This window comes from Melozone crissalis, unplaced genomic scaffold (genome assembly GCF_028551555.1).
Source record: "Melozone crissalis strain CALT ecotype California unplaced genomic scaffold, PUWL_Pcris_2 ptg000002l_1, whole genome shotgun sequence".
Taxonomy (NCBI): Eukaryota; Metazoa; Chordata; class Aves; order Passeriformes; family Passerellidae; genus Melozone; species Melozone crissalis.
Window position 1 is genome coordinate 17,259,008 of NW_026535780.1, and position 60,948 is coordinate 17,319,955.

General features: G+C 36.6%; 1 protein-coding gene across 1 annotated transcript; it reads left to right on the plus strand.

Moving 5' to 3' along the window:
- Nucleotides 1–33,470: 33,470 nt before the first annotated feature.
- ATP6V0D2 (ATPase H+ transporting V0 subunit d2) lies at nucleotides 33,471–52,910 on the plus strand. Its single transcript, XM_054295850.1, has 8 exons — nucleotides 33,471–33,600; nucleotides 40,451–40,622; nucleotides 42,479–42,657; nucleotides 45,358–45,437; nucleotides 47,283–47,360; nucleotides 50,570–50,746; nucleotides 52,140–52,217; nucleotides 52,749–52,910. The coding sequence occupies exons 1-8, from the start codon at nucleotides 33,471–33,473 to the stop codon at nucleotides 52,908–52,910; spliced, it is 1,056 nt and encodes a 351-aa protein (XP_054151825.1).
- The last annotated feature ends 8,038 nt before the right edge of the window (nucleotides 52,911–60,948 follow it).

Consider the following 60,948-nt stretch of genomic DNA (forward strand, 5'->3'; position numbering starts at 1 on the left):
AGTGTTCAAAAGCTTTGTTAATGAATTATAAGCAACACGAGACGACATGGCTGTGTTCTGCCATTTTTTCCTACTCTTCAAAGCTCAGTCTTAATTCCTTCTTCCAAAACCCATCTGCAACTCCAAAGCCTTTGGTTAGGGGAAGAAACTCTAAAAGGCTACCACAGTCTTACAATCTCTCAGGTTCACCAATAATCCTGAAAGACTCAGCCTCGGGCACAAAGTGATATCACTTTGTACTTGTATTTGCAAAACTGACAGTGTAGTTTTTTTTGTAAGCTAAGAAGTTCCTAATTGCAACTGGACTTTCAGTGTGCTAAATTTGCTAGAAGGTAGCAGGATGAGATGGATTCTAGACATGCCTTGCTGAATGACTAGGCTTCAGTGGCCTTTGATTCATTTATCTGTAAAGGGTTATAAAAGTTGGAAAATAGCACTATGAATTACCAGAATGGGTGTGTATGTGTGTGTGAAGGGGAGGGGGAAGGATATAAAATGCTTTAGAACATATTTAAACTGCAGGGTTAAGCAAAAAATCAAAACCGGCGTGTCTGAGAATAAGGAAAAGACCGTTAAAAAAATCCAGAACAACAACAATCCCAGAAAAATATGTTCTTTTTGGTCTTATGTAGGTCTCTAGGGCACAGAAGGAAACTTGGAAAGATCATGACAATAACCTCACAGAGTTCACTGACAAGCATCTATGACTTTGTGAAACAGGCTGCTTTCCACTGATGAAAATCTGCTATTTTGATTTATCATCATGCAAAGGACTCTATCCTTTTCAAATAAAGTAATTATCAAAAGTACAGTTCTAATATGAAGTTCCATAGTGTCTAGCAGGATAGCACAGGATCCAGGCATGGCTTTTCTCTCTTTACAACTGCCAAAGAAAGGAACAAACCAAATGCTGGGACAATTACTCTCTAGTGTTCAACAAAAGGGAAATTAGCCACATCCAGCCACAACCAACACATTTTATTTGTCATTTCAGTAGACAGCTTTGCATTTTGTCTGTTTGGACTTTGCACTGTTTGTTGATCTTAATTTTCAGAGGCCTTCCAACAGATTCTCTCCAAGAAGTCTTTTCTCAAAAAACTTCAAAGAAGTGCTGAAAAAGCAGTATAAAAATACTGAGCCCAGAAAGTCCTTTATAGAATAATCTAGTTTAGAATCTTTCTAGCAGTCTCTTCCTTGTCGAGTTCTGTTGCAAATTTCACTATAGAGTTGCAATAGATTGAGTTATCAGTTAATGTACCCATTCCTTGCTCTAACACTCTCTTCAACAAGTTGAAGTTATTTTTGATGTATTTGTTAAAGAAAATTGTGTCCATTGCAAAAACTCCAGCCTCAGTGAGAAAAAAATACATGAGTTACCCAGAAACACACAGTGTTAATGAAGATTTGAGAGTGTGTGATGAAGAGTGAAAATTTAGTGAGAATAAAGGTTTAGGTTAAAACACAAACCCAAAGGCAGATGTCAAACTCACTAGAACAAAAATAACTTGTTTGACTACATTATTGCAAGGCCAGGTCACCTTCTAATCTCTCAATCACTTGGCTAAACTGTGTGGCTTTCTCTCTAATGGAATATTAATCTGGTTAAGTTGTAATTGGCAAAAGCAGTTGTCACTTAAATGACAGAAACCAGAGATAATTCTCAAAAAGGTTTGCATGTGGTCTTCTATAATTACAGTTCTAAATGAACTTGCACAGCTCTCCTCTGTGGTGGCTGTAACTATTACTCAACAAGGTTTTAAAAAAACACTTAGTAGACAACACATGCACACCATCAATCATATTCACACTCATAGGTGCAGCCTGAAGGTCACTTGGATCATCAGGCTTGTTTTTTTAATCCATATCTAAAGGGCTTGTAACTTTTTGGCTGCCCTAGCAGCTGACCTAGCTGGGGCTGTGCTTTATTCCCATGTTCTCCAGTCTGCCTCATGGTGAAATCAGCAGCATTGCCCAGCCAAACCTGAGGAGTGCTGGATACCAAATGTGTGCTCAGATAATTTTCTAAACTGCAAGAGTCCAGCACAGGTGCCCTGCCTCTTTTTTAAAAAAATTAGTTTTTCTAGTGAAAGCATATTAAATGCTCTCTTAGCAAGGATGAGGGTTTTGGCTTAAATTAATTATGTGTTAGTCTCTGAACTTAATAGACACTATTTAATATGCATTTATATTATTTATTCCTTGCTTTCTCACTACAATGTGTCAGCAGTGACCCAGCAGAGTTCTGGAGGCATTCACTTTAGCAGCACAGCTCTTACACCTACATAATACATATAAAAGTATCTATTTATATATCGATATAAATACATAAATATACATATATATGTAACGTACATTATTTGCATGGTGCCCCATAAAATTTGCTGCCTGAAAAATTGAAATATTTGATTTAGTCACTAAAGTTCAGTTTAAATCGGTTCAATCAATACACAATTTCTCTGGAAGAAGTGAAATACCAGTACAAAATCTGAAGCCTTTGAAAAAATTTGTCAGCTTCTCCCAGGCCTTGTGTCCAGTAAAAATTGATTTCTTTGAATGTTACTTTGAATGTTAATATTCACTGCTAGCCTTAGAAAATTAAGGTTCAGATTGCTTACCATGCTTCAGGTATATTCCTACAGACACACTCTTCAATACTGCAGTCCAGAAGGTACTGAACAGCATTTTTTCCTGCTTTATGTATATTCATCTATCTAGATAGAAGAGAGATAAAAACAGTGGTGAAAACCTACTGTATGTCCACAGCTCTAATCTTACTGATAATTTTTTGTTAGTTGTATTTCAAAAGTTGTTATTCAAAAGTAGCTACAGCACATTGCCAGGTTTCTTCTACTTAAAAAAGGCAAGAAGCATAGGAAGGAAGATAGGAAAGGAGGAAGTAAGGACTGTAGAGGGGATCAGAATAGAATAACTTCTTTGTTCGGTCTTCCTATTGGCAAGTAATTGCAGATGATTGGGAATATTTCCACAAAAGCAAATTTAAAATTTTCCCATATCAGGTATCAGACACTTTGCTCAAATATATTCATTAACTGGTGATGGATTTTAATAATGAAGAAACAGATTATAAACTCTTTTGGCACATACCAAAGAAGATGTTTGAATGTACCTCCTCAAAGAATCCCTCATGGCACACAACAAGTGTGTGCAGTGAGGGGTGCTCAGTTCTTGTTCCAAAGTCCATGGCTTAGGCTCGCATGTGCTGGAGAGTGTGGTAAGAGCAGAACAAACAAAATTCCCATAAAAGTTTATTACATACCCTGTTTTGCCTAGAGTGGACTTTGGTAAAGGGTGACAGTAATAACTTGTTCCTTGGGTCACGCTTTGCTTTCACTTCACCTCATTTGTTCACCTCACTTTTTCCCCCTCCTTCTCTGGAAATGCTCCAATAAGTGTAATCAAAGATGTTCAGCACTTTTAAAAATGATCTAGTGTGAGGATGGGAAGAATTAACTCAAGATATTCCCTCGGCTATGGAGAGAGAAAAGCTGAAACATAGGAGAAGGTTCTGGCAAATACAAAGCATTCATACAACGCTACGAATTATCAGGATGGATTTTGCAGGGCTGACACAGTGCAGCTTTGCGGTGGGAGCAGGAAGGGCCGGCTGGCTGAGCAGCACTGGGGCTAGCCCTGACAGAGAAACTTCTGGAAAACATTTTTACCTCTCATATCAAAGTGCAAAAGGCATCCCAATACAGAGATCTCCACTCTGCTGCCCTGTAGTCCTTTCCAAAGTCTCTTCTTTCAGCAGGAAGAACTACAGCTAAATCTGCAGAAAACACAGACATATCCTATTTTATACTTATTGTTCCTAAGAACAAGTCAAAAGCCCACAAACCTGAGATCCACACCAACATTCTGCATTGAGAAAACGGAATTTAACCTACATTTTCGCTAGGTTTAAGGGGGGTTGATGGTGTTCAAATCTAGTAGTTACAACTTGCAGAGAGATGCAAACTAAGACACAGCTTAAAGGGGCAGATAATTACTATTTCTTTGATATATTAAATTTGACCATTTCTACAGAACCAAATTATCTGCTATTTCACACAGTTTTACAGCTTTAACTGAAATTAAACTGCGTGTAAAAAACATTTCTCAAGAAAGTTTTTTCTCAACACCCCTTAATAAACTTGTGGCAACACAGTAAACCCTCAAGAATAAAAGGTATAGTGTTAATAAAGACTGGCATGCTAAGAATAATGATAACATTTTCATTAGTAGCTCTGTTATGCTACTAAAAACCAACAGATTGTTGTGACTACAATAGTGAAGCATGACTTGAAGGGAAATATCTCTCTTTTAGGCAACCAATGTAATTGGTAGAATAAAAACCCAATCAAACAAACAAGTATACTTCAGAACAAAACTGCAAAATTCAGTTTAGCCCAGGCTGAAAAAAATCCCTGCACTGAATTTTACTGGGTTATGTTAATGACCTAGACAATCTGAAAGAGAAAATATTGAAATCTGTAGAGAACAATGGAGTTCAAGAGAAGATCTAAGTGGAGAAAGAGGAAAAAATAATGATCTCCAGTGGAACCTTGAAGTGTGGTGGACAGGCTGGAAATGGCGTTGCTAACATGTACCATTGGAGCAATAACCTTCCTCTGGGATTTTAAATTTGATCAGAATCATGATTTTTTTTTCCTAGATTCATCTATGAAAGTTGCCTGTCTCCTACCAGGACAAGAAGCACTTCAGATATGCTGTGTTTTCTCTGTGAAAAATGCAAGATTTATGTCACAGTGCTTTTACTGCACTAGTTGTCTCAACTTTTCCTACTGGAGTAAAGGCTCATCAAATAAAATCAAATTCACTGATAAATGCTCTGTTTGTTAAAAAAATACTGAAATGAGTCAAATATCCGATGAACATGAAGCTGTGTGATCCTGGGAATTGATATATCAAAGCAAATGGTTTACTGTGTTGCATCTGGATGATTATTTCATGTTATCTCAGTGCTATGATGTCCCTGTCTACATAATACTCGCTGTGGGGTAAATAATGGCACAGAATTCACAATGGGTACCCAACTGAGCTGGTTAGAACTGAGTCTAGGCTTGGCAGCACCAGGCTGAAGTGACCACAGTTACCTTACCCTGACATTGCAATAAAACCTGTGAAACATTGCCTTGCTTAGTACACATTTGGGTGGAGAACTTTTTTCCCCCCTCTTTAGGTAATGTTAACAAAGAAAATGATTTCCAAAAGTAGCTTGTGAGAGACAGTCCTCAGTGACCCTGTGGCAAAATAATGGGAGCCATATTTAGCTGCTGGTTCTTGAGTCACAGGGAAGTCACGGCAGAAGTGTGACAGTGATAACAATCTGGCTGTGCAGGGAGGCATGGAGTGGTACCTCTCTCCATAGTTTTGCAAGTTCCATTCAGGAAATAAGTACTCTCTGAGATGAAACACCACCACTGGTTGAACTAAAAAAGTCAGTTTCCCAACAGAGTGCCGGATATTCTATACAAAGATATCCTGTGGAAGCAGGATGAGCCTGAAAGAAACAGAGTAAACCTTTATGTCTGTTTGACTTCACCTTGGAGTTATCCTTTACAAAATATTGCAGCTCAGAGAATGTTTCTAATGCACTCATGGGAATAACTAGTTCTCTACAGCATGATATTCAGGGAATGATCTAATTAACCTGAATATAATGGAGAATACTTCCAGTAACAGAAAGGATTTAGAAACCAGTGCTACTTCAATGCTACTACCATCACCTTCACAAGGAGTATGTTTTTAACAGGTATTTAAACGTGCATACATAAATAGAACACATTTAGATCCAAGCGACACACTTTCAGCAACTGAATAATCTGAAAACATGGTATTCCTGACATCCTAAAAATAAAAACTGACATTTAACATTCTCTCCTTTTTTTTCTCCCCAAGGAGTTTGTTATAGACTCAACATCTCCACACGCTGGTAATTACACCTAGGAACACAATGTACCTTTCTCTCTCTTTCTTTTTCCTTTGTTTTTCCCCTAAGCTGTTTTCAAATAGCTAATAACATGTCACTATTATTCTTTTCATTACATAAATACTTGCTCTGCTACCCCATATTTTAAAGTGATTTTCTAGATGAGTGCCTTGGTAACAAATCAACAACAGCAGGTTTCCTTTATGGAATTACTGTCATAGATAAAATACGATAAATGTGGTGGGGTTTAAATAATGATACACTTTTTTAAAGGAAAGCAGATTAAGTGGATATTTTTTTTGTGTTTTGGGGGACGTTTTTCAGCTTTCATTTGAGTAGAATTTTTTCCATGAGAAAAAACTATCCTGAAATAAATCTATTGTATTCTTTCCAGGCCTCAGTCTACTGTCAGGGTGTCAATTTGAAAATAAAGTACAGAGGAATTTTCTTCTAAAACTCTGTTTGTCAAGAACTTTCATAATTATGTTAACTCTTGTTTTCTATAAGAAATGTGCGGTTTTTTTCGGAAGCGATGTCTGCTCTGAGAAGCATCCAAACAAAGTGGCTGAAAAGTGCCATCTGCTGCCTCCAGAGGAAATAACTGAACGTGAGCAAATATACCATGACTGGAAGAATGGAATAAGTCCTGGCATCTTCATTTTCAGGCCACTACAGGAAAGACTAGGATCTTGGGGAAGGAAAATAACATTTTCTCCTTTAATTGTTAGAATCATAGAGTCATTTAGGTTGGAAAAGACCTGCAAGATCATTAAGTCCAACTGGGCAGCCTGTTCCTATTCTTGACAACACTTTGCATGAAGAAATTCTTCCTGATGTCCAGCCTGAACCTCAGACAATGGGACAACAGGGCAGCCTGGCCTGTTTTCCCATTGTTATTTATGTGGGAGAAGAGGCTGAACCTTGCCTGGCTACCACTGCCTTTCAGGTACTTGTAGAGAATGATAAGGTCCCCCTGAGACTCTTCTTATTCTGAGCTAAACATCCCCAATTCCCTCAGCAACTCCTCCTATAGCTTGTGCTCCAGGCCTTCATCAGCTCTGTTGCCCTTCTCTGGACGTGCTCCAGCCCCTCAATGTCATTCCTGAAGTGAGGGGCCTAGAATTGCGCACAGGATTCAAGGTAAAGCCTCAATCACTGTCCTGGTCCTGCTGATCACACTCTTTTTGATCCAGACCAGGATGCCATTGGCCTTCTTGGCCACCTGGGCTCGCACTGGCTCATGTTCAGCCACTGTTGACCAGCACCCCCAGGTCCTTTTCTGCTGGGCCACTTTCCAGCCACTCTGCCCCAACCTGTGGCAATGCCTGGAGTTGTTGTGACCAGAGTGCAGGACCCAGCACTTGGCCTTGATGAACCTCACACAGCTGGCCTTGGCCTATGATTCAGCCCGCCCAGACCCCTCTGTAGAGCCTTCCTGCCCTCCAGCAGATCAACACTCCCACCCAGCTTGGTGTCATCTACCAGCTTACTGAGGGTGCACTTCATTGCCTCCTCCATATCATTGATAGGGACATTAAATGTGACCAGTCTCAGTGCCAAGCCCTGCCTTTGTAGAAGCAATATGATATTTTGCCTTTGGAGAAATGCAATTCAGCAGCACTGACCTTTTTTGTCACCTGGTACATCATGCCTATGGCTTGAAAGCAACTAATGGATATATTTTGCTCTATTTTGTATGTGCATACATACCTAGATCATCCACTAGGCTTTGGCATAGTGGAAATTTCATATTAATAATTTCATATGCACTTCTTTAGTATGGTTCAATTTAAATCAGTTGTCAAACCTTAAAATTATGGATATAAAGCTTGTTTCTACACCTGTTTCCTTATTCTTTTTGCTCTCATACCCCTTACCTCTAATGACTTTCTGACCCCATTTCTATACAGCAGACAAAAACCCTTAGCTTGTATCCCCTTGAACTCCAGAGGAGTTATCCTGGTGTGGCTGTCCCAGTTCCTTCAGGGAGTAGCTCTATCTGCAATTGGTTTTGTTCTTCTATTTCTGCAACTGTACTGACATCCTAAATCTGTCTAAAAATGTTTTTCATCTTAATCCAGGATGAACTGGTATCTCCTAAAATAGAAAATGTATCGCCTGCAGATTTTAGGAAGGCTAGCTAGCAGTGCACTAAACCCCTGCATTTACATTGGTCTATCCTAGCTCCTGGAAATCTGGTCTTTCCAATTCCTAAGGATGATAATGAGAAGAGAGGGATGCAAAAGTAGAAACAGAGGAAATGTTTCTGGGTGCAGCATTGCTCAGGACCTAATGAAGGAACTTTAGGACTCCAAATTAGATATGAAAGTGTTGAAACAGATTAAAAAACCCAAACAAACAAAAGTACTTTTGCTTTATCAAAAATTTATTTTTAATGGCTTTAAACATACTAAGTCTCAGATATAATTTACAATTAGCTGCTAAAAGGAATGTATTTATTTATTATGGGACATAAAGGGTTTGGAAAGGACTGACTGGATGGAAAAAAGTAATAAGATTTTTTCTTTTCTCATATGCAGAGAAAAATCAGCTGCTGCCTAGATCTTGCTCCAAAATTTGGTGAAATTCAAAAGTAATGGAATACTTTTCTTATGGGAGCATATGTATACTCAGTTAGAAGGAGCATGGGATGGCCCACATGATAAAACTTTGAATTCTTGAATATGTTGGGCAGGCAGTTCTGAAAAAATACATCTTTTTCTCATTTTACCCCACCATATGATGTTTTACATAATTCACACACTGCATACTTTCTTGAAAATGGGCCCGACCAGAAACTAAAATAATGATGTTCTCCAAATTACATCTGTTGTCTTTGGGCTGAAATTCAATCAAGACTTCACATCCTGTTAAAAATGCTACTTATTCTTGGGGCACCACTGTCAGTCAGTTCAGCTTTTTTTTCCCACAGTGTTTGAAGTGAGCTTCATCTGCCTCATTTTGGAAGCAGACCCTCAGTCATTTACTGTCTTTTAGCTGAGTTCCAGTATTTGCTCACTGAAGGGGCTGGAGATTCCAACTGAGGATACAATATTTAAGGCATTTTGTCTAGTTTAACTTGTAATCATACTTCAGCTAAATGGAACAGCACATACAATAGATAAGCCCTGTGAGAATGGTCTGAAGTTCAGGTGATGGCCACAACAAATTAAAGAATTACAGCATTATCTGTCTGCTACCCACTGCTGGAGGAGATCTTACAGTCCAGAAAATTCAGTCTGTTTCCTCTTTAGAAGCTGAACTGTATTGATTTCACTGCCACTCCCTCCATTATTTTAATGTTTTTATGTACTCAACATTTCACTCAATAGCCTAACATGAAAAGTAAATTTAATGTGATTAAAGTTTACAACAGGGAGTAAAGGAAAAAAAATTATTTTTAAGTGTATAGTTTAATCTGAAAACAAGTTGGACACTTTTTTTCCTTTTCTCAAGGAACTAAACTAATAATGATTTAAACTGACAGATTATTTGCTTTGTGGCAAAAGACATTTTTAATTGATAGAAGTTGCTCAAGTCACAACATGAATTTCAAATCTCAATGAAGTGTAAATCCATTTTTGTCTCTTATCTGCAGGGTATTTATTACAGCTGTAAAACACTTTGTAGCTCTCAACATGCTAGGAACTTTTTCCTAATACCTGATAAATCAAATAACTTATCTCTACAATCTTTTGCATAAAAGTTCCTAGCATGTTGATGGATATAGGAAATAGTTAATTACATTATTTGTGGGCACCAAAAAAGCAATTATTTTGTCAAAATTCATGCCTGGACTACAAATGAAACTAAAAAGCAGATAGCTATATAAAAAGGGCATTTGGAAGTACACTTCAATATTGTTATTATATTTATAACTATTATTATTATACCATTTCAGAGTTTGGATTTGAGAATGAAATCACTCCACATGCTGACTGGGAAATATTTGGAAAGAAGTTAATGAAATATGAAGAAGAATAAGAGGTTGTTTTGTTTCTTTTAATTCTTTTTTTTGCAGATGCCTTTCCTCACTGTTAAAAGAAAGAATACTCGCTGCACTTTCTGCAGTGCCACAGTGGGTTGTTCTGGAGTCACACAACTCTAGGGCTGGGAACAACTGTATCACAGGAGACGGGAACAAAAATATTTTATTACATTTTGGAGAACAGTGTACTTAATCACACTGTCCTTCTGCTAGTTTCCAGCCCTAGCTTGTGCAAGACCAAAATTAATCTTTAAAGGCTACATACTCCCTTTATTCAAAGGGACAAAAATATCTGGCCTATTTTGAGGTGTGTCTTCAAACACCGTAGGCCAACAAAGTTACACATAACATAGCCCATAGTATTGAAAACTCAGGACAAGTACAAATAAGCATTTCTAAAAGCATGTCACTAACAGGCCAGTTAATGACACTGTCATTCCCTTCCCATGGTTAAAAACATACCACCCTTTGTCAGGCTTTTTCTCCCAGTATCTCAAAGGTTTTACAGCTCCTTGGATCCTACAGCCTTTTGGAAGGATTAGGGATGTAACTTTGTTCTTCTGGCTTCAGAAAAAGATACATGTTTCCCATTCATGTGTCTAAATTCTTGAGTAAAATGATGGCATTAAAACAAAAAGACACATGCCTTACAAAAAACCAAAAAGGCCAAGCCAACAGTATTCCCCATATAATACAGAATCCCATTGTTTTTCAACAGCTAAAAAAATATCAAGAAATAAAAACCAGATTTAAGCCTCTAATGTTATTTCTTGGCATTTTTAAAAGCCAAAAAGAAATTATTATACCTGAAAACTAGATTTCAAAGTCAGAGACTTATCTGGCCGAAGACTGCTCATTTTTACCACCCACATGTTTTATTAAAGCAATTCTTTAGAAGAGGTCGAGTGACAGTCTCCATTCAGTCATGCTCAAAGACACAAAGATTTTAGATATTCCTGCTTTCTGCCTCACACACTATTGAGGTACACAACTAAGAATAACCTTTTTGTATAATTCTTCCATCTGCTTCCTCAGGTAAAAAAACATGTCAAAAATTCAGTAAAAAATATGGTAAGTGAAGAAAGAATCATCAATGATAAGGAAAAATTGGTATGAGGTTACTTTAGAAGTGAATGAGATGTTCTTCCAACAACTCTGATGAAAAAAGAATAAAATTATCTTTGTATTTTTGAAAAGCTCCTGAATGGTTTTGCACCACATGTTCTGTGAGTATAAAAAATATCTCTCCCAAACTCTTCTAGCATGTAACACTCTACCCCCAGAGAAATATGCTTCTGCTTTCCAAAAAATGTAAGTCATGAATTGAAAAGTTACTGAGGATTATTTTGAACATCCCAGCATAGAAAGCAATACAGCCTTTATTAAGTCCATGTTCAATATAAAACAAAACCTGTTGGAAATGTATTTCAGTGGTCACACCAAAAACTGCAGCTCTGTCTCCTGAGAAGGCAGGAACACAAATAAAAAAGCTTTCAAGAATTTGGGTCGCATTGGGCGCCGTGGTCCCAAGACTGGAAGAGCAGCAGGACTGCTTAGGGGCCCACCCTGGAACTCTGCTGCTCAAATGGGTTGTGCAGCATCATGGTGAGAGCAAGAAGGAGCTGCTAACCTGAACACAGACTCTGTTTCTGTTTTGAAGGAGGCATAATATCCTGAGAGGTTCAGCAATGGCACACTGACAGCAGCAAAGCCTCAGGTAGCCTTGGGAGTCTCCTAGGAGGAAAGGACCAAGAACAGAAGATGAAGAGAATGGCAGGGGGAAAATAGCAGTAGAAAAAAAGACACTTCTGAAAGAAAAACCAAATCAAATCTAGCAATGTGTTTAGTCCTGTCCTTTCCTATCCATGCCTGAATCTTACACCGCACATTTTCATCCCTAATTTTCTTTTATGGACACACATATCATGTTGATTATATCCCATGGCAGGTGATGCACCAAAATCCAGTTTCTAACCAACTTCAGCCATGAGTTTCTGATTCTCTGTGAGCTTGGGTGTTGTGTCACTGTAACCTTGGCTACAGGGCAGCTATTGATTAAAAATACAAATACAGTGTGAGAGAATTTCACAGCACAACAGGGCTATTGTGGCTGGCCTGAACAGCCCCTGTTTCAGCAGCAAATGGAGAATACAAGTTTCTGAGCACCTTGTTGGATGTTTTGCATCTAACATGCTACATTTAGCATTCTGATTTCTTCTTGTACTTCTTCAGGAACTCACGACTGAGATATAAAAATCAGAATGCACATGCAGCATACTATGACATTAATAGGGCACATGCATAGAACTAGAAAAGTATGCCATCAGAATGAAGTCTTTTTTACAGTGATGAAGAAAATGAATGATATAAAAATCACAAGACCAACAAACAAGAAAACAAAAAAGAAAACAAAAAGAAAACAACAACAAAAAAAAATTGCCACCAGTGCCACCACTGCAGTTGTTGCCCAACATGGAAATAACTCCTTAGCATCATATTCTGCAACTTGGCTCATCCCAGCCACTGCCATCATGAATGATACTCAAGAATTTTTTTCTCCAAGACTTTTATGACTTCATTTTGTCTTCATTTTGATAAAAACTCACCCTGTGACTGAGATGGTGTGCTACTGATTAAAGACAGAGCTCTGAGTGAAAAATGTGGTTCAGATGAATTATTTCCTTTGAACAAAAAAATATCTGGACAAAAGCCATTCTGCAGAATGCCCATGATTATTAAAATGTTATTAAATACCATAATTTGGCTATTTTTCTACCATTTTTCACTACCATTCAAAGCAAAAGCATTCTACCTAAGTTGAGCAAAAATTTAGAGCAGCAGAGAGTCATGCTCGTGGGAGCCTGCGTCCTCCCCTGCCTGCAATCCCATCCAGGCAGGAGCAGCTTTCCCCTGTGAGGCTCCCCCAGGTCCTCCCAGTGTGGCTCCTTACAAGCGGACTCAGGCTGGCTGCCTTTCCTGCAGCCGCCTGGGGCAGTGACAGCAGTGACAACAGAGGCGGTGCAGCATCCAGGGGGATTTGTGCATGAGCACCCCCATGCAGGATCCTGCTCCTTAAGCAATGGAGCCACAGAATGGTTTGGGTTGGAAGGGGCCTTAGGGACCACCTAGTTCCACCCCCCACTCACCATGGCAGGGAATTTTCTCTAAGCACATCCAGCCTGGTCTTGAACACTTGCAGGGGTGGATCAACAAGACTTGGTACTCTAGGGAATTGAATTTTTATTTATTTTCCATTCATGATGTAGCACTCATGATTTGGGCATAATTTTTCAACAAAGTGTACAGAAGAAAGGATAGTAACTCATATAGTATATCAAAACAATCACAATATTATATTTAAAAAAAATCATACTCTTCCTTACATTTGACGCTTCCTTACGTTTGATTCCCCATATTCTTTCCTCCTAAAAAAGTTAAAATCTGATATGATCCCCTTTCAACCTTCTGTGAGTTCCTCCAAAATTCTGAGGGGATCCTGGTCTTAATAAGTGTCCATTTTGAAATATTCCAGCAAAATTTTTCCCTTTCTAAAAATTTAATTTCTTCTGGTGAGTGACTGTATTGTTACCTATAAATGAGAACTGTAGGTGTATGTTATTTTGAAATTTTAAGTACTTAGTATGACATATTGGAACTTCTTGTGATAGTTAAATAAGGTACTTTCTTTCTCTGTTGAATAAATATGAGCACAGACTACATATTCTTATTTGCATTATAAGGAATCCACATTATGTGTGTAAAATAATTCTCATAGGAAGCAATGCATGTTTAATTTGCTACTTTATTAAATATATTGTAATTAGTGGAAATTATACATTAAAATATTAGTACTACATGCTAAAACTTCAATGACTTGCTCACCTTTTCAATTTTTTTAATGCAGTGAAACATAAAACCATAGGATAAACTTACATCCCCACATATTCCCATCTTATTGGATCCCTTCTATGTGATCCTTTGCTTAACAGTGTGAAGTCAGAACTAGAAGATGCATACTTATTGAATAAAATTTGTTTGTAGCAGATGTATTAGCAAGCCTTGGAATGCATTTTATTTAAATGCATAAAATTTCCAACAGCTAAAAAAGAGAAGTGGCACTGCACACTCCACAATTTCATATTAACCACAAGTATCTGGTCAGATTTATGTAGGAGGTGAGGTTCAGGCAAATTCTCAGTCTTTTTCTTCCTTCCTCATATATTTTATACTTCAGATTCCCTAAATAAATTTGAGTTTAAAGTACTCCTCAGGATCTTCATGCTGTCCTTCCTACAGCATCAAATCATGGTGCTGGCTTTGTATCATGAATATGGTCAGAGTTTCTAGTCCAGAAAGAGGAGAGAAACAGATTTACTCAAGAATCCAGAATTACTAATACCAAATAAAACCACTGATCCAAACCCCAAAAATGCTTTGGAAGTCCTTAGTCATTTTGCATCTCAACAGAAGAAATTTAAATGAATTGAGGCTTACAAAATCCTCTTTGCTCATTCATAATCTTGTCAGTTCTGTCAATTAATCCAGTTACTCAAATTTGAACAATAAATGTTCAGACATTGTAAGTGAGGTTTGAAAATACTTTCAGGAGTAGCCTTATTTTATTTCACTTTTAATTCATGTTTAGTTGATTTCTTTCACAATGAAAAATCAAATGCTGAACATGTATGAACATATTGTATTCTAAAAGGAAATAAAATTACTGAATAAATCAATAAAAAATTATGAACACACTGAAAATCCTTATGGTAAAAATATATTTCTATAGCGAAATAATGTTTCCTATCAAGGAAAGGCAATAGAGAAGGTCTTGAACTCTTATGCAAATTTAACCACAAGGTATTTTCTGAAGAAAATCTGGAAGTTGCAGTAATGTTTCCAGAGTGGAAAACTATAGCCTGCTATGTTCACAGAAGTATGGAAAATAATCAGGAGGAAGAAACTGGACCTGGGATTATGCCAAGTTGTTTTGTTGCAGTAATGTCAGTATGCCCTAAAGCCTGTTCTGTAAATGAAGGGCTTTTATCACAGTTAATGTAAACATGATGTAGGAGGTGAAAGAATTTTGATAAAATTGCTTTTATCAAAAGGATTTGGATATGGATTTTGATTTTCATGTACATGTAGGAACTGACAGTGTCCAAGTGCAACCTGCAGTCATTCTGCACATCTGTGCCTTCTGCTTTGAGGCATAAATTGTACCATTGAACCCAATTACTAAACCTACTGCCTACACTGGGGGCCTTGTTCTAATGAAAGTGATTTATTTTTTACTTGGAACTGCATGATCAGGCAAGCAAGAACATACAATCATATTAATTTGAAATATTTCAGGAAATATGACTTAACATGGAGTATTAAATGACAAAAAAAAAACTCCAAAAACTCTGACAGATAACAGTCTATATTAAAAACATCACATATTCAAAAGTCAGTCAAAAATTTTATCATCAGTCATTGCAGTTTCAAAAGTGTTTTCTCTAAACTACATTAGTAGTGAAAACCAATAAATATTAAGTATGTACATATGTAAAGGCATCATTTTTCAAAGCCAAACACTCACAGGACAGCATGAGTGCAACACCATGCTGTAGACAGGGAAATCTGGCAAATCTTGGTGAGGAGCTTGTATTGTGCGATGTGTCTGGGCTTCCATTCTAAAACTTCATTGGACTCTCCAGTTCTGATCCAAGCAACCATTTTTTTTCCAAAATGGCATATGTTCAGTGCAGTGTGATGACTCTCCCTGAGGACTTTGCAATTCACAAACTTAAAAAACTTTAATTTAAAAATGCACTGTAAGCACACTTATGTTTTCAACTTTTTTCCATCCCAAGGTGATACTCTGCCTTGCTTATCTAATGCACCATATCTTGGGTGCAGTTTTTAAACACTTGCAATTTGGATTTTTTTCAAATATTTAAAATATCTGAAGTACTTTGTTTTTTAAAAGAGCTGGGATGACTGGTGTTCTGCATAGCAACATATTTAGTAGTTTTATCTCACTTTTAATACAAGACTCCTTTTATAAAACTTAGTTTGCACATTTAGCAATAATTGGAATCAGTGTGTCATGAATCCTAAACAGTTTACCAATTTTCGAGTTGGTCTAAATATGTTTTAATTATTTTATTGTCATGTCTGCTTTCTCTTCACACTTAACAAGTCAACTGTTAATATTAGCATTAATATTCTTAAATAAGGATGACATATCAAAAATATGTATATCTTCATGTGCCTAAACTCATGTATTGTGCTTGTAAAAAGAATGCCACTGAATTGTGATGAAAAATTTTATGCACTCAAATGCAAGGAAATTACTTTGAAAAGTTACTCAAAAGAACTATTACTGTGTCCTTCATATTAAGCTAATCACAAAGAATACCATCTATTCTATAAAATACATTTGTAGCAGTTAGACAGATGCAAAATGAATTATGATAAAGAAAATTAAGAATTGCTACTATTTAGTAAAGGTGATTACAAATCTTTGTTGATTAAATTTTGCAAACTGCTATGTCCACTAATGAGCACATAAGCTGATTTAGTAGAATTAGTCCTTTGTATTTGGTAGAGTAATACATCCCTCTTTGTGTTGAAGGGACAAAGAGAAGTGTCATCAGGAGCTGTCTGCCTGCACACACAAACACACTCTATAGAAATTGCCATGTTATTGGAAGCATAGAGGAATGCCACTAGGAAAACACAGGAAACCCAAGCCAAGATTTGAGATAGCAAAATTGATTTATCAGATGTTTTCATTCAGATTGGAGAGGGACACTTCAAAAGCCCCTGGTTTGCTGCTGCTGTTAAAAGCGCCTATGGCATTCTTTATGATTATTAGTGAAACAGAAATTAAATAGCAGCTGACCCGTACAGTGCTCACAGGAGTCACATGGCTCGGAGACCCAGATACTGCAGTGCATCACTGTGTGATGAGCAGCACGTACAGACCCACTCAGGATCTGCCTTGGGGTGCCAGTGCTGATGAATGAAGGAAATTTGACGAAGCTTCCTAAACTGATGCCACGCTAAGAATGAATGTTCTTGTTTTCTGCTTTAAACAATATATGACTTGTTTGCAGGCTTCTGTTCAATTAAAAAACCCAAAAAACTGATGTGATGTCTCAGTAATGGTTACTGAAATAGATTAATAGAAGGACAATCCTGAAAGATTCAAAATGCCTTTTGAAAGAAGTCATAGGAAATGTAGCATTGCCATTAAGTAGATGTACATGGACTATCTTAAGTGTGGAAAAAATATAGCCATGCATTCTTTAACGTGCAAAAGGTAACATCAACCTGCTAATGCCAGACAACATAAATTTGCTAACAGCATTATGTAGGAAGAGCATTGTTTCTTGGGCAGAATATTTTGAATTACTTGGATTATTTGTAAAAAAAAAAATTGGCGCCATAGGTTTTAACACAAACTCAAACTGATGACAAATCATCAATGACATTGACCCCTTCCTCTTTTCAGCAGCAAGCTATACAATGTTAGCACTAATTTCCTGCTGTTGTGACTCAGGCAGCAATCTGCCATTTGGTAGAATTCTAGAAGCTTAGAGAAAGAAGTCTGTTGCTTGAAGATGCCTAGACATGGAAGTGTAATTATTGATAATTTCTACTATGTTTAAATGGTTGAGCATTTTAAAAACACACAAAGGTTATTGTTGTTCTATGTGTATCTCTTCTGCCTAAATATATGCTGCAACATAATCTATGTCATAAGTATTAATTTCATCCAGTCTTTCCAAAGTGTATTTTTGTATAACATAGGAAATGTGGGCTATAATTCCCTCATTTCTAATGTTCTCTACTAAATGACATTTGAAAGGGTTCTGTGGCATTTGTTTTCTTTTCTTCCTCTCCTTTAGCAGCAAAATGGTATTTCATCACAAATAGACCAAGCACACATAGCAGATCTAGAAAATTTAGCCTTCAGCTATTAGTTACTAGCTCTAACAGTAACTCAAAACTTTGCATAGTTGCTTTATACAAAAAAATGAATAAAATTCAGGTTTCCTGATAAGCTGACATGTGGCTGCAGAACTAGTGCCTGCACAGCTCCAGTCTCAACTTTATTTTCCCAAAACGATCCCTTTGCAGAGCAATGGTTTTCACCAGCAGATAAAAGTTTGCTGCCACTGCTTCATGTACAACCTAGAAAATTCCCTTTGAAAGCATCCTTTCTGACTCCAGGGATGTCCATTTTTGAAAAGCTGAATTCAGCACTTGCCTTTGCAGAACCATTTGCACCCATCCTAAAGGTTTTCTTGACGCAATAGAAAAGGAACATGTAGGAACCAAAATCAGATATATGTTGGTGAAGGTCTTGAAAAGCAGTTGAACACCGGTCAGCCATGAGGCATTTTCATTAAAATTTTGTGAAGGCCCTATTTAAAGTGTCGCTGCACGGAAGCTCAATATTGCCATTGTTCAGCAGGATTTAGCATTTTTCTCTGATGGGCTACATGAAGGAGATGGACATTGGACCTCCCTACACCAGACAAGCTCCAGTGAAGACTGTCCTTCTCTGTTACCATCAAACTTTTCAAAATGAAATGAACCTAAAATATAACAACATTTTTAGGCAGACAAATGAGAGTCTGGCTATTGAATTTTCATTCACAGAGGCTTGTCCAAATAATAACCCTCTGTCTGCAGTCACCTTCTTATGAACAGCTTAATTTAAGATGATTTCAGGGGCAGAAAATTAAATCATTCACAGTGAATAGATCTTCTAATAACAAGACACTTTTATCTCACAGGCAGCAGTGTTGTCAGTACTTGGGCATAATTGGGACTAGAAATTGGCAATTTTGCTGTAAAGCAGCTAACCCAACAATAGAGACTTGTAAAATAGACTTAATATTGACTCAGGCTGTTTACTTGAAAAATTTTACCAGCTACATGACATTTTGGTTTGCTAAGTATTAATGGGCACAGGGTCTAAGGTGAGTCTTGTTTCCAAACCAGTCTCTTGCCCTAGTTATTCATACTATCTTAACTGAATGGTGGTGGAAGCAAATTTATCTTCTGGGATTTTGGAAAAGTGACTTAAGAATCCTTAATGCAAAACACAATCCTATTGTAACCTAAGCTTAGGAGAGGTTAGTGTGGGGAGCTGGCATTTTTGGTGAATAACTGGATACCATGGGCTTTTGCCCATGGGAATGTGAACAAAACATTAAAAGCAATATTAAGTGATAGAAAGGTCAAAGTTAAGGTAAACATCTGAAAGTAAGACACTTCAAAGTGTCACTTTTGTCAGTTACAGTTCAAAGTACTGACAGTCACCATTTCCCTCTAAAGTGAATGTCTCTTAAGCTCTTTCTCTTCAAGATGAAGTAAGCACTGGAAATTGGAATTTCCTTTGAATCCCCTCACTCATCATGTTTCCATTAAAGGTATTATGTTTATATTGTAAGTGGTTCATAGGCCATTTAGAAATACTACTACATCAGACATATGACTATTTATTTTTTTTTCACCATAATATCACTGCAGGAGGTGCAATGTGGCCAACAGTTACTAAAAATGTCCCAGGTCATTCATAGATGCTTGAGACCTAGGCAACCATGATACTAAAAAAACATAGGGTCATTGTTAGTTTAAACCCTGATCAGCAGAGATGATCTTTCACATCAATTTTTATTGGCATTCAGGCAAGTTTCTGGACAGCGCCTTCTGGAGTTTCCTGATCTCCTCACAAGGAGAGAGGTTGCCTTAAAATGCAATTGTATCATCCATATTACTCCTATTTCCTAGTTTGTGTGTTCATCAACCATAGCAAAGAAAATCAGGAATCCCCTATTTTTCCATTTCTAGTTCTTCTAAGGTATGACAGTCAGAATGTGACAGTACATAGTCATCATTTACTTGTATGTCAGAGGATTTTGACATTTGTAAATTGTATAACAAATAAAGCCCAATAATTTAATAAATAAACCTCTGTGATTGTTTCTCGGAGTTTTAGCTGTAAGTTGTAGTCATGATGTCACAGAATTCTTTAGGTTTGAAGACAGTCCTGGATAATATCTATTCTGAAACTTTGCTCAAAGCAGAAACCAATTCTAACATTAGATCAAGTTACTTCAGCTGAGTTTTTAAGATCTCAAGGATTGTGTTACAGACCAATTTGGTGGGATAAACACAAAAACATATATTTCTGAAGTTACTATTAACAGGAGGGAAGTAGAATTTGTCCAGAGTTTTCTGTTCCAAGATCTCTGTTTTGCCACACATGTTCATCACATACTCACAAATCAGGTCGCAGTTCCTCTGGGCCAGCAGCTCAGACCTGTATCATGAATGAGGGGGAACAGGCAATCATTGCCCACTCAGTGCTGGGGTCCTGGCTGGTAGCTTGGCCATAACTCTTCCCCTACAGGCTCTGCCTTTGCTGTGCTGGCATCCTTTCATGCTGTATCCCTGTACCCACCCAGCAGGAACTACTGTCTTAATTATTTATTGCTTCCTAACTCTGGTTGTAAACATAAGCTGTCAATGGCCTTGCTAATCACGTAGCCCCAGGCAAATCTCTTTGACTTTCTGCTTAGCAAAGACCAATTACTAATTGTCCCCAGAGCCTCTGTCACCCTCTGGTATCCAGCCACCAAATGTTACAGAAAGTGTGAGGCTAAGCAGCAGTTGCATAAGAAGGTTCATCTGTACTTCTTTGTTTGTCAGATCATACTGAACAAACATTGCCAGAGCTGGGCAGCTGCAGTCAAGGTCCCTTTTGCAGTGATTTTTGCTACACTTTTTAATTGTTGGCTTTTTTTTTTTTTCCTTCTATCCAGGCAAAATTTCTCTTGGAATTTGTAGCATTGTTTCTCGTCTTTCATTGTACACCTCTGAGAAGTGTCTGGTTTTGGTTTCTCTACAGCTGTTGTAAAGCAAAAATGTGATAGTTCAATGGAAAGCATTATTAACCCAGACACATCTGCCTAAAACAGCCAATTAGAGCCAGAAACATTAGAATACTGCAACCCTCATGTTTTTCAGGTATTTTCAAAATTTACTGTTTGATGGAAATGACTCAGGTTGCTAATGCATATCTCCAGTGATGGTGGTAAAATAGGTAATTGGTTACAGGTGGGAAGACTTACATATACAGCAATTATGATAATTATTCCCGTGTGACCTCATCAAGGTCTTTTAACTTCCTACAAAGTATTTTATCTCATAGCTTTGGAAAAAAAAAAAGTTGCCATTTAAGGGCTAAGTATAAACATATAGGGGAATTACCCCAATATTTCCCCATACCTGTCATTAAGCCTTATGGCTGACAGCAATAAATAATAAAATTCTCTTTTGCTTGAGTTCATGAAGCCAAGTTTATGTGCCAAGTTTACCTGAAAGACAGTTCTGAAGACAAGTCACAACAAGTCACAGGATTTCCATAAGAATATGGAAAGAGAAGTTTTACATTGAATCAAAAGGGTTATACCTGAGCAGCTCTGTCTCAAATCAACATGTTTAGTAACTGCAATAAATTAAAGCAATAAAATTGCTAATTTTTAATGAACATATACTGTAATGCATGATTGAGTGTGAACATGTTTAGGACCATAATTACATTGAGATAATTAAGAAGCTAATTTGAAATACATTTGAATTAATCTGAAATGCAGTCTATTCAAGTTCTGGGAATGGAAAGATAGCATTTCAGAGAATTATTTTTGTCTCTCCAGGAACACTGTAACTGAATGAGAACTGTTCTCCCTAGTGCTCCAGCAGTGCTAGAAACTGACTATGGAATATATTTCTAATGCTTCTCATCCACAGAAGATAGTATCAGACTGTTTGTAACTTGTAATCTGAAGCAAGATATATAGATTTTGATTTAATTTTGATTTATTTTCAATTCTTCTAACAAATAGTTTCTTCTTTTACTTTGTGATGTAAGCAGCCTAAAACGGGATTCATTTCACTCATACAGCAAACTGACACTTCGGTCATTTACTTGTCTAAATAACAGAAAATAGATATCCCAAAGAACAATCAACATTAAGAAGAGAGAAAAAAGGACTTCAGATGCTAATTGAAATTTACTTTATATAGGTATAATTTAGTGTAAATGGTAACATAATCATTACTGATAATGAGAATCAATAAGGAAGCAAATGGCAAAATCAGAGTTTGAGCTGCATTCACTGAAGACACCTCTTTAAATCTGAGAAGTCAGATATCAACTAAACTTGTTCTTTCCCTGTCTAGATATTTAAATATGTCAGCCATCCTTGAAAAGCTGTAATTCTAAAAGATATGAGGGCTTTATTTTGTGTTACTTAAAAGCAAACAAATAAAAACCATCAAAACAAAACAACTCTTCCCCCTCTCTCCCTCCCAAAAACTAAAACACCACAGCTGTGGAAAGCCAGCATTAATTAGACAAATTGGAATCTAAAAGGACTCCTAGATACCAAAAAGGCATAGAACTCTCCATTTTTCAGATATTCCTGTGGTAATCAGAGCACAGCACAAAACATGCAGTTTTAAGATCTGAATACATTTCATTTTATAAGACAGCCATTTGGCCACAATTTTAGCCATTGGAAAAGCATAAACATAAATCATACTCTGCCCAAAGAAAATGTTAGCCTGATAATCAGGATGCTAAAAGGCAAAAAATTAGATATGCTGATTCGCAGATGACACCAAAGGCTGGGTACACCTGGGGTTTATCTTCAATTCTACACAATTCTGCACAACCAAATTGTACTAAAGTACAGGTAAGTACTAGACTGTACTTATCCCATTTGAAAAAATAGCTTTTCTATAAAGCTAAAAAATCTTAGACAAATAAAAAATCCAAATTCCTTTTAGAAAAATAGCTAAAGATTAATATCTTAAGGATCTTGCGGGTATTTTTGCTAACTGAATGCTACATTTTGTTACCTCTTAAGAAAAAGGGGGAGAATGTGACATTCGGAGATAGAAGAATAAGAATAGAACAAGGACTCTAGAAATTAATCATTCTTACTTCTGAGCTAGTCCTGCAGGACTTGCACAAATTCCCTCCACGGAAGTGTTGCAAGTATGTTATTTGTGTGTATGTTTGCTCACAGATGTTGGCTTATGGGTGTGCTTGACTTCTGTGCAGTGGCTGTGCTGCCGTTGTAACAGGAATTCTCTTTTCAGGAAATGATTCAGCTAATTCTCAAATACACAGTATTCATTTGACAATTAACATTTCTTCTCATCTCATTTTTTGATGTTTATCCTTAGTGGCACTTCTGGCAAGACAACTACCACTAACTTCAGTGATGAAAAATGCTGACAACTGAATACAGTCTTTCTATGCTTTACTCAGCAATTTGTAGCTTTGTTTGACAGGTAAGGAAGATATAACCATAAAACTATATACAAAAATTTCCAGAAAAAAAGCCACTAACTTAGGATCTTTCCATCTGAGTCACCCTGAGGCTCATTTTCCAGAGACAAGTGGAAATCAGGATGTCAGTCTCACCAAAGTCATTTGGGAGTCAGTGGCATTACAGACTCCTTTAGCCTAAGAAGAATCCTCCATGCGTCTGAGTTTCAAATATATTTAACATTTATAGCTCTCAATACTTACAGATAAACTCAGTTTGTGAAATGGAAAAATGAATAATTTGTTTTTTGGAAAATTTGGTTTTTATATAGATTAGAATTGCAAAATATTTATTTGGATTATCCAGTTTACCTACGTCACATTTTTGGTTCTCTGCACTTCATTAGGGCATCTGAAATAGCTGATTAGTCTATGTTTTCTTTTTCTAAAGGACTTATCAAAGAAGAATGTGTTTCTGCACCCAAAATTCATACAAGCCCCTTTCAATTTTCAATTTTAAATCCTCAACTTTGCATTCTGCAGCTCAATTTTAAATTGTTTAATAAATTTTAAAATTATGTTCAAAAAAATCACTATTTTAATGTGTAACTAATCAGGTTCAAATAATTGACAGGTAAGGTACAGTGCACTAACCCAGTGACTTCAGAAGGATTCCTCAAAATACTTTTTTGTATATTTAATGCAAATAAGTTCTTTGTTTTAATTTCAAAGCAAAATCATGAAATTATGAAGTAACTTATTTAAAATATAGTTATGCTAAAACTCACTTTATGAAAAGGTGTTGTTTTATCTATCTAATATCATGCTTCCCTGAACAATTTAGTTGCGCATTTCTTGAGGGCTGCCATTCATAAAAACTATGAAGAGAGGGAGAACTATGAGAAGAAAAGCCTAATTTTTTAAGAGTCTGGCTCCTGAAAGATCTGGTGAATTTGATCTAAAAAATCTAAGTCCTGCAGCATAATCTACCCAGAATTTTTGAGCAATCACAAAGAAATATTTTTATAGTTACAGATATTCTGTCAACTTCCCTTCAGAGATTTCACTAATGTTGGGTATTTCAGACTGAATCTGGGTTAGGAAATCAATGTTGGCAGGGAGGTCAATCTGTATAGTTCTGCTTATGGAAACTTGCTTAAAAAGGAACAGGACCAATGTTTTTGGCAGCTGTGGGCAGAAAATACACAAGCTGGACAAAGTAGGAGTAATTCCCTCTTATTTAAGAATCTTTAAAAATGTTAACAATTACGAACTTGCTCAGAGGTGATATAACCATTGCAGGACCAGAAAGACAGCTTTGCAGGTATTAATGCATAAAATACCATGATTTAGAAGGAAGCTGATCAACAGAAGTCTGCCACAGAAAATGAACTAAGAAGAAAATTACCGAAGCAATATGTACTTCAAAAGATTCATAAGCTTTGCAGGAGAAGCTTATAAATATTTTATAAGATTTATAAGCTTCTCCTGCAAAGGAGAAAATATCAACATTTTTTTACAAAACAAAGCAAAAATGACAATAATTCAAAAATTAATTATCGTAATTTCTGGAATTATATCTTGTTTTATAGTTGAGTATTTTAGAATCACTGAGAAGTATTATGTTCTGAATATTACTTCCAACTTATCTGCAGAATACTCAAATAAATTCCTTAAATCAAAAGTCTAGTAGCAAAAATTATGGACAAAACTAATGTACCACTTAGCAAACTCTGATGAAAATTTTCATATTTTCTATGAATTTAATTTTAATTTAGAAAAACAAGACATAGAAGACAATACCCAGCTGCTGTTCAGCAGCACCTTTGGGTTACACTCGTTTCATATTGATGCACTTCATATGACTCATTTGGAATCCGTAGACTTATCCAAAATTGCATTTGCAGAAGCTGCAGACAAGCAATTTTTGCTGTGTGAGAAGGTCAACCCTATATTTTTTTTTTCCTAGCAAATTATTTTCTCTGTGTTTGGAATTCTTTCCATATCTAATAATTTTTTCGCATATGTACTGATCATAATGAAAGTACTGGATGTACAGTACCAGCTTAAGTCTTCTCTGTATTTTAGTTTTGTTCATAAAATCAAAGGCAAGGAGCTGTAAATGTAATTTGGTGAAGATAATAAATATAGCTTATGGAGATTAGAGAATTTACCAGACATTTCACTGTGCTATTTTCAAACAAGATCCTCATCTGTCTTTTGTGGATGCTTGTATATAATCATCATAATTTTTAATAAAGTCTGAGGTTGAGGAATCAGCTTTTATATGAGGTAGAAGGGTGCTTGTTATTCACAGTGAGAAACAGAGCCTTTACTCTCAAAATATTTGAAGGCTTTCATACCTCTTTATTAGTGACTACTGTTGTGACAATATGAGCTAATTTAATCAATTAAGTAAGAAGATTATGATTTCAAGAAAGACAAGTACTTTTAACTTTCAGAATTTCTCTACTTCAAGTCAGAGAAAGCTCTGATCTGTTTGCTGGCATTCATTCACTCTTTCTACAAAGCTGTGAAAAGTTACCAGGTTTTCTTATGCACTGGGTCTGAAACTGTTTCATGACAATAGGTCTGGGATTAGGAAAGTCAGAGATGCAAAACTTCTGGACATTGAATTTGATGTTTGGCATTTAATATTCTTGGTGTTAGAGACACAGAGATCCATGTTTGTACTTGCTCAAGCTAAATCAGATCCTACTGCCCAAGTGACAGGGTAAAAAACTGTTGTATGGTCTGTCCCACCTCTCCCATGGATCCCCCTACATATGGATCATCAGGCCATGGCATTAAAGAGGATTTAGCATCTATTTTCCAGTAAAGGAGTCAGAGTCTGAATATTTAGTGCACTTACATTACTACTACTACAATTATTTTTTTTCTGTTTTTTGACCAAAATATATGACTCTTTACCAGAAAATATAAAAATGAAAATATTATACTGAAATAACCTTTCCCACAATTCAGGTGCCCATTTGGGTTTGTGAAAAATGTGATAATAAGAATTTTATCTAACTGAATAGTGTTTGAATACCTAAATACCTTAAGTACTTGAATTCCTGAATATTACACTGAATAACATTTCCTCTAGTGTTTAAGTGCTTATGATGGTGTGTTCTGGCAGCTCAGTCACCCATGGTGCTGCAGTGCTGGTGGGTGCATTTGTTTAACCAAAAATTTAAAAAGGGGTTCAAAGAGCTCTATAGCTAAATCTCAAAAAGCTCAATTAATGTTTAGAACCAACTCTGCTGTTTTACTGAAGACTGAGGTTTATTTATGAATGAGGTTCCAGGGTGTTAGAGAGGCAGCAATCTATCAACAAAAGTGCTTAAATGGTTAGTAAGGCACTTAAAAATGTAACATAATATAATTTGTATGTGCTTTCTTTCTGAAATTAGGTTTTATTTTATCAGCCTTGCCAGCAGCAGTCCTAAGCTGTCTTTACTCTATCTGATGGTTATTTATTTTCCAATGCTTTTATATAATTAAACACTATTTTGATTCTATTAAGTGTGGAGGAAATAAGGTAAATAAACACATTATCAGACTTTATTTCTTCCTAAATGTGAACCAATATCTGATTTAATGTTTTAATTTCATAAATTAATTGGGGCCATTACTAACAGCCATTTCATAAATCATCAGAATAACACATGCTCAGGTATTATATTCTTGGCCTGAAGCCAAAGAACTGGCATAACATAATAGGAGCAAATCAAGCCATGAACTAAAATATATGGATTAAAATGGAAAATAGATATAATTGAATAGCAACTTAAAATCTATCACTTTGACATTTTATTGTAAAATAATGTAATTTTTCTTCTGATAACACAAGCCCATAGAAAACATGAATTAATCTTTTGATAAAGAATCATTACTCATGCAGGTATCAAGAGAAGGATCTCTAACAAAAATATCTTGTCTTGAAAAATTCTAAACCTTACCACCAATATTTCTTAAACTAATAATCTTATGAAAATAGAATGTCATTGAAAGTCTTCTTAATTTATTTCTTAATGTAAGTATCTTTATACTTTAAAGCAATAAACCCTGAAAAGAGATTTTAACATTACATGTAAATAAGCCATTGCAAAAATGTGCTTTCATATAAAATGACATTTTTGAGAATTTCAGTTAACCAAATATTTAAGTAACTTATGAGCCAGAATTTGGTTTTCTTTCTTACTGCATGCATTAAACAAACAACAACAACAACCAAAAGTACTAAGTTGTTATCCAGACTGTTTTCCGTGTTACTTTTTCCATCATCTATAAAACGTTTATGAATCTGAGACTAAAAAAAAGAAGTAAAATTAATAATTATATATTTTAATAATTCTTAAGAGGTATCAGAGGTATCTTAACACTTGTCAGAAATTTAAAAAATCAAATTGATGAAAAATATATTGCCAAATTAAACGCCCCATTTACAATATATACAGATTTAGTTCAGAATATTCTTGAACACTCCAAGCTCCTGGCACAGGAGTTCAGAATAGGAATAGCAGATTAACAAAGATACTATTGCTCCACCTAGTGAAAAATCTGTAATACATCAGGCTTGAATCTGAAGCTGAACAACATACTTTCTGAATCTATCCAATTAATGGGCCAAAAAAATATATTAATCCTCAACTTGAATTTTATTCATCTTCCTGTTGAAAAAGAGTTCTGATTTTGAAGTACCTTCCATTTTTAAGACTTTATCGATAACCATTTGAGATAGAAGTCCTAAGTGGAAAAGGGAACTGTAATGAAGATTACAAGGAATGGGATGTAGGAGATACAATCTATAATATGTTAGTGTTATGCTACTGGAATACTGTCTTTTGAAGCCATGTACATCTTCTGGCTGTTTTGTGAAGCAGATTAAATTGGTGGTCAAAAATATTAATTGCCTATTGATCTGAGAAAAAAGCTGTCAGAATTTGCATCTCTGTTCAAAATCAATGAGGTGATGAGGAAACCATTTGAGTAGTGCTCCTCAGAGAGCTGCAAATGTGGGGAATTAATGGACCCCTTGCACTTCATATTGACTTGTCCGTACTTTTTATCTCAAAGTTTTGTCATCCTTATTTTGTTTTCAGGTTGTGTCAAGGATAAAACCTTCAGGACCCCTGAAGAAATGTAAAGATGTTACCTAGTGATTGTGAATTTTGTGACAGTTAATGAATTACTGATCCATGAAGAAGAGAAAAGGGTGCTCATCGCATGAACTTTTCTCACAAAGACACAATTAAGATAACAGAGAAGAAGTACTGACACCATGAAGAGAAAGACTTGAGGTTAACACAGGATCTGAATCTTGTCATCCTCTGATTCGAGGCAGAACATGACTCTGAGCAGGAGGCTGCTGAGTTCATGTGAATATCAGTGTACAAAAGTACAAATTACTCACACCAAAGTTGCCCAATTTTGTAAGAGAGTGTAGAAACTTTGTAAATTTCCATCTTCACTTCTGAAAGCATTCCAGAGCTGTGTTAGCTTGCTCAAATCTGCTTTTCACTAGGTTTATATCTACTGATAATGATTTTGTCCTGGCTTCTCTCCACAGACTTACCACTCTAAGTCTCTGATAAAAACCTTTTTATTACACTGGCATGTAATTCCTTGAACAAAGACCTAAAAATCAAAAGGCTTGCTGACCTAAAAAACTGCTAGATTATCTTTTGAAAGAAAAGAAAGAGGGAAAGGGAACTCCTTGATATTTCATATCAGTGAGTAGCGTTTGTGAATCCAATATCAAAAAACTCCTTCTAACAAGGAACAGTTGTAAAAGATGCATTTTCCAATTGCATTTTTCAATCAAAATTTAATCAGATTATAGGAAAGTTAGGGGTGTGTTTTTGAAGCAAATTCTCTCATCAAAGACAGAGTAAATTGGCCAGGGTGCAGGTTAACACAGGGTGTGTCAGCTGGATAGATGTTTTTGGCACAAGAGGGCTTAGCTATCAAGATGATCTGCATGGGAATGATTTAAAAATAGCGACAAAGCACGGTTACTGGACTGTGTCTGTACACATAGAGTCTATCATTCTCAATCAATACTCATATATTTTATAAAAATACAAGGTATTTCATTTATTTAATCCATTTTAACTTCTAAGCAGTCACAAATTTAAATGTGTTTGTACTGTTTCTTCCATAGGTGAGAGCAGTTGAGCAAAGCTCAGAAACTGGGATAAGTGCAATTGTGTTCTCTGTGGCTGAGCTGCATTTCTGTCACCCGTACCAGCATACTTGTAGCATTCCATGCAGTGCTAGCCTCCATGCAGTATCCAATTGCTTGTGGTATTCATTTTACAAGAGTTTCAGGTACTCAGCACCTCAGAAATGCTGAATCTCAGTTTACATACTGCAGTCAAAATTGTCCCGCTATTATTTTTTCAGAAAATAAGGTATTTCAACAGTTCACATCTTGGAAAGATTTTTAGGAATGGGTCACACCCACCAGAAATTGACACTGGAACATTACAGAATTTACAGAGGTTAGGGAGTTTTGATGTAATTGCTTTTCAATGTCAGGAAAAAGATATGCAACAAAAAATGCTCTAGAAACAGCATTCCAAAAGAATCAAAATCTGTTTAGATATTATTAAGTTGTGTAAGAAAATTAAAATAGTTTTAATATCAGTAGTGCACATCTCATAATTTTTACAGAACCAATCTGAAAAGAATATTCTATTTTTGAGGGGGATGGGGAGTGTGCAACATCTGGGAAAACAGGCTATGTTTTTAAAACCACTTCTGATCTACAAGTAAGGAAGGAGCATTTTCCACTGACAGGATAGGAAATTACATCAAGAAATCTCCCATAGCCAAAGATAAAGAGTCAATATAAAGACAAATAAAGAAATTTGTTTCACCCATATATTGAAGCAACATGGTATACTGGTAGCAGTGAATCTGTCACTCATAATGCTAATTATCTTGTAAACAATTGCATAGGCAAGACTTGAGTGAATTTTGTTTCTGCAAATATTAAAGCAAAGATCTGCCAGCTAAGGCTGATAGAGACTTCTAAACATGATTCCAAGATGAAAAAATAGTACCTTTACATACTTCTAATGAAAAAAAAGAGTAACCTTGAATTCATGTGATTTAGTCAAATTCCAATGATATAACACCACTTACTCACTCTTCTGCTGATTCTTTGTCATTTGTTCTTCACTACTAACCTCGTGGCTAAGAGCTGTTAACTGTGTTAAAAAAAGAAAAAATAGAGGAAGTTCAGAGAATACCTGTGGATATAGCCAAAACATTGGTAACACGGAAGGATTTTGTTTGTCACTTCTGAGTAAATAATCAATATATGGCAGATTGTTAATTTTAGATTAGGTGAAAACATACTCATTTTTTTTTTTTTTTTAATATTTCCTTCCAAGCGGAGGTGAACACTGAAGTGGCTTACAGCAGTGTTATGATGACCTCTTGTGGTTAAGTAAAATATGCATTTTGAATCAAAGTCTCTTGAAAGCTTCCACTACCAAAGGTTAAATTCTATGCTTAGATCTGAAGAGCTTTGTGTTGTTAATGTTGCCTAACCTGAAATAACTCCTCCTCCCAAGCACGCTATCAATATTTGTTTAGCTCACTGCTAAAAGATTCTTTTAAAAATATCTCAACCTTTGCACTCCACGAACATAGCAGGTGAGAGTATCGTGTTTTCTCACATGGTAATTTGTTAAAGCAAATTGACAGGTCTGCCTAAATAAAATCATTAATATAAAACCTAATAATATTTAATAAAACTGTACTGCCCACTACAAGTGTAAAAGAAACTATATAAGCCACTCATTATAAGAAATAAGATTATATTGATAGACTGCAACAGTAGATATTGAATATATATATTTTTTTGCATAAAATTTTATTACATGAACTAACTATATGCATCGTGTTTAAATTGCTGTTAAAGCTGTCTCTTTTCCTCAGCTTTTCTTTCAAGAAAAATCAGAGAACTGAGGACTTTCTGATGTTGCCAAATACAGGCTATCAATCTGGATCAAATTACCTGACACATCCTTTAGTAGATAAAATTGCTCAAGACTTTATCCTGATTTTCCAGTTTCCTGAAATCATTCAAAATTACACTGATTTCATAAGACCACTTGGCTGAATGATTATACTTCAAGTGATGGTCCCATCAATATTTATAGACCCATGGTAGTGCTTTCCCACTGGAGGATCACCAGTGGTGGTATTTACACCTGCCAGGCATTATTAACATGACCTTACTAAATTTAGGAATTATTGCAAAGCCACTCCTGCACTGGCTCTGCTGTCTGAAGCTCTGGGAGCTCATCGGGAGCACAACCTTGGACTGGCCCCAGCTGGGCGTGTGCCACGCTGTGAGACGCTGTGGTGGCAGCCTCAGCTGCTGTGGGACCTGACTTGTTTATGCAACAAAACATACTTTGGAGAGCTGTAGGTTGAACCCACATGCTGCTCCCAGTGTACACAGAAATCATTATCAGCTCTCCCCATTTCTTTTCTTTGAAAAGGGGAAAAACAGAGGCTGTTGGGCAAAACGTGCTGGAACAAAGCAGATGACAGCAACAAAAAAGCAGGTTTAAGTTAAAATGTGGTTATTGACACATGTCAGTAAGGAAGCACTGATGGCAGTCATGTGTCCTGAAAAGTCTCTCTGAGTTTTGAAACATCATTGACGAAATTCTCCTGAAAATTTCTTGCATTAGGAGGTTCTGAGCACTGCTGGTATACAGACTTGGGAGACAAAACCAAATTGTTTGTGTGGGGGAGGGATATGTTTTGTTTCTATTGTTTAATAGGCCTAATTGTCTCCTCCTTTAGCTGGGTTAACTCTGCAGTGCCAAGAACTGACTGACTTCAAACTGTAAACCCAGCGTATGAGGAGCAAGATCCAATACTCTTGACCCCACTGAACTTCCAACTAAATACAGTTTGCATGTCTGAACATGTGATTTCTCAAAATGTCCAAATGCTGACATTCTTTCCCCTGCCATAGGTTACAGGTGGGATAATGTCCAGCCTGAGACAATTTTAATTTGACCCTCAGGGTGCAGTTTATTGCTCCCCTGGCTCAGCATAGCTGCCCAGTGGCTTGTGGCCACTTGTTGCCCATTGGAGGCTCCTGGCCAGCCAGCCAAGAAACCAGCCAGCTAGTGACCTTCCCAGAGGAGGTAGGTTGTGCCTGTTTTGGCAGCATATATGCTGGCATCTTGTGCTTCATCGTGTAGCCTTCCAAGCCATGCTGTGCCAGTAGCAGCGTGGTGTAGACAGGAATCATCCGGTGAGTACCAAGGTCTCATCAGTTTCTCCCATCCTAGGACAGGTGTCATAGTCACAGCCTTGTCCCACCAGCTGCCAACTCACAACTCTTGCTGTAACCACATTTCAGCACAAATGTCAATAGACTAGCCATGGTGCATGCTTTCAGCCAACACAATGCACCAAACATATTCAAAACTCTGAAAAATGAGTGTGTGTTTTTAGGTGTGGGGGGCACCCTGGGACAAACTATCGTTTTGAGGCAACTTCTGGATACTGACTTTCAAGGACAATGAAAGTCAAACCCTACAAAAACCTTCCACCTCTGCACATCATCTAATGTTCACACTAATTATTAGAAGGTTCTTATAATTCGTATACATATTTGGTGATAAAGATAAGCTGCAGAAAATTTCCAGCAAACAAAAATGTTAAAAAAGAAAGCAATACAGGGACACTACCACACTACTAAACTGTGTTCTACCACAGACTACTATTTTACTGCAGAAATATTTCCTCTATAGGCATTCTCAGATAACTTCCTGTTTATAATACAGTTTTATTCAAGCTTTGTAATGTTCTTTCTCATTCTCCAAGCAGTGCAGAGCATCCTTGCAAGCAGGGGTTAAATCCTGCACTTCCTTTTTGGCTTCTCTTCCAACAATAACAGGTTCATATTCTGGCTTTGACAGGAGGGAGTTGGATTTACTGGCTGGTTGTTGTGTAAGCATCAACTGTACTGGAACTATGGTAGGAGCAAGAAACAGGAAGAAACTGGTTGGTAAAACACAATCATAGGCTGGCAGGAACTCCGTGACTATTTGTCACTCCTTCCAAAGGGGGGAAATACAGCTGGTGGCAGATATTCAGTGCCATCAAGTACCCAGAAGAGAGATTAAATATCTTTTTTCTCCATGCCAGGATACTCAGAGTTTTACTTCAATGTGGACCATGGCTACCTGGAGGGTCTGGTCCGAGGGTTCAAAGGTGGGATCTTGACAAGTGCGGACTACGTCAATTTAGCACAGTGTGAGACACTAGAAGGTAAGTGCTGGTTTATTTTATTCAGGAAGAAACACTGTTGCTTAGGTTTTTGAAGAAGGGAAGGTAAAAGACTGAACTACTGAGAGTTTGTCTTAAACCCAGAGATAACCCCGATGTCCTTTGAAGAACTGCTCTCATATTTAAGTTAATAGCTTTCCATAGATTGTGATTTGTGTGCAGGCTGTAATTTGCTAAGCAATGCAGACAATGGGGCTTTCTGGTTTACTGATAAGGATTAGAAATCTCTTCCACAGAGCTCTTATGGAGATTGGCAACCTTCTCACAGATTTTAGCCATGCTATAGAACAGTTCAGGTTTGGAACTTTCATACCATTTCAGCTGTATAAAACAGTTCCCAAAATCTTGTTAAAAGCTTGCTATTTGGCTAGGAGTTTCTCTATGAAATACATTTTTTTAGTAATTTGTTACTTCCTGAGTTTTAGGGCAGTGGTGAAGACTCTGCTTACCAGGAACAGAAAACTAGATTCCACAAATATAAAACTTAGGGAAATAGGAAAAAAAAAAAAAAAAAGGAAAAAAAAAAGCTCTTTTCAAGGTGACTTTGCCACAGTAATAAAGAGAACGCACAGTAGTTTCCAAAACAGCTTTCTGTGGCCAAGACTGGTCACAGCCTGATGAAGACAGACTTGTACCAAAGAATCATATGACATACCTTTAGACACTTGGCAGGAAAAAACGCAACAGAAAGAAATCACTTTTCTAAAGGAACATAAAGTTAATTTTCCTGACTGCAAAATAAAAGCTATGATTGTACAGTCAGTTTCTATAACTTGCAGTTTCTTAGATCAGCTTGGAAAAGGAAGAAGGAGAATGAATAAGCTCTCTCTATTTTAAGCTTTGGCTGATTTGTACATGCAGTAATGGGTTTGGAGTAAGAGAAAGGGAAGAATGATGATTCCCATATCCAACAGAGTTTTGAGGCTGTCTAAACTATTAATATAAGTAATAACATAAGTCTGGGAAGATTGCTTGCCATTCATCTCTTAGATTAAAACAACTGCATTTAAAGAAATGCACGTAGATATTTACCTGTCTGCAGAATAAAGTTCCTCTTATAGGAATATGTTAAAGAAGATTTTATCAGTACAGTCAATGGAATCTAGACGCTATTGAACAGACCAAGTGCATATGTCTGCTACTGCTGATAACCTGGAGAGCTGTTCCAGCTCTCCATTAAACACAGTGGCAGTTCAGGCACACAGAACAGATGTATACAATCACTCTGAGAACTGAAATCTATTCCTTATGTCAGCTGGAAAAAATCAACTGTTTCTTTACCCCATTTTTTCCAGCATTTGTGATGTATGCAACTTACAGACTCTACAGAAACACTTGATATAGTATTTAATTGTTTAAGTGAAAAAGTCCTGCTGCATAAGGATACAGACTTTGGAAAAAGGTAACAGCTTCAAGCATCTATAAAAGAAACAAAGAACAGATTGGTAGAATAACTAAACTCTGTTCTCACTTCACTTCTCTCTGCAAACAAACTCAATAAATTATGTTATCCAAAGTTTCATGAAGGAAAAAAAAATCCTGGTTGCTTCTGAATAAGAAGAAAAGATATAGAGTTAAAAACATATAAGCAAAAGGGATTATTTGTACCCTTCACAAAAGAATACTTAATCGTGTTAAGTTTAGAATAGCTAAAAAGATCCATAAATTTTAAGTCAAGCTATAAGGAAGTTACTTACCCCCATGAGGTAGTTTTCAAATATTTCTGATATATAAACTTTCAATATTTTTAATAGCATGAAGCAGATGGACAGGTAACAATAGAGAGATAAAAGCCATCCTTAATTTATAATAGGAAGAACAATTAGTTTTATTTTTTAAACTTATTTTTTCTAGTGTTCATTCAATTTCAGAATGCAAATTATTTCATCAATAGAAGCAGCAGCCTTCATCATCCCTCCTACAAGCACACCTCTACTACCCACTATCACTTCCCCTTTTTCTCTATTCAGCTGCATCTCTTTCACCACAGATTCCCACCATTTACCTACCAAATGTAATATTTATAATGAAAATATGAGAAATATAAAAATAATGGATTTCTACATGATACTAAACACACTTATTTCTCTGCACATGTAGGATGCTGTAGTACTGAACTTTCACTGTGAGTGTACAGTGCACCAAACCCACAGACTCCTACCTAAAGTAAATTTCTAAAGTAAATTTCATACATTGTCTTTGATTCAAATTTGAAATATTCAGCAAGAGGATCTGTGCTGTAGTAATGTGATGTTTTCTCAGAAGTGCCATCATGTCTTCACATTGAAAGGTAATAAATTTACCCTATTCTGCATTCTGTGGCTTAGCATCACACCACAAAAAATGGCCTAAGCTAAAAACACTATAAATATGCTAAAACAAACAAGCAGAAAACAAAAATCAAAACCACTCAAAGTAACCCATACACAGAAGCAAAAAGATCTTTTAATTTCAGAGTGGTTTTGGTATCTCTAGAGATGAAACAATAACATCACCACTGAAGAACCACAAGAAAAACTTTAGATTAATGCTTTACATCTGCTTGATAATCACAGAGCAAGTGCAAAAGCAGAATGGAAATTAAAAAACAAGACTGCTAACAGACTAATGATACCACTGTGTCCTTTCAATTCAGGGCCATACAGACAGGAGGAGAGGCTTTCAGCTCCATTTAGACATCCTCTTCAGCTTGGTTGAACTATGATTTCCATGAAGCAGCCTCATGCTGGTTTGGTCCTATGGCATCATCTGTTTTAAGGGAATGAGGTTCCCAGAGCAACCTTGCTGACAGTTTTGAAGAATATGGGGTTGTGGGAGTGTGGAGGTGTTTAAATGAAATGTTTTGTTCTTCTCTTGCTTTTTTTCTGTGATAGAAAGACTTCTGCTCTGTAGAAAAGAGGGTAGGTCACAGAAGGGCAAACATCTGAACTCAGGGCCGGCCGGAATCACTGACACAAGTTGACTTAACTTGCCAGAGCCAGGGCCTGCCAGCACATGGTGGCTGAAATAACAGTGTTAACAGAAAGAAAATTGCAGCTGGTTGGTTATTGCTATCAAAGTGAGGGGTCAGACAAATTACCATGAATTTGATGCCAAGAGACTAGGTTAACATTTTGTTAAAGTTCTCACAATAGTCTTTCTTTTTGATCAGGATCATTCCTGTCTTAACTGCAATCATCTTAAACCAGTCTCCCTCTGTGCTCTAATTCCTTTTAGTTATACTTTAGTTAATTGTGTTTGTTTGCTATTCAGTTGTGAGTAAACTCACGTAATTCTTTAAGGTCATATTTTTCCTATAAGTTGTTATCCTGCATGCAATTTAATGAGGAAATAGACAATGCAGATGGATGACAATCAAAATGAATGGATGACAGCTGAAATACAGGAATTTTCTTCCCTAGGGATCTTTAGGACAAAGGCCAGAGTCTTGTGTAGGTCTCCAAGAGACCCTGAGAAAAGGAGCAGCTACCCCCAATAAAAGGTTTTGGTGAACAGGAATGTCTGAGGCCCTGTAATGCTCAGCCATCTACTCCTGCTGAGTCACCAAGTCATGTCACTAGTGCAAGTGTCTGACAGCAATAGTTCCCAGGCCTTATTTATGCCAGCAGCAAAGACAGGACTATAATTTAGGTCCAGCAGTTCAGTCTCTGAGCTGCACTGAACTCTGTCTTGATGTGAACCCTGATTATGACATTTCTGGTTGATATTATATGATATTGGAGCTTGTGGATTATTGTTTTGGCCTAGACCGTGAGATAGAGTGGAATATTTTTTCTTACATGCAGTATGCATGTTGGCATTTATTTATTCAGTTAAATAAATACATCTATAAAGCAGGCTGTGTAACTGACAGGGTTTTAAACCCAACATTCCTGGGTATAACAGTTCCTCCATAGCTTTTGGGAGAGGGGTGAGGCTATTTAATGAATTATAGCTAATATTTTTCGTGCCTTATATTAAGGTATGGTTTATGAAGGCACTCAAATAAATTCAGATAACTGAGAAAGAGTAACAAAGTCTTGTGAAACTACTCTCAAAGAGCAGGTTTTTGTTTCTGTTCATCTTATGATGATGTTAATCACATTTCAGAATGGTCAATACTTGGGGCTGATATTTGGATTTTACAATCTGCTTTATGTAATTAACCCCTGGAAAGTACTGTGTTTGAAAGGCATTTGCACAGTGTGGCTAAAAGTAGATATCTGTCATTCATCTGAAAAGGAATTGAGAAAAGGAATTGAGCTCTGCGTCTCATAAAGTAGTATTATCTAATCTCAGCATATGTCAAGTATTTTTGTACTCTTTGCAACAAAAAAGCAGAAAAGTAGGAAAGTTTTCACAGGAAATGTAGGTGTAAAATAAAAATATTAATGAAATTTTAAAAACTTGGTCTTACATAGACTAATTTCTGGGTATAACTGCATTTTTATTTTTCTCTTAATCTTGCTTACCTTTCCCTCTTTCTCCAATTGTGTTTCTTTTTTCATATTTGGATTCTATTTCTCCTCTTCCTACATGGAAGTCGGTACTGAAAGTATGACTTTTTCTAAGTGTGTTATGTGATTTGATGTGCATTTGATGAATAGGCAATATTTGGGGGATAAAGAACTGTCTGAGTGGTTGTATCCAGAGAGTAGTGGGAAATGCTTCAAAGTCCAGAGAGAGCTCAGTGCTGAGCAGTGCCCCTGAAGGGTCCTTTTTGGGACCAGTCTTGCTTGATATCTTCATCAGTGACACAGACAGTGGGATTGAATGCACTGTCAACACGTTTGCAGGTGGCACCAAACTGAGTGGTGCATGTGACACCAAACTGAGTGAGTGGTGCAGTTGACACAACGGAGGAACAGAATGTCATTTAGAGGGACCCAGCAAAGCTGGAGAAGTGAGAATCCCAAGGGAATCTCACGAGATTCAATAAGGCCAAGGGTGAGGTCCTGCACCTGGGTTGGGCAATCCCTGGTATCAACACAGGCTGGGGCAGGAAGGAATCGAGAGCAGACCTGTGGAAAGGGACTTGGATGTCTGCTACTCTTGGACAAAATGTCAGGCATGAGATGAAAATGTGTGCTCACAGCCCAGAAAAACATCTGTATCCTGGGCTGCATCTAAAGCAAGGGAGGGAAACTGTTCTCCTCCTCTGCTCTACCCTCATGAGACCCCACCTGGAGTACTGTGTCCAGCTCCAGGGTCCCCAGCCCAGGAAGGACGTGGGCCTGCTGGACTGAGTCCAGTGTAGGGCCACAGAGATTATCAGAGGGCTGGAACATCTCTGCTACCAGGAAAAGCTGAGACATTTGGGACTGTTGATCCTGGAGAAGGTTCTAGGAAGACTTTATTGCCAACTTTCAGTACTTGAGGAGAGTTACAAGAAAGATAGAGACAAGTTTTTAAGTAGGGCCTGTAGCAATAGGATAAGGGGCAACGGCTTCAAACTAAAAGAGAATAGATTTAGACTAAATATAAGGAAGAGGTATTTTAAAAGTAGGATGGTTAAACACTGGAAGAGCTTGCCTAGAGAAGTTGGAAACATTCATGGCCAGATTGGACAGGACTCTGAGCAACCTTGAGAGACAGCCAACTTGCATAGAAGACTCTATGAAGTTTATCTCAGTAAGCTACAGTGCTAAACGTAGGAGGCTGCTTCACACTGTACTAGTTCTTTTGCTTTAAGTCTCAGTGTAGGCAGCCTTATTGCATACTGAGGAAGTATACACATAGGGAAATAGGCAAAAGTAGCTACTGTACTGATAAATGCTTACCTTGCTAACTGCAAATTAACTTCCATATTTCCATCAGTGGGAGTGTTGCTGTCCTTTCCCCTAATTATCAGTTCAAATTTCACGTAGAAATCTAATTATTAGACATGCCCAAATCATATAATAGAATCCCAATCTATAATTTAAACTAGTTTTAATATAGCATTTGAACACAATTATGGATTGCAGTGGGGCCTTTTCTAAAAGAAAACATTAAACTGCTTTGAACAGCAAGAAATTATTCAAATGCTTGCTCATGCCTCATGGTAAAAAAGGGCTAGCAGATAAAATTCATCACATTAATTCTAGGATGTCATGAAAGTTTCTTTTAACTTTGTGGTCAAAACAACTCATTTTCCCCAGTCACCAGGGTTGAGAGCTCAAACAGAAAATGTCACAATGACCCAAGTTTCTGGAACAGCTTCTTAGGATTTGCTAGTACCAGCCATAAATCAGAGAAAGCCAAACCAGAAATGCTAAGAGAGTGTAAACTCTCCCCTTTCAAGTGCTCTACTGCAGAATCCATTTGGAGTCTAGAATGTGTGCCAGGCAAGATGTGTTTCCTTCTCTTCTTCAGACAGCCTGATAACAGAAGATTATAATCTTACTTGAGATTTAGTTGTTTCATAGGAATATTTAAGATCTTACCAGAGTTAAAGCATTATTCCTACTCCAGTCCATGAGAGTGCAGCAGACAAAACAATTGATGCATTATAATGGTGCAAATCAGTGAAATCGAAACATTGAACAAAAGTGATGAGTGAGGGACTAGAGACAGTAGTGGGTAACAGCCTATCTGGTATGTCTGAGAATGAAAGCTGATGGTGAAACTTCTGACAAAGACATAAATTATTTGCTCTTTCCTATAGTATGCAGAAAGTCTTACTGGTAGAAGGCAGTACAAATTTGCATCAATTTTGCATTTACCCTGTATTATGGCTATGCAAAAAACCTTTTCAATAGAGTATTATCAATTGCTTAATATAAAAGTGTATTAGAAATTAACTTTTAAAAAAATTTGGTTGCAGACAATATGACAGTTTATGCTCATGATCTTTCCTGAATTTTAATTTCAGATCTGAAGTTGCATCTACAGACTACAGACTATGGCAATTTCTTGGCAAATGAAACTGGTCCTCTCACTGTTTCCACCATCGATGAAAAACTGAAAACAAAACTACTCACAGAATTTCATTACTTCAGAAACCATGCTTTTGAACCACTCGCCACTTTTCTGAATTTTGTCACGTAAGTAATATTACCAAATATCTTACCACACAGAAGAACCAGTTTAAATAGTGTAAATGAAAGATATTGGAATTTGCATTTAAGTTTTAAAGCCAGCAAAATTACTTTGATACTACTACATTTGCATGCTTTACTTGCTAATATAAATTCTGAAACTGTATCTTATATGAAGATTTGTTGTCTTTGCAACTAATTATTTTAAAGAACAGAAGAAAACAGAAGTTTTCTTTGCGTGAACAGTGGCAGAAGAAGTGGTAGAGATTAATTAATTTAAAAATGGTTGAAATTTTCAAACACCGTCTAGGTCAGACAAGTTGAAAAACTATGTTTGGGAGAGGGGGTGTGATTCATGCAAGATTAACAATTTCATGATGCACAGGGAAGTGATTTAATTCCTAGGCATGTAGCAAAGTGTAGACCTTTTTAAAGGGGAAAAGACAACACATCCTACACCTGCCATAATTTTTATACTATTCGAACCAAATAAATAAAAACCAGGAGGACTTTATATGGTATATTGCAAGGTACTTAGATCCAAGTAGCTTTATTTGGAAGTTCAGCTGTTGTTTGATGCTGGATGAAGAGAAAGCTCTGATCTCCATACCATCACAAATAGATTAAACTTGCAAATGAATGACTTAAACAACTTTAAGAACAGGGATCTGCTTTATAACAATATAACAACATGGACTAGCAAAATACCAGCATGATATTTAACCTAACTATTTACTCCCCTTGATCTGATACTTTTAATATATTTTAACAAGAACAATGCACTGTTCAACTAAAGTTCAAGGAGCAGCTTTATTATAGTAAAAAAGAAGCTATCATTTTTTTTTCTGGTCGTGTGTAGCTGACCAATGCTAGGCTGATATATTAACAGGATCTTAAAGGCTGTCCTAGGTTGCCTGTGGGCATGCAATATTTACATTTTGTTTCAGGGAAATTAAAATGAAAGCATGAAAGTTTTGGTAGTTCTTTTATCACACTCATTGACATAAATGTTTTGCATTGACATAAATGTGGATGCACAGCCTTTGCTCACTGTTGTTTTTTTAAAATAATGGATATACTGGTTAAGATATTTCACACAAATCATTGAACTGCATTCCACTAGATCCTCAAGCCCTCTTTACATATTTCGGGTGAGAACATATAAATCCCTGTGTGTTTATAGCTGTGTTCTTAGTCAACAATGCACACTCGAGACTGGCATTCAAGGAAATTATGTTCCCATTTCCGAGTCACTGACAAGACTCATCAGCCCCTTTGACACTAAAACTGGTATGAAGCTGATAGAAAACTTCTACTCAAAAGAAAACTTTAAGTAATAGGGAAGAAATCTGTAAGAGCCTGTTCTTAGCTCCCTCATGGGCGGATGTTTAAAGCTGAATGAGAAGAAAACCTAAGATTGGACCAACTGCATGAACTCAGCAGTTTTAGTGCCGAGATTCCCATGTACTTCTTTGTCCATGGTATTTATGAAATTAACAATCCCAAATTTGAAAATTTGCTAACTCAGGTGATTTGCTTTGGATACCACTCATTGTCACTTATTACAGTGAATCTACATCTCAGCTGTTATGCTTATTATAGTCATGTGTCAGTACCACCTTTTTTAAAAATGTCCATTTTCTAAATCTCTCATATAAATTAGGTTTAAAACTAGTGCTTTGTTATCTACTTGCTATTTAAAAACTTCTGTTGAGTTTTGATGATCTATTGATACAGAATGAACATACATTCTGATAATACTCTGGTATTATGGCTAATTTTCAAAAATTTTTGGTTTTTATTTTTTGAAGTGAAAGTTGTTTATAAAAATAATTTATTTTTACTTTTCCTTTCCAATACAGATACAGCTATATGATTGACAATGTAATTCTTTTAATAACTGGCACATTACATCAGCGACCCATAGCTGAGCTTGTTCCCAAGTGCCATCCATTGGGGAGCTTTGAGCAAATGGAAGCAGTCAGCATTGCCTCAAACCCCACTGAACTCTTCAATGCAATTTTGGTTGACACACCATTAGGTAAAACCACTAAATTATTTCTTATATTTTTCTCAAAACTACTAATCCTGCACTCTTTAGAACAGGATGTTTCCCAGTGGATATGCTGTGTTTTGGTAAAAAAAATCTCGAACTGTAGATCAAGAACATCTGCAGTGGTGTTCAGGACATATTCTAGTAACATTTATTAATAGCCTTTATATCCACCTTGGGTAGCAGACTCAGAAAAAAACATATTACTCAAGAAGTGCAATGTACATATTTTCTATTCAAAATAGTCACTGATTTAAAACATATATATTTTTATTTCAACACCTACATTATACCAAAAAATATATCTTTACTAAGGATCAAGCAGACAGCTACTAATAAATTTTAGATGTTGTGGTAGAACCCAGATTCCCTCTTGAGTTTTGGACATGGTTCAAATGTAAAGAAAAGTCCTTTTTTTTAAGAACTAAATCTAAGTGTGAAGCAATGTAAAGTTTGGAGATGTCACATTATAAATTAAGATGAAACTCTGCTCAATGTGGTGTAGCAGCCAACATGAACAAAACCCAATAGCCTGTGAAGGGCACTGAGAATAAGACAGAACTGGACGTATTTGAATGTGAAACCATTATGTGCTGTCATCTTCAGTACTCTGAGAGGTTTTGTGTTCTGCTTCTCAAAAAGGTGTGATAGTTTGGCCCCAGACAGAAAAAAAATTCCCAGCCAGCCACTTTCTCACCCTCTACTCTCAGCACAATGAGGGGGAGAAAAAAGGTGCAAAAATAGATTGTCAGTTGAGATCACCCACAAAGTACTGCTGCAGGCAAACCAGACTAAATCAGTGGGGAGATTAACCTGATTTATTGCTGATTTATACATGTATGACACAATTAATTACTGATCCAGATATAAGGAGACAAACAGAAAATCATGAAACATTTGGGTGAAAACTTGGGGAAAATACCTTCCCTCCAGCCTTTTTTGTTCCTTCATGCCAGGCTCTTCTTCTCCACTCCACCCTGTTATCCCTGCAGGTTACACTGCATCCCTCCAGACAGGCAGGACAGTCTCAAGGAGCAGGGGGAGTTTAGAGCCGTAGAATCATAGAATGGTTTGAGTAGGAAGTGAACCAAAAGATCATCCAGTTCCAACACCCCTGCCATGGGCAAGGACTTTCCACTAGACCAGGCTGCTCAGAGCCCCATCCAACCAGGCCTTGGATAATTCCAGGGATGGGGCATCGACAACTTCCCTGGGCAACCTATTCCTGTCTCATCATCCTCACAGTAAAGAATTTCTTCCTAACATCTAATCTAAACTTACCTTCTTTCAGTTTAAAGCCATTCCCCATTGTCCTATCATTACATGCCCTGGTAAAAAGTCCCAGTTTGTTTTTCATGTAGGCCCCCTTCAGAAACACCTGCTCGACTGAGGGGCTGGGCTGACCCCTTGCTGGGTCCCAGCTGGAGCTGCCTATGTCCAGCACAGCACAGTCCTGCCTTTCCCTCACAGAGGCCACCCAACAGCACACTCCCATCAGTGCCTGGGCACTGGCACACTGTACAGTGAAATCTGAGAAGGGACAGAGCAGGACAGCTGAAATGAACTGTGCTGCCATGTGTAGACAGACTAAAAAGCCCAGACTGCAGTTTGGAGTGGATAAAGCTGATGAGAGATACGGACACGGTTTACAGATTCCTTAAAGCAGTGGTTTGTTCATAGTGATTTATGAACTGCTGCTTACCAAATCCTTCAGAAGACCAAGAGCCAGCAGAAAAACTACTTTTGAAAGGTAAACTAAACCACTGTTTTCTAACAGCTGGTAGTAAATTTCTGGATTTTTTTTTTTCTAAACTAGTTCATTGAAGAAAAAAGTGTTATCAGCTCTTTAAAGTCATGGGACAAGTAGATCTATGAGGAGATAATGAAAGGTGCTCTCAGGGCTACACTTCCTGATATTCTCTATTTGAAATCTAGATGCTGGAAATGTAGGAAGGGATAAGACCACAAAACATGGCCAGGCTCACACCTTCTCTGTAAATACCATCTTCCATTGCCACTGCTTAGGAAAACACATTTTCATATGGTACTGTTCTGCCCCACTGGGATAGCTCAGGAACAGCGAGAGGCACACGTTGGTTAGGAATATCGTATTTTTAAATGGTCCAGCTGCACAAGTGAAATTCATCCACTGCCTCCCTGCTCAAAAGCTTGCTGTTTAGTCAGTTCTGCCGAGGACCCATAAGCACAGATGGTCAAGATCAAAGCATCTGCCCTTTATCAGCTGCAACCTGTTGCCTTTCCCACACTACATATGCAAAGAAAAGGGAAAATAGGCAAGAGGATTCTCCTTAACAGTTGCAAAATACCTGCATGATTTCAGACAAAAATTATTTTTCATATCCCTCACTAGAAAATCTCCATAATAACCAAACTATATACTTTAGAGAAGATTAGGGCATTCATTAGCATTCCCATTTGATTCTCTCTGGAGACCTGGGCTCTGCCTGCAGCACTGATTGATTCCCCTCCCTGCAGATTCTCATTAAAAAGGAGGGGATAGGAGGATAAGGGGAAAATCAAGTGGATTTTTCTTCCTCTCTTTTATATCACCCTTTCTTGTACAACAGAACCCTCGGATCCTTGTTCACACACTAGTGAGCAATAGACAGGAGATGCATATTATCAGCATGCAGATTTATACTGCTATGTTATAAACTCTGCTTTCAGCTGCATTTTTTCAAGACTGCCTGTCTGAAAACGACCTGGATGAAATGAACATTGAAATAATGCGCAACAAACTGTACAAGGCAAGTCTTTGAAACAAAATTATAATATTTGGGGTTTATCAAACGTCTCGGCAAAGCAGGTCAGTATCATTAACCCTGTTTTATGGATGGGGAAACAGAAGTATGGCGAGATAAAGCAAGCTGTCTAAGGTCATCTGGTTGATTTCAAGTCCAGGAATGAAACCCAGCTACTTCCATTTCTACTCCACTGTCTGGGGACTTTTCAAATTTTAGGTCTGCATCCAAATTCTAATTTAATATCTCATTAATGAAAATACTCTAGATGTCAAGCTAATATCCAGTTCCAGATTTGTTTACGAATAACTCAGCCACCGAATGCCAGAGAACTCTTACCTCCTGAGTGAGTCTAGGCAGACTTTTGGATAACATTTGTCTTTATTTATATAAGGAAGATGAGATTTGAAAGGGTCTAATGGTTTTGAGTCTAGCTAACATGATTTTTACTTAGGGATTTTGTATAATTTTCTTCCTTTAAAAACAATTTTTAGCATTGTTGCAGCACAGTGCTGCAAGTATATGCATTTAACGTGAGCATTTTCAAAGTACTTAGCACACAGGTCACTACTCTTACAAAGTCTCTTTAAAGGCTATACATACTCCAATCCATCAAAGGTTCCTCCTGGCTCATTCTCTTCAAAATCTTTATCATCTCTCTTTCACAGTGGATTCCCCAGATTGCAGGAAGTATTTTTACAGTGCTCTGATTGTACTAGGGGGAAAGAAGAAAAAATTCTGTTTGTCTTACAAATGATATTTATAAATTCCAAAGCTGATTTTTAATTCTTGAAACTTTTACTAATTCTCTCATTCAATACAACATCAATTATGCTTACATATGTTAATTTTTAATGTATTTTAATTCTTTCACAGTACTACTATACTAGATACTTTTTCCAGTTTGGTAACATACACATTTGATTCTTTTATCCTGTGTGGATATCCATATATTAACGCTTACCAAATCTATTTTTTTTCTTCTTGCTCATCTTGCTCATTAGGGGGACCATTCTGCAAACGCTATGAAATTATTAATAGATAATTTCTCCTTTACTTCAGCTGTCAATGTGATCAATTGCTTCTGCTCTACTATCAGATAGCAGTATACAGAACCTAATGAATAATTCCATGCAGTAGATCCCCCTTGAGATGTCTCTACTTAAAATTCACCTAATTGCATAGGTAGTGACAGCTTATAACAAGATTGTGTGAAGTTGTGGCAAATGCATTTTAACATAAATGTTCTCTAATACGGTATTTTGGGAGACTGAGAGGCAGGCAGAACAGCATCTCAGATATTTAGTGTCCTTTCTGCACAGGTATTTTGAAATGGGTGCAGATGCCAGAATCCTTAATAGACTAGAGGGCTCTGCAGACCAGTATTACAGAAGCTTTGTCTGCTGTTCTGTCCTAATCCAGGGTTTAGGGTAGAGCAGCAGGGATTAGTTTGTGTATTCTCATCCTGCTGGCCCAACATCCATGGCATATGCCCAAATCCCCTCCTCCACACACTATAAATGAAGAGTTTCCTTTAGCCATCTGCTTATTATGCAGTGGAAGCTCAATGGAACTCAATAAGTTCCTTCTTTAAAGAGCAAGTAAAACATAATATTTTTCTTATTACAATTTTTGAAAACATTTGATCTCAAATTGTAAAAACAAGACATTTGCATTTGAACGTTTCAAATTTCATTTGAACTAAGTAATTAAGCACATACTTAAAATTTAAATTCATAGGTGGAATTATCAAAGTTAATGGCAGTATTTAAAATGAGGTTCATGGCTATGTGCAATCCTGGTCCAGGTCTTAAGCAGTATTTAAAATACTTCTCTTCTTCTTTCGTGTAGTCTTATCTCGAGGCATTTTATAAGTTTTGTGAAAAACAAGGTGGTACTACAGCAGAAATAATGAGACCTATTCTTGAGGTAAGAAACATTCAGTCTTTATACATTAAAGTACTCCACAATGTTGTCATAATTGTCTCACTTTGTTTTTCTGTTCAATTTCTCTCTATTTGCCAAAGTATCTGTGAAATGTTTGCTTCTCCTCTAAATATACCTGGTTTTTTCTAAGATGTAATAAATAGTGCATTCAAGGATGACTTTTACCTTTTTACTAGAAAAGCAGCTAGACCATTACTAAGGAGAATCCTGTCTCAGTTAACATTTTTCTGTATCAGAGAGCAGAAAAGAAGAAATGGTTCACCAATCTCAACCTGTTGCCCTTTAACATTTCTCCCCATTATGTAGAAAATCAAAAAATGTTGACTATTGAGTTTGGGATAGCTAAAGCCTGGCATTACTGTCTATTTACTAATCAATACTCTTCAAGCTTCATGGTACTGCTACGTTTGTTTACTCTCCTATTAAAATTAGTCATTAAGGTTAGACTTGAATCATCTTTGGAATTAGTGTCACATAAAAAAGTTGAACATTCTGTTTTATATTTTCGTCTCAACTCAGCAAAGTTTAATATTTTTTTCCATGGCAAACAAAGTTCCTAATGTCCTCCCGCCAAAGCATACATGCATCTAGTGAATGATATTTTTGTCTTTGTTTTTTTTAATAAAATATGCAGAAATTTCTCAAATTGAATTCTCAGCATTCAGGTCCCCTTTTCTTTTTTTTTTCTTACTTAGTCTATCACAGTTCTTTGCAGAGGCTGACAACCAGACCACCCACTTGCTTCCAGGAGTATTTTTTTCTGGATAAGCGATTTTACACCCTGGAAACCAAAAAAAAATTTACCAAGGGCTGATGTCATCATACTGAAATTTTGCATTTAGAAGAGAGATAATAACTCTGGGAGCTCATTCTTGAGGGAAGAATGTGTCTGAATTACATTTTACAAAAAACATCCTAAAAGATATTGTAATTTTCTATTTTAATTAAGCAGGTCACAACATTTCAATTTATGCTCTAAACAAAATGCTCTTAATCAAGTTAAATTGAAGAGAAATTAAATATTTTGACTTTTCTTAAAAATAAAAGTCAAGAGACTGGCTGATTGGCTGGCACAGTTGATTCAGATTTTTCAGAAAGTTAGTTTTTAAATAGAAATTCATGCTCAGTGCAGGTTACTTACCAATGTTAGTTTAAGCATCTGATAAAACTCCCTTTATATCAGTGGTAACAATTTAGCCTATGATAAGCTTCTTTAAAATCCCTATCTAATGTCAATCAGCCAGGAGGATAAACTTTTCTACAGAAGATTTGCTTTTCTATAACATTCTATTACCCTGAAGAGACACATAGAACAGACTGCTGATGGTTGGATTCACAAAAACCCCACAAGTTAAATTATTCAAACAAATACTTGCTGTTTATTTTGTAATCTTATATGTAAGATCACCAACCTGACCCTACAGAATAAGGCTGAGGTATTTAGCTCCCCAGCTCCTTGACTACCACATGTGGTGCCAAACTTCCATATTAAGAGTACTGATGATCTCTTTTCCACCGCGGACAGCACATGCTGCATGTTTAGCCCTGATTCTGGCAAGAAACTGCAGGACTGCGTTGCACTGCAGCTAGAGCTGTGTCTGTCAGCATGGCCCCGTGCTAAATCCTGAACCAGCAGTCTCTCACATGCAAACATGCACTAAGGAAATTGTCATCCTCTGACTCCACCTCTACCTGCAGCAATCAAATGGACTGTCACCCAAGTAATTGCCTCGTGGCCCCGCTCTCTGTGGAGACCCTCATGTGCCAATAATTTGATGAATTGCGAGGTCTGTAGGGATGGAAGTTATCCTGAAAATTTTCTCAAACTGGAAGCCACCAGAAGCAGAACCCACACCTGCTACCATGAGTTGCAATTATCTCCAACATTTTTTATCAACAAAATATTACACATCTAACAGCTAGATTCTACATGGCTTTAACAAGTTAAATAAAAGAAAGCATTTGTCCTTCTAAAATGGTTTCAGTAGGTCTAATAGGCTTACTTTTATTAAGTAGTGAAGTTTGGCCCTGTTATTCATTAGCTAGAAATCTTTTCAAGCATGCTTATTTTCTTCTCATTACTTCTTTACTGTTTACTCCTTTCCCTTACTTCGAAGTCAGCACCAGCAGGTAGCGAGTTCCTGTTATTGTCTGTTCCCATACACAAGAGTAGATGTGAATTATGTGGCAGACTAGTGTTGCAAATGCAGCCTTATTATTCAAATGAAAAGAACACCTCTCTGCTCAAATATTCACAGCATAAGAAATTTTTTAGCCTCCTAAAATGTGCCTATACCATATTTTCTTCTCTTGGGAAGATTTTCCCTGTGTAATCCCTGCAATTAGCAAGAGGTCTGCTGTTCTTAAAACATGAAAGCAAGGAATAAAGGAAAGAACTAAACCATAGTCAATTTAGATCTCAAGACAGCAGAAAAGATTGTTTTTATTTACTACTGCATTTTTAAGTCATACTATAAGAATGGTAAGTGAAATTTTGCCTTGTACGAAATAAGAACCCGAGATCTAGACATTGGATTGCCTTTCAGTCTGCTGCTACAGTGAAAATACAGATACTGCAGACATCTAAACCTGACAGAAGAAATTTAGCCTTTTATTCTATATATTAAAAATTAACTGTTATTTGAACCACTTCAAACTTTAACTTTGCAAGTAAACGCCCCCCTCCTTCTTATCAAATTATCATTTTAAATATGTGCATTGAGAAACGACCTCTTTTTAGGTTTTTCATTCCACTTTTACTATCAACAGCACTTTCAATTACAGGCAGTACTATTGATTCTTTGTCCTTTCCTTTATCAGTTTTATTTATAAGATTATTATTGCATAATCTTACATATGAGGGTGTGAAGATATTTTTTCTTGTCAACATCTGGGTAACTAAGCAGGGAAATGAGGAAGCAGCAAAAATTATATTTTTAGAACAAAAAACACAGAATAAAAACTGTAGTTTCAAAATCTTGTTTGATTTTCTAGTCAAAATTTAATGCATATTTGCAAAGAAGAGAGAATTTACAATTTCAAAAATAAGGTATGTGTCCAATGCTCTCAAGTCGACTTTTTTAAAAAAATTACATTTCCATTTGACTTACTAAAAACCCCAGAATATGCCCACCCTAATTTAGAATGAGATGTCTAATAACACCTCTTTATTCTTTGTTTTGCATATTAAGTTTGAGGCAGACAGACGCGCTTTTATCATCACCATTAATTCATTTGGCACTGAGCTGAGTAAAGATGACCGAGAGAAGCTGTATCCAACCTGTGGAAAACTTTATCCAGAAGGCTTGCACCTGTTGGCCAATGCAGATGACTACGAGCAAGTGAAGTGTGTTGCAGAATACTATGCAGTATGTAAACTAATTTATTAAAACAACAAGTCAATATAAAAATAGTTAATAAGCATCTCCTGACATCAGCAAAATTTTTAAGAGTATACATGTAAGTTAAAAGAATTTTTGAGAGAGGAAACAAATCAGCAGAGGTACTAAAGCTCCCATAAAAAAGTGTGGGATCAAAGACTTTTGATATGAAGAGATAAGATTGAGATAAGACGTTATTACATTAGTGCAGTACAAAGTTCCTCTTACAAGGATGTTTAAGTAAGAGCAAATCACATCTAGTAAATAAAACTCTTCCTACTCCATTAACTCTCCCCAAATTGAGTTCACTTCATTGCTTCTGCCTCCAAGATTTTGGAGCATAGCCATACAGCATTTTAAACTGAGCTGACCAAACAATTCATGTCACAGATCAGTCAAACCTGATTTATTGCCAGTATACCATAAAAATTCCCTTCTAAAACATTTTCTCAAAATCACTAATATATTCAAAGAACTAGATGAAAATGTTAATATTGATGCAAATAGTGTTGTTATTGAAGATTAGTAATCTGCAATACTTGATCTACGAATTAACTGCTGTACTCTGTCTAACCATAATATTTAAGCTACCTTTAAGTAGGTACACAAAAAATGTCTATTACTTTTTCCACAAAAAAAAAAATCCCACAAAGGTGAAGCTGTGCATCTGCTCCTGTGCATAAAGAGAACATTTTAATCATGAGTTACTATGTCAATGAGGCATGGAACAAGACTGTTCATGAGATGGTGAGTTATTTAGATGAATTTGGGAACCATTGTAGTAGACCTCTACTACACTCCTACTTTAAGGGAAAAACAAACCAAACACACAGAGAAGGAAATTACACAGAAATGTAACACGTAAGAAATTAAGTCAATGATCTGCACAGGATACTCCAGGATGACAAATCAGACTAATGGATTTGGATACAGTATTAATGCAGGTAAGGCAAATCCAGCTGACTACTGGAAATAAAAGGAGCAGCCATGTGATGATCAGAGTTCAGTGTTTTGGCTCCATTTAGAGCTCTGGCTCTGATGGATACTATTTCTACAAGAAGTTCAGTGCTCTCTGCCCAAAGGAGTGAAAGGTCACATGTCATTCCACAATAAGTCTCTGTTAGTGCCTTCAGCAAATTAATTTAAACTGTTGGAAATTATGACAAGAAATACAAGAACAAATGTGATTTTGCTTTTTTTTTTGCTGATTATATGCTTTTAACTTTTGATTTATGTAGAATTGTGGTCTATACAGGAGGTCTTCTATAATAAAGAAAGATTACTTAACGAGGATTAATTTACAAAGTAATGTAAGGTGTCTGTGCTGCACAGAATGCAAAAGTACCTTATTTCCATGGACAGTGGTTGTCTGTGCTTTTAGGAATACAAGGCTGTGTTTGAAGGTGTAGGGAGTGGCACTGGAGAAAAGACACTGGAAGACGCATTTTTTGAACATGAGGTAAAACTTCTAGCCTTAAAATACAAAATGAATGCTACTCACATGGAATTAAAATTAAAACAATAATGAGGTACCAGGCTTTTGATTCTACTCTACTGTCTACTCTACTGCTTTCTATTCAAGAACATGGATTTTTGATGGCTGTCAATATCTGGCTGAATCAAAATAGAAGAATTTACCTTGTTAAATGAAATTAATCCTATAACATTCTTCTGAGGACTCTTTACACAGCTATCAGTCCGGATAACCTTTCCAAAAGCTATCTCATAAACACCACTTAATTAAATTTCTTTTGAGCAATCTACTAGAGAAGTTATTTCACCACTGTGTTTTATTTCCTGTAATATTGCTGTACTCTATTACCAAAATTATTCCACAGATGACATTTCAATTACACTGATACTCAAGAGATTGCTAAATATAATCATGGTTGCAAAGCTGCAAGAAATCTTGAACATTAATCTACCATATAAAAATCCCATTCACCTTCCTTGATATTTTATCCTAACACTTGTTTCATCTTTTATACAGGTAAAGCTGAATGTGCTTGCATTCAACAACCAGTTTCATTTTGGAGTATTTTATGCCTATGTGAAGTTAAAGGAACAAGAATGCAGGAATATTGTATGGATTGCTGAATGCATTTCTCAGAGACACAGAACAAAAATTAACAACTACATTCCAATTTTCTAAATCTGATCATCTATAATGTTTGAAATGATGTATCATTTCATAGAAAAGAAGAAAAATCTTATTTCAAAAATTAACTCTTACCAGATCTTTTAAATTGTATTAATTAGCCTCCTTACATACATCACCGTAGGAAAAAAAGTAACGCAATTAGAGATATGAATACTTCAGAAGGAAATACTAATGGGTTTATTCACAAATTTGTTGGTAGATTTGTTCCCCGCTGTGCCTATTTTAATTTAATTGATCAATAAAAACCTCCTGCAATGTCTTACATATATACTCTTCTGTGGAACCAAAATTTGTATCAATGACATTTGAAAAGCTCTTTAATGGCTTTTTAAAAAATTAATGTTTTTCTCAAAGGGCAAATTAAACCACTACTTCTATCTCACAGGGTCTTTCTCATGGCATACAGATGGTATGAAGAACTTAATACACAAATAAGAGAGAAACTCTGAGATTGCCCTTAACAAGTCTGAAGGGGAAGCTTCCTGATCTTAACTGTGACTCCTCTCTGCAACTAAATGTAAATAACTATAGTATCACTAAAATGTTTTTATTTCTTCCTTTATGATCAAATGAGGAGCACCCTAAGTGTCAAACAACGGAGATCTGATCTAGTCCCCAGCAATAAAAATATTCCCTCCCAGCACACTTAAGAATCGTCTTTATGTATGCACTGGAGAAGATTATGAAACATGAATGAAAATGCCAACAAAGTCTGTATCAGTTTTACATCAGACACAAACAACACCAGCTCTGAGCTATTTGAGGACTGGCTAGGATCAGTAACTAAAAATAGAGGGAACAGTTGAAGCCAGATTGTAGCAGGACAAGATTAATTCTGCTGAAGAAAAAGGGAGGATTTTGAAAGCTTTATCGACATTCTGCTATCCTACTCTATTCAAAGAATTTGCTCTTTTATCTTTCAAACAGGTCATACCTTGATTTTCTGCATGACTTCCCAGTTTCAGGCTGCACAACAGCAAATCTCACTCTTCAGCTGGCTGTTCCTCCAGTAAATATGATACAGAAATACAATCCATTTCCTGCTGAGTAGGCATAAAAAATTATATCTGATGTCAACACCTCAGAATTATGGAAAAACATTCAGACATCATGATCTTAAAAACTGAGATATAATATAACACTCTCTATAATATGTAAATGTGCACATGCATTCATACATAAAAAGTAATAAACTTTGTGGATTTTTTTATAAAACCCTACTTCTTGAACTGCAAATAACACCAAAGGGCCATATCCCAGAACATTCTATATTCATTTAATGCAGAATTGAGATGATTTTATTACTTTGCTTTATTGTTAATATCAGACAACCTTATATTATTACTTTAAAGAATATTTTCATAGGTTAATTTAGAAATAATTTAATATGAATTTAGAAAAATTGACTAAAACTTAATAAGTGTATAAGACAAGAATACAAGTCTTATTTCTATATTAAGGCATATATCTTTAGTAGATCCAGCAATTCAGAAAAAAATAAAGAGAAACAAAAAAAGGAATATATTTCCGAGTCTAATGTGTGATCAGTGCTTTCATATACCACAAACTGTGTCACAAACTGCAATGAAGAAAGAAATAGAAAACATTGCCACAAATTTGTAGATTTTTCTATATTTGCATTAAAATTACATTAAATTCTACATATGCATTTTAAAAAAATGTTGGGAGCAGAAGAATAACAAAGTCAACTGGTCTGGGACATAGAAACTTAGTAAATGCAATTCAGCACAGTGCATGAATACTTTTTCTGTACTGATAAATCAGGCCTCCTTACTCGAACAAAACAAATGAGCTGACTTTCTGCCAAGAATTTTCTGAAGTGATTTGAAGGGGAAAGAATCTGCTCTCCACCCTAAATCATTCTGTGCCAGGGAAGATATGCAGCTGCTGTTGCTACAGTCTGGATAGTGTTGGCTCAGAAAGAAGTGAGCAGAAATTGCAGCTTTCATGACTGTGTTGTCAGCAGAACTGGTCTTTATGGAAAGGACAGCATCAGTTTTGATTGATGCTTTTTTCAAAACAAATGTCTAGATATTTGCCAAATGAAGACAGCATGTAATAGACCTCAATTATATTTAATTCAAGGACAAGCAAGCTAGGACTTTAAACTTTTAACTCCTCAAAATCTATCCTTTTCTATAAATAATATATTCTACATTACTCCCTTGTTAGTAAAATGGTCTTCATGCAGGTGTATATATAAATATAAATCTATAGACCTATAAACCTATAGACTATAAATATAGATATATAAAATAGAATCACAGAGTTTGCTGAGTTGGAAAGAACCCAATATAAAGGGGATTTAAAGGCCATATATCATCTCCAACAAGACCTTATAGTGCAAGTTCCGATCACAGGATCACTACCAAGAGCATCATTAGCTTCTTGGTGGAAATGTCAACCTATAACATAGGGGAACAGGAAGCAGCCACTTTTCATCTTTTCCAGTGAAATTTGTTCAGTGTGATTACGGTGACTGTGCCCCTGGGGCTGCATCTTTAATGAGAGATGGAGAACAGGACCAGGAACGAGCTCCTGGTGGCTTTTGAGAGCTGTGAATTTTCCTTCCCGTCTACAGCTCAGGCTTGATGTGCTTGCCATGTGCTCACCAACAGCTGGGCAGCACAGAACTGTGGATGCACAGGGCTGTGGCGTCCCAAGCACTTCCCAGGCCCAGTCCCTCCTTCCAGCATGAATTACTGCATTAGGCATCTTTGCTAAGAACTGAAGATTTATAGGATGAATCATATCAGCATGTGGTCACAAGATTTTCTCTGGACTCACTGTCAGCTGACAATAGTAGAATCTCTTGTTCTGATTCAGTCAATTCCAGCATGACTTTCAGGAAACACCAAAAACAATCCAGAGACAGCTGGTCAGTGTTTGGATTTGCATCAGATTTATAAAGCTATTATGATGAATATTACCATAATAGTTTAAACAAGAAAAAAGATCAAATCCGTTGATTTGCTGGACAGCTAGATTGATTTACTGAGGAATGTGGAGAAATATGCAATATAAATAATGGAAAAAAATAAGTGATAAATGGCAATAATATCTACCAGTTAAAACCGTTTACATGACAAAAAACATCTTCTCAAACAAACAGAAATTCATTCAATATGTTGGAATGCCTTCCAAATGACAAAGGAAAAATAAAAATGAGATTCAAGAAATAAAAAGATAAAGCTCTCAAAGGGAAAAATTTTATGTTTATGGCACACTGTGAGAAATATTTGACTATTAGGAATCCATAATCTACAATTATTTTAAGCATTACTAAAGAAAAATAAATTCTCTAGAAGTTAATTACATGTTCTAACTTGCTATTTATAAAATGTAATAGTAAATCAGACTGACTGAAAAGGAACAGGTAGAACTTTCAAGGTCATTGATAAGATAATAGCTGTATATTTTTTCCAATCCAGAAAAGGTACACATTCTTATGTAAATAATATTATATTGAAAATGTAAATACTCTTTTTTCTTTGTGTCTCACTGGTTTCTGAAAGTTCTGCTTTGCAAACAACGCATGTACGCGCGCACACACACACACACACACACACACATATGCATGTGTCAGCTACAGAATTTTCTACTGAGTCACATATCTGCTGTAAACTCAGAGAGCAACCATCGGATAAGTCAATCTAGAACAATGTAGAAGTTGTTCCTTAACAACACTTTTTTTTATTGAAAATTTTAAGAACAATTAAAATATTTGAAAGATTTGTATTAAGTTCATTGAGGTCAAATAAAGCAAACTCTTTTTGCATTTTCAACTAAACTAATTTAAACAATTTTCACCACACCATACATCACAAGAGGCAAATGAGAGCAGTCAAATAATTACAAGCCTATCAGACCTATGAATTTAAGGTCACAAAAATTCTTTATGCATACAACGATGCTTGAACCAAGTTCAATTGAACCCCATACCACTGTTGCTTACAACCCCTGACTATTAACCAAAAAATCCAAACAAACTTGAGAACGGCAGAATTTGAGGACAAAAGCTGTCCCTTATCTGGACAAACCAAGAAACATAAAAAAGGAGGTCACATATTCTCTGCCCTCAGTAGGGTAATTAAAAACTTCAAAATCCTTTTAAAAATCCTTCCCCGCAACCAGACTTTTGCCAGAAATGGTTTCATGAAGTTTGTGTGTATATATATATATATATATATATATTTAGACAGGATGGAACCATCATAACTGTTACAAAACCAAAACCTGAGTATTTTGTCTATCATATGTTACATGAAGAGGGAGTACTAACATTTTTGGAAATGTGCAGAAGTCCAAGAAGCCAAAATAAAACAGATGAAGTTTATTTATAGCAAATATTAGAACTCTCATGGATGTACAAAACCCACAAATTCCAAATTAGTCTAAATAATATGTTGTAAAACATGTAAAAATATATATAAAATTGTTCTATATCTCAAAAAAAAAAAAACCCAAACAAATAAAGTAGTTAACAAAAGCATATAACTACATACAGCAAAAGCTACTGTAAGTAATAGTCCTGTGGAAATAAATGACAATGCTCCAATTGAATTCAGTGGGAGCAGAAGGGAGGTTAGAGCCTCCAGGAAGGTAAATGGCTTTATGGTTTATGTGAAAAACCTGAATCTGTCCTTCAAATTCCTCAGTGTCCTGCAGCAGCCAGGATGCTGTGACAAGTATTGTGCCAGGTAGAAACCAGCATGATCACTGTGCCCAGCACAGGTCACAGCAGACTGAACAGCTGACTGAAAAAGATAACATTTCCTCAGGACCCTTAGATGAATTCATGTTGATGACTCCTCATTGGCAGGAGACAGTGGCTGAGCAGTTTTGCAAACATTATCACCACTTGCCTCTTGGTCTATGGTCTACAATAGAGTGCTTCTGAGTGGGTGAACTTCAGTTCAGATGCAGAGGTGTGATCATCTGACTAATTAAACAGACCTATTTAATTTAGTTTATGGGATCCAGCACCATGTACTCTCCTCATTTTGCTCAAATGACCATGCAGAAACCAAACATAGAAAGCCACGGAAGCCAGGGAAAGCCACTGCTTTTAAAGTGCTACTAAAAGCGACTGCCTAAAATAATGTCAGGACTTCCATATCAAAGTCTTATTTCTGTCATTCCAAAGAAAAGAGTATGTCATTTAAAGGTGTGAGCTTTAATATTTTTCTCTTAAAACCAGCAGTAACAGTTTACAACCTCCACCATGGCAGCAAGGCTGTCACTCTGAATGTCATCATAACACTGCAACTTTTTTCTTTTACAGTTTTTAGATCAGTCCTTGCTATTGAATCATGATAAATGATACAGTTTGTAATTTCATCTCTCAGGATTTGCCCTCACCAAAGCACAAGCCAAGTCTTGCACTAAAACAAGCCCTTGCCAAAGGTATTAACTCACAAATCAAAATGCCAGCCTTTCCAATCAGTCCTACTCATTCTAATCCCATGTGCCCTACATGCTATTTTATCTAAGTGTCTTGCAAATCAAGTGTTTCATTGCACAAGGCTTTGAAAAGTGTGGGCCAGACCTTGAACAAACCTTCCACCCCAATGTCCAGTCTTATTCTTGAAGTGGGCCGTGCCATATTTCTTGGAATTAAATAGAAAAAAAGTTAATAAAACAGATCATAGTAATTTATTTTAAAAAAGCACCACATTTCACACACTCTGAACTCTACAGCCCTGAACTCTCTTATAGATTTGAGACCTGGCATGGAAAACAGGAACAGGAAAAACAGAAACAGTGAAGAGGAAATCAAGAAACTAGAAAGTTCTTTCTTATTGCTTAGGATACAAGTTGCTGTATTTCATATCCACTGAAGTACTTTAAGGAGGGCATATGTATTTTTAGGGGTGGGATATTTATACATCTGCTAACTTCTTAAGGACTGCATACAGGATTGATCTCAAAAGCTCCTTTAGAATTCCCTAGAACTTCCAAATCCAAAAGAAAGTCACTGCTATGAGAAATTCCAAATTGTTCTTAAATATGACCCAACTAATGGAATCATACATTATTTGTTCCTACAGGGGACTTACACAGCACACATCACCTGGCAATCTATATTTCTATGGCAGTACAGGCAGCGAATTACCATTTTATGACAAATAACAGACTACTTTTTTTAATGGCAGCTCAGAACAATGCAGCTGCCTCATTTTTGAGTGTGAAATACACAGATCTGATTTAATATCCCAAAGTATTTTTGAGCAAAACTCCTATTGCTGAAGAGTTTACTGCAATGAGCTGTAACTATGGCTATACACTCTGGAAAGGGTGGGAGCAGGAGTTTAAAGTAGTGACAGCAACCACAAAGGTACAGGATAGATACATGCACAAACCTAATCAGCATTACCTTAGTCATGGTCAGATTAGCTTTAGCTGGCTGCTGCTTTTGTTCAAATGTTGATATTGATAATATGGGGAATGAACCATCTGAGCAAAATGATAGAGGACAAAGTTGACCCAGATCTCTGCCTTCTTTCAGGTTTAAGATATTGTAAGATTTTTTCTTCTACTTCCCCTTGAGCTCTTAGGGAATAAAAGTTATAACCCAGTTCCTCATAAACAATGAGCCTCTGAAATGCTGAAGACAAAACTTATTTACCAAACAATACTCACTTGTATTCAAATGAAGTGATAGCAATTGGAATGTAGACATTTTCAAATATGTTCTACTCCTCTATTTCACTAAAAAAATAGTTGAGATAAGTAAGAAATAGTTGAGATAAGTAAGTAGGTAGGTATGTTTCAATTTGTATTGTAATGCCTATAGGTCATAACCAAGATAATGAGTCCCTTCACCCACTATCAGAGCACACAAAGTAAGAGCTAGAAACTGTCAGGTATACTTCAGAGGGTGCCAATTCATTAATAGGTACTGTGTGGACAGCTTAAGCAAATCAAAATGTATCTTGCACTCAACTGAGCAAAGAGACACATCGCTGATCAACAGCAAAAGCTCAAAGCACAGCTACTGCTCTTCTCAGGAGCATAAGTGGGCTATCCAATTCTGGAACAGAAGGCTGCTCCTAGGTGTAAATGCCAACAACTGCATTAACTTATCAATTAAATCCCTCAGCAGGGACATCTTGGGATTGGTCTGTGCTGCCAGAGCCACTTTATCTATAGCCAACAGCAAACAAGCTGGAATAGTTTTGGCTGTCTGATGAACAACCCAAGCTCAATGAGGTGTCCTACCAGCATAACTCAAGAGGTATGAACTTGCAAGCCTGAGACACTGGAAACCAGATGAAAGTGAGCCCTGAAACCAATGCAGTTTAGGTCTCTAGAATTTTTGCAAATGCACACAATGACTCTGCATGACAGGAAACAACTTGAAGTTGCACCAGTTCCTGCTTTTAAGTGAGTTTAAGCAACTTGTTCACTAATTTGTTCAGACTGAGACAATACTAGACAAAAGGCAGAAATCCTGCAAGATAATTGGAAATTTTTAAAGTGAAATGATAGGTGAGTTTAGATATTTTGAAGAGTCAGAGGCAGAACGAGGCTTGTTTGGAGCAATTTTAGATTCACGAGCTGCAAGCATGACAGAGTTATGTTTTCAGTGCCAAAGTCCTAATTGGTTTAAGACCTATAAACAAAACAGAGTGGAAAAATATTAACATATTAGTGCTGGTGGATCAAAGAACACAGAGATTTCCCAAGGCCAAGGCCACTTTGGGAAGAAACAAGAACTGAGTGCACATTTCTCAAGCCTTAGCTCAGCATTTCTATCATGAGGCTCTTTTCAAAGGACTTATTTCCCAACAAACCTTACCAATAATGCATAGTCCAACCCCCCCCCCCCCCCCGAGAGTAGGTCAAATTATCATCAAAGATAACTACCCTGAACAGACTCTGTTTTTTCTTTTGCTGTGCTCAACTACCTAAACAAGCTGAGCCCCTCCTTGTAGATCACATTTTCTAGATGTCTGATAAAATCTGTTTGTTTGCTCTGGACCCCTTCCAATTAGTACACATCTTC

Coding starts and splice junctions, on each gene's coding strand:
- ATP6V0D2 (XM_054295850.1), top strand. CDS start 33,471: ATGCCAGGATACTCAGAGTTTTACTTCAATGTGGACCATGGCTACCTG. Junction 33,601..40,450: donor ACAGTGTGAGACACTAGAAG/GTAAGTGCTGGT, acceptor TTTTAATTTCAG/ATCTGAAGTTGCATCTACAG. Junction 42,658..45,357: donor TTTGGTTGACACACCATTAG/GTAAAACCACTA, acceptor CTCTGCTTTCAG/CTGCATTTTTTCAAGACTGC.